Here is a 71,453-nt window from a genome sequence, read left to right on the forward strand (position 1 = left end):
CTGCCAAAGCCATCTCGAGACCACCATGCATCAGGCGATGCTAAAGCAGGGGTTTCTGTTCTGCACGTGGCTGGAAGCAGTATCAGCAGAACGATGAAGGTTCCACAGACTCGAGGTTCATATGGATCTAGGATAAGAGTCAACTGAAAACCCAACATCACCTACCACAGAGCAAAAAATGTGTTCATGAACCCTGACTCCCTCCCCTGGGATGTCCACAGATGATCTCTTTGACCTTCACACCTGCCCTTGGAGCTCACTGCAACTGCATTTTTCCAAGGGCAACGGTTCATATAGGCGAGTTAGACAAACTCAATCCTTGGGGTTAGATGGGCCCAGGGGCACATGCCTGTTGTGTTGCCCTAACTTTTCTGGACCCCAAGTCTGTAGAAGAGGATGCTCACACCTACCTGCCAGGATTGCCAGAAGCGTTATAGACCATATCAGACAATGCCTGGCACAGAGGAGGTGCTCTGTCAGTAAGAGTGCTGGGAAACACAGGACCTTCTACAGTCTGGCTCCCTGCCTTTGGACGCCCTGAAATGGGGAGACAGCTGGTGTTGGAGAGGGTTGGTGTTGGAAACATGGTGGCCTCTTTTTTTTTTTTTTAAGATTTTATTTATTTATTTGACAGAGAGAGAGCTCACAAGGAGGCAGAGAAGCAGGCAGAGAGAGAGGAGGAAGCAGGGTCCCCGCTGAGCAGAGAGCCCGATGGGGGGCTCGATCCTAGGACCCTGAGATCATGACCTGAGCTGAAGGCAGAGGCTTTAACCCACTGAGCCACCCAGGTGCCCCTACATGGTGACCTCCTTTGCAATGCCCCACACCAGAAACAGCTTGCCCATGGGGAAATGCCTGCATGAATTGTGGCTCTTTTCTTGAAGGGCTCTTAGGCAGCTATTAAAAGGAGAGTTAAATCTTTCTCTACAAAACAAAACAACAACAAATAAACAAGAGGAATGTCCATGGGAAATCATGCATTGCAGAAAAAAATGAGCCATATTATATGTCATATGATATCATTTGTGTAAAATCGAAAGGAAAAAAAAAGTCTGTCCAGCAGTGTACGTATGGGTTTGTCAGTTTCCATGAGTAAGCAGGCTGAGAGCAAGGCCACACCCCAGAAAGCCAGCAAAACTTATGTCAGCAGGTTAGGATGCCAGGGAATTGAGGTCCCCCGAAGTCCCCGATTAAAAGATTATTAACCCTTGTAATGCTGTGTTGTCTGATAAATTATACTAAGTAGGTTTCATTTGTATAATTAATGATCTAAGGAAAAAAGGAAACAATTTATTTATTATTATTATTATTAATGTATAATTAATGATCTAAGGAAAAAAGAAAACAAAAGCCCGAATCTGAGTTCCAGATCAGGGTCTCATCACCTAATAGGTACTTTAACTTCTCCAAACCTCGCTTGGAGTTGATAAACTGGTGACAATCGTTCTCCTCCCAAAGTCGTGGAACTTAAGTCTGTTCATTCATTCATTCACTTGATAAACATCTCTTGAGAGCCTTGAGATGACCTCTCTCAACAGAGCCTCTGTTGCCAGGCGCTGTGCTGGGGCATCGAGAGTGCACCTGGTTTCAGGACTGTACCTGCCACGTAATGGTGGGGGGCGCGAGTGTTTGCCCAGCCCTACCGGCAAGGGAGCAACAGTGGCTCTTCTCAGTTTGTGGGAGGAGGAGAGGACCCAGGGGGAGGATTTCGGGGTAGTGGGACTTTGTGTCTTTATCCTCGACCTCCCGGGGAGCCATCTGCTCACACAGAGAGGGGATTCCCACACAAGTTGGGACCTCCCGGTCTCTGCCTCCTATAGCATCCACCTTCTGCCGGTGTTGTGTTTCAGATCCAAACCCCAGGAAGAGAAGGGGGGTGAACTGCTTCATGGTCATGGTGGCCATCTACCTGATTCTGCTCACCGCGGGTACTGGGCTGTTGGTGGTGAAAGGTAAAGAGGTCCGGTCCTGTCTGGTGCCTCCTGGGGTGATACAGGGCTCAGGCTGAGTGGAGAGCCCTGGGGTCACTGCTACCTGCCTGCTGAGAGGCGGTTCTTAGTCCGTGGGTAGCCGGGTAGTCTCATGGATGGGGGTTGGTGGGGGGAAGTGAACAAGCGAGTATGTGTGTGACAGAGAGAGAGACATGGAGACAGATTGAAAGAGAGAGAGAGAGACCATGCGAGCTTGTGTATGTCAGAGAAGTGAACAATGCAATAATTTCACAAGTCTTTCATCAAGACTTCCCCGTGTCTAAGCAGGAAGGGATGTTATTGATCAAAATGTTCATATTAACATGATTTTACTTGCAAAGTGCTCCCTGTCCAAATGTTAAGGTCACGAAACATTCCCAACTGCGCACACTGAGGTCACCCAAGAACATTGTGTGCCCAGCTGCTATAAACATCCGTCACACATATATTCAGGCCACATGTGATCACATCAGACCAGCATGTTGGTCGTCATATGTTCATGCCAGAGCCTGTAGGAAGGTTGAAGGTTGATCATGATGCTGTGGGTACATCCCTAGGCCATTCAAGAATATTCTATGAATATGTAACGTCATGCCTGAGTGTGTAGTGCCCACATGCAGGATATAGAAAGAAGTCTGTGCTCACACTAGGTCCTCACAGAACATGAAATGCGCGTTCGGTATCCAGGACCCTCAGAAGTCATGCATATATAACACAAGAACGTCAGGGATGTGCTCAGATGCCTGGAGCTTTAATGAGGTCCCCCTAAAAGAAGGCTCTGGGGTGGGGATGGGGTGTCCAGTTTTGAATCTGCAGGAGCGGCTCCGGGTGCTGGAGACTCACTTCAATGGAACGCTGGCCACCGAGGACCATCAGTCCTTCTCTTTGTTCCAGTCCATGCCCCTCCCGCACCTCCCTGGGGGCATGCTGGGGCTGCAGGCCCTACAGGCCCAGATCACCCAGGTTCACACCAGGCAAGAATACCTGCTACGGAAGGTGGACAACTTCACTCGGAGCCCAGGTTCGGCCCCTTCCCCTCTGCACCAGGACTCCTCAGGGGATGGAAAGGAGGGGCTGCGGGTTCATGGGCAAGCGGATTCTTGGGTCCAAATCCCCTTCCCTGGCAAGGAGAGCATTCCAGAATCCTGGGGCCCAAGGAAAGTAGTGAGAGCCATATGGAGTAGGCATGAGGTGGATCTAGAATGTTTGGGAGGATGGGTAAAACACAGAGCCTGGGGCAAGTCCCAGGATCGCTCTTATGCAATCTACTAATACTGGCTCCATGTCTAGAGACAGATTAACCGCAGGCAACAAGAAGTCCGGGCCACATAGGGACCTCAGAAGGACAGGGTGGTGGGCTTGCTGGGGAAGTATGGCCAGCAAGTGTAGCTTGGAAGATAGGGCCCTCGGCAGGAGAAAATGGAAGCCAAGGTGGAGATACTGGGGATCCCCCTCCCCTCGGTTTTCTCGGGGCCCAAGACTGTTTGTACCAGAACAGGGAGGACTAATTTGGGCCGAAGTTGCTCCTACATGTGACCTCACTATTGCCTGGCGCTCCGGCCCCGATGTCTGGAGTGAGCTAGTGTTTAAAGGGTGATCCCATGACCACTGTTCTGTGCCCATGGGAACATGTACTCAATGGGCACAGGGTCCCAGTGGGGGAATTCCCCAGAGGCCGTGGTTTTCCCAGTGAGCACAGATGAAGGCCAAGCCAGGATGCAGGGACAGGGGACAGCTGTGACCAATGGGCAGTGCCCAGGCTCAGATGTTCAGATACTCAGACGCAGGGACCTTTACCCCCTCCCTTGATATACTGCGGAGCTGGTTGTGATCAGCCCGAGGGGCCCCGCTTTTAACCTGAGGCTCTTTTTGAAGGGGTTGGGCCCGCAAGTCTTCCGACAATATAGGGTAAACTCTGGAGGTCTCACCTTCTTTCCCCACTTCCGCAGCTCCCGGGGATCTATGGCTCCCTGGAGCAGACCACTAGCTGCAACGAAACATCTGGCTTTTTCCAAAGCTCAGTCCTGGAAAATACCCAGGTGTTTGCCTCCTGTTGGCCAAATCCCCCAACCACTTGAAACCCTTGCTGCTCAGCTGGAGGGCAGAGACCCCCAACTTAGAGCTGGGTGCCCTGGGTGCATACCCTCCCAGCCCAGCCTACAGCCCTCTCTCCTCCCCTTGCAGAGCTGTTCCGGGTCAAAGGGGAACGAGGCACTCCAGGTATGTTCATTTCCCCTCTGACCCTGCCCACTCACCAAGGCCTTCCCCCAGGGGCTCCTGGGCTTATGCCTTTCTGGACCCTACCCCAGCTTACCTTCCACGGGCCCCCAAAGTTCCCCACAAACTCACTGGTCCTCCATTGGGTCGGCTCTCTGTTCCCTGACCTTGCTGGGACTCCTGGCTTCTGGGCCTTTACCCTCTCCTCGCCTGAAGTGGGAAATGGCTCCCCCATCCTCCCCACCCCACCAAATCTAAGCTGCCTTCCGAGGCCAGCCCAAGGGTGTCCCCCTCAGGTGCCCTCTCCCCCAGCACTCCAGCTGCAGGTGCAGGGCTCCCCCCACCCCGTCTCCAGTAATCACTGTTTCCAGATACCTCTAACCTAACACGGAGCTTCTCCCCCCATCTGTCTGTGATCCTTTCCAGGGGTGCACGCCTCATGCCTCCTAGAGCACATAACAGGAGGGTAGCCTCTGGGACCTGAGTTCTAATCCTAGCCCCACTGCTTCCTGGCTGTGTGACTTTGGACCAGTGATGTCAGTTTTCTGGAACCTCAGCGACTCAGCTGTATAAAAACTAATGGAGATAATTTTGCTCACTTCCCAGGGTGGCTATAAGATGCACGTGAAGAGTGTGCAAAAAAATGTCCGATGATAGCAGGTGCTCTCTGAGGAAAACACCTGTGCCTTCACTGCTTTTTCTTTCTACCTGAACACACAGCTTTGGCTACGCGCATGCACATACATGTGCACTCACTCACGCCTATCGCGTTCTATCAGCGGAGTGGCTGAAATGTCATCTTGAAAATAATTCTGCACGTTGTTCTTGGGATAGAACTCTTTGGCTTCATAATTATTCATGGATGGCCCAGACATGCCACTGGCGAGGGAGAGTTTCGAGGCAGCCTTGCATGATGACATGAGGGTCCCTTTGCATCACTGGCTCTCCTGGGGACAGACCTTGGCTCTCTCTGGAACCAGGTGCCTTGAGCAAGTCACTTAACACTTTGAGCTCTGTGTCCCCCTGCTATAAGATGGGGATAATGATAGGACCTCCTGGGATTGAAGTGAGGATAAAATGATGAATGTAAAAATGTGTAGTCCAGTGCCCAGCTCAGAGTGAGTATTCAAATGTGCCCTTGTTGTTCCGTGTTGTTGTTATTTGCTTTGTTATTTTGTGGGGAAGGTTAAAGGAGCTAACACTTGGGGAGCTCCAGCCGGATGGATGTTGGCTCCTTCCCTCCAAGGAGAGGCTGACACCTCTTCTCAACCCAGTGTTTCGTCTGATGTTGTTTGTGCTTGCTAATTTCAGTTACCATACAGAGCAATATTGGTTTCAGGAGTGGAAGTCAGTGATTCATCACTTACCTACAACACCCAGGGCTCATCACAGCAAGTGCCCTCTTTAGTATCCATCCCCCACCTAGCTGATGTTGAAAGTCTGCTCTAGCCTCTGCCCCAGGCCCAGTGTTCCAGGACCAGACACAGAGCCCAGCTCACCTCCAGGCAGGTAGCAGCCTCCCTTTGGTCCCTCTGTCTCTGTCTCTCTGGCTCTTTCTGTGTGAATGCACACATGGCCCCTGATCAGAGAGGCTCCAGTTACAACTTTTTGACTTCACAATGGTGCGAAAGTGATCGCATTCAGCAGACACTATACTTCAAATTTTGAATTTGTTTTTAGTTTTTTTTCTTAAGGATTTTATTTATTTATTGGTCAGAGAGAGAGAGCACAAGCAGGGAGAGCAGCAGGGAGAGGGAGAGGGAGAAGCAGGCTCCACTGAGCAGGAAGGCCGATGTGGAACTCGATCCCAGAACCCTGGGATCATGACCTGAGCCGAAGGCAGACGCTTAACCTACTGAGCCACCCAGGCGTCCTCAAATTTTGAATTTTGATCTTCTCCCAGGCTAGGGACATGGTGGGGGGTGGGGCATGCTCTCGTATAATCCTGAGCAGGACAGCTCCCCTTCAGCCAGGCACTCCCAAGAGCAAACAACTGATCCGCTGACAACCACTCTGTCCCCAGACAGCCACACTGCTCTCACTGTCAGTATAGGAGTCAGTAAGTTACAGGACAGGGGCAGCTCTGTATTATAAAACAGGCTTTGCATTAGATGATTTTGCACAACTGTGGGCTGATGTCGGTGTTCTGAATATCTTTAAGGGAGGCGAAGCTGCGCTGTGATGTGTAGTTGATTAGGTGTACTAAATGCATTTTTGACTGAAAATATTTTCAATTTCTATTGTTTATTGAGATGTAGCCCCACTGTAAGTTGAAGAAGACCTGTATGCGTGTGTGTGTGTGTGTGTGTGTGTGTATTTGTAATCTACAGCTTCGTCTCCCTGTCTCTCTCCAGACACGGTAGTCTCTGACTACCTCTTTGTCTCTGTCTCTGTCTGTCTCTCTTCTGAAGCCCAGAAAACAGAGGCAGGAAACTGATTCCAGCAGCTAGGGCTCACCCCCGACCCCTTCCCAGCTTCCCCCACCACCCTGGGCCCCCCAGGGGAGGCCCACCATCTCTTTCCCCTCCCCCAAGGCCTGCCTTGCCTGGTCATGCTCCCGCAAAGGCATGTTTTCCTGCACCAGCCCCTGGAAACCAATAGGTGGGTCCCAGAGGATGGCTGGGTACAGGGCCCAGAGGTGATGGGTTTGGCCCCAAAGCAGCCTGCCTTGAAACTGCCCTCTGGCCAGGCTTCCAAAACAGTGCTGGTAGGGGCCGGGGATCCTGCACCTAAGTCAAGTTTGGGAAACGGTGATGTGGAACCCACCCACACCTCTCTGCCCCTCCCCGCTGTGTTCCAGACTTCTCAACAGACATTTACAAAAAGCATCTCAAGGCTGACACCTCCCCAGGCACTGGGAATGCAGACAGAAAAAGACAGAATCCCTGCCCTCAGGGAAGCGTGATTCGGTTACAGCCCTGGCTTGTGCTCTGAGAGACTGGGGCAGCTCCCTAGGTAAGGAGAGCATGAGGGGACTTAACCCCCTCAGGGGCCACAGAAGGTTCCCAGAGAGAACTTTCAGCCTTGACCTGAGTGTGAGTGGAAGGTGCCAGGAAATACGGATGCTAGGCAGAGACCCACACATGCAAAGGCCCTGGGGTATGAGTTAGGAACGGGGATTTGGTGAGCAAAGAAAAGCAAAGAAAGAAGACCTAGTGCTGGAGTGCAAGAATGAGAGGAGCGGAGGTGGGAGACAGGCTGGGAGCTGCAGGGACTAGGCAGGCCTTGGTCAGGAGGTGGGGTGAAGGCAGTAGTCCTAGCTACATGCAAGGTACATTCACCTATGTTTTGTGGATCCCTCACACTAACCGCATGTGGCTGCTGCTATTATCTGCATTTCACAGATGAGGAAACAGGCCCTAAGGGATGTTGACTTGCTCAAGCTAACTCAGGCAAGGCTGAGGAGCAGAATCAGACCCTGGAGGGAGCTGAAGTCTCCTCCCTGTCAGTGGGGCCTGCTGTCAAACCCCAAACTGATTTTCAACTGCCCTTTCCTAGAGCTTGTCTGAGAGGGACTCTAGTCCCCCATCCTGCTTCCATCCCTTGGGACCCCAGGCTTGTGCACACAGGATGGATATAGACTTATGGATTCCACAAATTGGACTGAGGTCCTACTCTGAAATAGAAAGCATGTCATGGGCTTTGTCATCATGGTGTCCTGACATGGGTGAAAGGCTTTGCCCCTGAGAGACCTGGAACCTGCCAGCCTCTCTCCAAATCTCCCTCTCTCTCAGGCAAAGCCATGCCTACCAGAAAGTTGTTTTCCTCTACGGGGATGTGGAGACCCGCTATGGTCTGAGTGTATCTCCTCCAAATGCCTGTGTTGAAAACCTAACCCCTGAGGTGACTGTATTAGGAGGTGGGGCCTTTGGGAGATGATTCAGTGCTAAGAGCAGGGCCCTCTTGAATGGGATTAGTATCCTTATAAAAGACACCCCAATGCTCCCTCACCAACCCCCTCCACCAAGTGAGGACACAGCAAGAAGTCAGAAGAAGCTGACCACACTAGCAACCGAATCTTGGACTTCCAGCCTCTAGAACTGTGAGCAATGCATTTTTGTTGTTTATAGGCCTCCTGCCCTGAGGCTTATAGCAGCTGGAACGGATTAAGACAGGACGAGGAACCCTGTCCCGCCCTCCTGGGTTGTTGTGAGTCTCGAACCTGCAAGCAGCCCTTGGAAAGGGAGAGAACAGTATGTGAGTGACAGTAAAAATAGGTGGCCTGAGTTCAGAGCCTGCCGCCAGGACCGCCCTGCAGAGCTAGTATATTAAGCCCATTCTACCGATGAGGAAACTGAGGCTCAAAAGGAAGAAGTAACTTGAACCACGTCATGCAGCTGAAGGCGCGGTGCTGCTCCTTGAACACGCACCACTGCAGTTCACCTGTTGGGCCCTGAGCTTCTTGGAGGAAGGAGCTCTGCCTTCTCTTCCTTTCCTTCCTCCGCACAGTTTGGCTTGTTCCTGGGGCTCAATGGTAGTGCGTTGGATAAATAGTGGTGTGATAAGTGGCTTTGTCACCCCACCTGTGGGCTGGCTCCTGGGTCTCTGCTCCTGTGCTTCAAGTCTCCCAGGTCAAAAGGGGCCCCGGGCAGGCTTGGCATTGAATCCCACTTCTGCCAAGACCACTGGCTGAGAAGGGGGCCAAGGGGCCAAGGCGAGCCATGGACGCTGGCCTCTGGCTACTAGCCCTATAATCCTTTTCCTCCTCTTTGTCCAGGCTTTGTTCTGAATCCCTTTTCCTTTCCAGGTCCTCCAGGACTCCAGGGCCCGCCTGGAATCAAGGGAGAGGCAGGTGGGTAGGGGTGGGTGTGTGCACGAGCCGAGGGTTGGGAAGCAGGAGGGTTGGCTCATTCATACCTCTATGCCCAAGAAACTCGGCCTCTTATTTCCTCTCTCTCTCTCTCTTTTTCTTCTTGTTCTGAAGAGTGAAATGGTGTCACTGGTATGTGTGTGGCGGGGTTGGGGGGAGCAGATGAGACAGAGAGAGGCGCTTCACCTCGAGTGGGCATCTTATCCTTCTGAGGGGCTCTAGAACATCAGCTGACTGAGGAGCCAAGAGCCCTGTGACTAGTTCTTTCCTTCCTCGCAGGCCTCCGAGGACCCAACGGTGCTCCAGGGAAACAAGGAGCCCCTGGTAATGTGTGTGTCCTCTGCTTGGGCTCAGCGATGCCTTGGCCGAGAGGCTGAGCCAGCTCCCCACAACCTTCTCCCCACAGCTATCCCCCAACCAGCCATCCCCATCCCCGCTGCCTCAGAGGGGCATTGCCCTCCCCTAGTCCTCTGCTCTGGAGTCTTATTGTGCCTCATCGATACACCCAAGAGATGACCTCACCTCCCCCAGACTTCCTCTTCTCCTGGAACGCCCCCTGCCCCATTGCCTAGGAGTCCCTCCCAGGAGGATGGTGGGAGCCCACCTCATTGGCCATTCTCTGCCCACCCCAGGACAGCAGGGAGAGAAGGGCAGCAAAGGTGATGGGGGTCTCGTTGGCCCGAAAGGGGAACCTGGAGCTAAGGGAGACAAAGGAGACCTGGGTCTTCCAGGTAAGGGTCCAGTGGGAGTGTCGGTGCTTGTGTGTGTTGGGGGGGTTGGCTAAGGGCTGGGCCCCGATCCTATGGAAGTGTGTCTGTTCTGTACCACTGAGGACAAAGCAGACAAAGCTGGGCTCTGCCTACCAGTCTCATGGGAGCACCCATGAGGTCCCTTCTGTCCAGGTGAGCAGAGGCCAGGAATATGAAAGCTGAGAGCAGGGGGGTGGGGAGTAAGGAGACACAGTCTCATTCCAGGCACAACCAGTGATGAGTGGGGACACAGGCCATGCTAGGAGCTCGGAGGAGAGGAAGGCGAGGGACAGCAGTGGGACCTGAGGAGGACACAAGGGAGGAGGGTAGACTGGCTGGCAAGGAGGGAAAAGGGATTGATACCAGAAGGAGGTGCTACCTCAGAACTTTTTAGGGCACTTGTTCCAAGTCCAAGAGTGTGTGTTTCGAAGGCCTGGATGATTCTGACCCTGACAGTCTAGCAGGAGCTCTTTGAGAAGCACGGCCCCAGGGGCTCTGGCCATGACCGAGCGCCTCCATGTCCCTTGCCCCTTGGCTTCTTGAGGCCCCCTTGGGGGGTTCTGGGGTATTGTATCATAGGGAGAATGAGTGTTGTGCAGCTAGTGAGCTTGTTATTATTATTTTTTTTTTGAAGATTTATTTATTTTAGAGAGCACGGTGGGGGTAGGGGCAGAGGGAAAGGGAGAGAGAGAATCTCAAACAGACTCCATACTGAGCACAGAGCGGGATGCGGGGCTTGATCCCACGACCTTGAGATTCTGACCTGACAGAAACCAAAGGTTGGACACTCCACCAGCTGCGGCACACGGGCGCCCCGGCTAGTGGGCTGGGACCCCAACCATGCTCTGCACCTGTTCACATGCCTTGCTAGGCACATTTTTAACCAGCTGAGATTTAGTTTCTTCATTTCAGAAAAGAATGGCCGTTAAAATAATCATAATTAAATTATGCATATCTTGTAGGACAGTTAGGAGGGCTAGAGATCATGTTTTCAAACCATCTGCCACATGGTTCAACACTAAATGAATGATAGCCATTAGCCTTTGTGATCCTTTAAGGTAGAAAAGAGAAGGACTTCAGTTCTAAGATCAGACACATCGGGGTCCTAATACAACTCACTAGCTGGGGTAAATGACTCGACCTCACCTGGGGTAAATGACTCGACCTCTCTGACCCTCAATTTACTCACCCATAAAAGGGGGATAATAAGAGCAACCTCTAATAAGGATTAGTTACAACAGGAGTATAAGGCATAAGATGTGTGGCACTATACCTGCAAATAGGAATATTTACATTGTAAGAGACTGGGGTGCTTGTCTTCAGGAAGGGGGCCCTTACCGGGATGTGTTAGCCATGTTCAAACATTAAAAAGTCACTTGTGGAAGAGAAAACAGACTCGCTCTGGGTGCCCATCAATAGAATGAGGAGCGATGATCAAGGGTTTCAGGAGAGCCAATCGTGCTGAAGTAAGGAAGGAGGAAGGCATTAGAACTTAGGGCACCCCAGGGATGAGCCGGGCACTCATGCGCAGATCTCAGGGGCTGCAGCCACGGAGGCGGGGCAGGGGCGGGGGCGGGGGCTGCAGAATTCTCCTGGGCAGGACTGAGCCAAACCTTTGCACCAAGCAATTGGTTAGACCGTTGACCACTGAGGGTGCTTCCAAAGGCGGCCCTCTGCAGTGCTCTCTGCAACAGGAAAGGAGGCCCCCGACTTTCTCAAGCTGGCCCTCCCCTCCCACCCCAGAATGGGGGGTGACAAGCCGGCGCTTTGCGCGTAGAGTCTACGCCCTCCTGTTTCCCAGCCCACATCACCCACCGCCACAGGCCCACGACGATTCCGCAGCAGGGCACGAAGCCCGCACTCGGAGGCGGACTCGGGACTGGAAACGCTGTGGCCAGCCTGCGAGGGGAATTGCCGTAGTTTTTACCCCTCCTCTTCCCAAATTTCGTCTCCCAAGATCACAAGATCTCTTTCACCCACTGGTCCCCAATCTCCATTCCGCAGAGGGGACGCGGGAACCAAGAGAGCCCTGCTTTGGTGGTACTGAGGCTTGGTGCTCTTTGTCACAGTGGATGGGTAATGCCCCTAGTGGAGATCCAGGGGACACTCTTTTTGCCTCACTTCACCTTTAGCTGTGATGGGAAGGTTCAGACATCAGGCACAGCTGGGTTCCTCCGTGGGTGGGTCGTTTCACTAGGAACGCGGGGATTCCCAGGGCTGTCCCCTTTGATGGAGACATGGCGGGCCCAGCCACACACAGACCCCGGCCCAGACCACGCTCCAAAATCCTTGTACAGCCAAGCCATTTCTATCATGTGATGGTTCTGGCTGGCCAGAGCAATCAGGCACCAACCAATTCCTCCAGGGAAGTAATTCCTAGTCCCTTCTAACAAATCCCATTTGTGCCTTCTGCCAAAGAGGACACCCTCAATGCCCGAGAACTGCCTTCCTTGGGGCTTGCCCCTGAGGTTATAAGAGATCTCATCTGTAACCAAGTTCTCTCTGGTTCTTTTGTTTCCCATGAAGGAATAATCATCCTTCAAGTATCTAAACCAGAAAGAATCTACTTCCTAAGCCTTGCCCCTGAGATCACCCCCAGCTTTGATCCAGAAAGCTTTGCATAACCCATGATTCTTTCCCTCTGCTTCAGGACTTTCTGTCTCCTTTCTTGATTCACTGGAGAAAAGGCTGGTATCCCTTTGAGTCCTCCCCTTCCCTATCAAGAAAGTAAGGGAATGGAGCCTTTTAACCAAATTGCACAGTGCTGAGCCCATCCCAGGGCAGAGCGAGCTGCTCTGGGTAGGGCTTCGACTGGCTCCCAGAACAGCAGGTTACTGCTGGGTTACTGCTGAGCAGACCCAGCCTGGCATGGTTAGGAGGGGTGTACAGCCAGCTCCAAAACCAAACTCGTGGACTGGGACGGGGTTGCCAGGCCCTGCTTTGCCAGAAGCCTCCCTCGATTGATATGCACTGAGCAGTGGCAGAAAGGAGGAGGGAGCAGTGGACGACCGAGGAGAGGACAGGCTGGGACAAGCCGTGAATGCAGATGACAAGTGGAAAATTTGATACCTCAGGCACCAAGAGAGGCTGTGACTGAAGCCCTGGCAGGAATTTGAGCTGCCGCAATGTTCTTCTCCCCGCCACCAGCCCCCCCACCCCGTACCTTCGAATCTCTATTCTCAGCATTTGGGATCGACTTTCTGGAATATTCAGATTTCGGTTTGAGAGGCTTGGAAAGTAATTACCCAAAATGCAGACACGAAAATGAGCTCTAGCTAAGCCTGGACTGTGGTCCCTCCCAGGGTCCTGAGAGCCTGGCTTCCCTGGCCCACCCACCACTCAGGCCAGTTGACCTTGGCCGTTTTTCACAAGTTCATGTCTTGTCTCTGGGGCAAGGTGGTGTGCTCCTAGAGGGCACCTATTGTATCTTCCACTTCTGGGCACCAGGTAGCAGGAGCTCAAAGAGTTTGAGTTTGTAATTTGGGTGGGACAAGTGTCAGTGGGATCTGGCGGCTGGGTTTGCCCTCCTCCTGTGCCTGACCACGACTCCTTGATTTTTCAGGAAGCAAGGGGGACATGGGCATGAAAGGAGACACAGGGGTTATGGGTCCCCCCGGAGCCCAGGGGACTAAAGGTGACTCGGGGAAGCCAGGCGCCCCAGGTAAGAGGCTGTCCATCAGACTGTAGCTATTCCTTTCCCCCCTGGTGGACTGAGCTATAAGGGCACAAAATCCCTAAAAGTCCCTCGTCCTTTCAGGTGCAGCTGGATTTCCTGGAATAAAAGGAGATCAAGGTAAGAACTCTGGGAATCCAGGTATCATTCGAGCTGCCACTGTCCCTGGGCAAAGCCAAGTCCAGGACATGACTCCACTATCTCTATCTCATTGTTGTGTTAACCCAGAGCACCCAGGGTCTCTTAAAACTCAGCTCTGCCTGAAAGGAACAGGCTTGATTGGTGGGTCCCTAACCCCAGACCCTGCAGAGTGATGGCCGAGATGAACAAATTGCTCAGGCTCTAACTTTTCTCCTGCTGATTAGGCCTGTTCGCAGCCTCTAAAGGGAGCTGATTAAAGCTGCCCAGGGAACATACAAGGTGGTAGGACATATGCGTGTCACTGCTGAGAAGAGAGGTGTGTTGAGGGGCGGCAACGAGGCTCTCTGGCGACCACACCCAACCTTGCCCTTGTCGCTTGCAGGACAACCTGGAGCGAAGGGTCCTCCTGGCTCTCCGGGCGTGGCAGGATCCCCAGGGGCCAAGGGGGAGCCTGGCACTGCTGGCTCCCCTGGACTAGCAGGTGAGGTCCTCGGCACTGTGGTGGGTATAGGGAGTGATGTCTGAAGACCCACGGAGCTCAGCCCTCATGCCATCTGGGCATCTGTTGTACAGGGCCACCAGGGACACCCGGGAGTCCTGGAGCCCACGGCGTGAAAGGAAGCAAGGGAGACCCAGGTAACAGAGGGTGTGGTTGGGGGTGGGCAGGGTGCTGGGTGTCAGGGGTGGACAGGGAGGAGGACTCCCTCCCAGTGGGCCCACCAGAAGGAGGCAGATGGTCTTCTGTACTCAGGCCCCAGAGGCACCCGGATTAAGGAGGACACTTTCCTCTCTCAGGGCCCTTTGAGCTCAAAGCCCTAGGGCTGTCCTCTCTCTGCTCAGGGTCCCTGAAAGGCCCCAAAGCCATGACCGAACCTCCACCATTAAAGAGAAGGGAAGCTGACCCACATTGTCTCCTGGACCGCCTTCTAGCCCTGGACATAGTTTCCATTCTCTCCAGCTAACCTATAATGGGGCCCCAGGGTCAGGGCTCTGGATTTCGGTGGGGGGGGGGCAAGGTCAAGAAACCCCTTCTTGAACATTCTCCCAAAGGGCCTCAGGCTGGGAGGAGTGACCCACAGTAACCAAACTCACAGTGACCACTATATAAAACTTCATGTCAACTTAGTCTACATTATAAACCATTGTGCCAACTTAGTATAGGTTATAAACCAGCCAACCAAAGTGGCCTACTTTATAAACCTCTACACCAATTTTGTCTAGTCACTAAGTCAGTCTGGGCAATGGTCTAAAAACTCTGGGCCACTTTTGGGGGGCACTGGGGCACCATGATGTGTAACACCTGCTTCCTGACCTCACGCATACAGGTTGGTGCCTGAGACAGGCAGACAGACTGTTGCCAGACTGTGCCAGGTGCATTCTGTCATGAACTTTTGCATGGAGAAGTGCTGAATGCCCCTTAGAAAGCCAAGTGCAGCCTGGAGGTATTGTAACAGTGCAAGGTCAAGAGAGCAGGCTGGGCAGTGGCTTTGGGTGGCCGTGGACAGTCTGCCGCAGGCCGTTCTCATGCTGTGTCGCAGGTCTGTGTCTCGTGCCGCAGGTCATGCTGTGTTAGCCTGACGCCCTCACGCAGAGCCATGTGCAGACCCACATGAGGGGCAGGTGTTCTTAGGGCTCATTGATCAAGTAGTTGACTAGTAGATGGATTGATTCCTTAAACAAATGTGACTTAACTCAGCTAAATGCTTCAGTTTCATCATGTCCCTTCTCTGGTAGGGGTGGTGAAAGGCAGAGCAGCACGTGAGTGATGTAAGAGCTTGAGATGAGTCTTGTGGAATGAGTGGAGTCTGGCCATGGGGAGGAAGGGAAAGGAAATCTAGAGAGAAGGAAGAGAGCAGGCGAAGTCATGAAAGAATGAGGGAGGGCTCTGTAGGCTTCTGTACCTGGCATCTAGGGTTGGGATGTGAGAGAGGGTCAGGAGCTCTGGCCAGAGGGGTGGGTGGGGGCCACCTCCTGGCTGGCCCTGGACTCTGAGCCTTCAACCATTGGGGTTTTCCTGAAGATCATCGAGAGCTATGGCACAGGCTTTTGTAGTACGTGCTATCCTGGGGTGTCTGGGTGACTCAGTCATTAAGCATCTGCCTTTGGCTTAGGTCATGATCCCAGGGTCCTGGGATCAGGCCCCGCAGCGGGCTTCCTCCTCGGCAAGAAGCCTGCTTCTCCCTCTCTGATTCCCCCTGCTTGTGTTCCCTCTCTCACTATGTGTCTATCAATTAAATAAATAAAATCTTCAGGAAAAAAAAAAAGTACCCACTGTCCTTCCAGCCCATCCAGGCTCTGAGCTGGTTTCTTTTTCACGCTGTGTCATCCACGGCCAGGGATCTGCTGCCTGAGGCCATATCAATGCTACCTGAAGGCCCCCCCCAGCAAGGTCTCACCTTCTGGTGTGGTGGTCAGCTCTCCCTGCCTTGTTGACTGCCTCCTCCCGATCTTAAATATTTCCACCTTCCTTGCTCCCAGATCCCAGGAAGTCTGACTTCTGGGCACGAGGCGGCCCTACCCCTGAGTTTTCTGCTTGGCTTCATAGTGATGACAGCTTTCAACCCTCAGTTATAAACAAGTCTCTCTCCCAACCCTTCCCCGATTGCCAGACTAATGGTTCTTAACTAAGTAAGGGTATCAGGGGTAAAACACGATTTTACCTACAAGGGACACTGAGCCCCCTTCCCAGGCCCCCCAGCCTGTGTCTCCCACTCTCTGGAGGTAGGAGATTTTGCCCTGCACTCCATACCCTGGGACGGTTTACCTCGGAAGAATCGCTCCGATAACAAGCATTTTCATGATAACCCACTGGGATAAGCACTTTCATTAGTGCAACTTGCCCACACTTGAGGAGCCAGGAGGAGACACAGTGAAGGTTGGAATCGTAGCCTGGCTGGCTCAAAGCCAGGGGCCTTATCCATTACACTCTGTCATGCTCTTTTCCTTCCTAGGCAGCCTGAGAATACCCTTACCCCCAATCAGGCATTCTGATGAGCGACACCTTCCCTCTCCATCCCAGGTCAGGAAGGATTTAAGCTGAGGCTACAGCAGGTTCTTCTTCGATTCCAAGAAGGAAACATGATGTTCTCAGGCCCTGTTATGACTCTTCATTATTTACCCCAAAACCCACCTCCCTGAGAGCCCAGATTCCTTTGGCTCACAGCCTGGGGATGGTTTTAACCTTATTATCAAGTTCCCATGTATTTGTTGAGCACTTTTTTGGGGATCTCCATCAATCAGGCCCAGTGGTGAATACCAATCAGGCAAATTCTAAAGGCTATTCCTTAATTCCGGCTACCCAAGTAAACATGCTGATTACATCTTCAATTTGGAGCATGTGATGATTACAACTTTCATAAAATTGTGTTGGTTTCCCACGCAAATCCAAATGCTTGTCTTGATCTAGTAGCTAATGGTTCCATCTCAAGAGGGAATTTCCACAGGTCCATTATCTGGCCTATTCCCACAGGTCCATTATCAGTCTACCTATCTTCCCAAAGTCAGAGGTTAAGGAACTCTTAGAGAGGTTAGATTTCTCAAGTGGGAAAAGGAAGGATGGGTAGTGATCATGGAAGATAATGCTTACTTTTCAATGTCAGGACACTGGTATTCCCCAAACTGGAGGTAGTATGGTGTCTGTCCCGTGTGGGTTATATCAAGCCAGTTTTTCAACCCAATGTATTTCCTATTTTGTAAATAAAATCATTAATCTCTCAAGAGAACATCAAGCCTCCCTGGATGAAAACAGAGAAATTATAGTGCCTTGGCTTGACCTAGGCTAATAGCCAGATCCCATGATCGTGCATTAATTAAAACAAATGAAATCTGTTTATGATTAACGATACTTCTGGGCCAGGCACTGTGCTTGGGATTTACTCCTATGATCTTAGCTCATCTGCCTGTGTCCCAGAGTTTCATCACCGCTACCTTACAGCGGAGGGAGCAAACATTCCCCGAGGGTGAATCCTCTCCTTGGGGTCTCACAGGTAATATACTCTGAATCTTAATCCCAGAGCCAGATCCCAAAATTGTGCTTTCCCAGACCGTGTTACATAGAATAGCACAGAGTAAACGATTCTAAGAAAGTCGGACTCTCCTGCCCTTGCCACTGCCCCGCAGATGGGTGAATCCTGGCTCAGTCACCAAATCCTCCTGCTGTTGTGAACAGTCGCTTATTGTACTCCAACCCACTCAGGTGGAATGTGTCCCTGTGTTGATACCTCTTGAGAGAAAGCAGCCATCTTAGATTAAAGATGGTGATGAGGAAACGTTTTTCGTTCTGTCTGGAGGACAAACCACACGTTATAGACGGCATGATCACTCGGCAGAAATTTCTCCCAAGGCCATTTCCTTCACCATTCACAAAACAACATTTTACCAGCCTCCCAAAATGGAGTTATTTCTAACCTTTGATCTTTCAAAGGATTACGGAGTTATTTCACTTGGGGGAAAAAGATCGCAAAATAAAAAACAAAAAATCCCACAAAAATTCATTTTAGCTCAAAATCCTTTGGCCATTTTCAAGTTTGTTGGGAAATGATGTGGGCATTTTGCTTTCTAGGATCCCACCTCATGAAATGGCATTAGAAGCAGCCAAGACATTTAAGCTCTGAAACACCCATCTGATCAGAAGGTCTGCATCTCAGCAGCCTTCGTGTCTAAAATATAACAAGAATCTGAATTTTCTATATCCTTTTATTTTCCTCTTGAGGCAAAGCCAAAATGCAAATAACCTAAAATCTATTTTCTCATCTGTATTTGAAGACATTTTATTTTGAAGGTAAGCAACAAAAAGTAATTCATAATAGCAATTAAGCCCTATATTGTGAATATAATTTCTCAGTTGATTCCAGTCCCCATATCAAAGTACTGAGTTGGTCCCAGAATTTATTAAATTCTACCAACTCACATTTCTAAGTTGCCACTCATAAAACCTGTCCTCATTTTCCTCTAAATCTCTCAGAGATATCTGCAAAAGTCTACACCTGTCCCAGTATTAGTCCCCAACCCGCCATCTTACTTCTGCCACATAGCGCCGTCTGTCAGTTGTCAAAGTCATCCTCACTTTGTCAGGCTGCACTTAGCCTGTATGTCAAGATGCTACTTAAGGAGTTTCCTAATGTACTGGAAATTTCTACATTAAATCAGAGCTGGAAGACCTGCCCCGGGCCCATTTCCTTCTGTGTGGAATGTGAAGAATATTCTAGAATAATAGCCAGGTCCCTGCTAGCTTGACAGCACTCTGTGTTTGAAACTGGCAATTTCCCCCTCAGAGCAGAAACATTCTAAGATTTTAGGCAAAACACCAGCTGAACACTGAACAATCCAGAGACATGTGCTTTTTTTTTTTTTAATTTTTATCGTGCTGTATGACCTTTAATTAGGTATAAAGACTTCCAATCACATCACCTAGGGACCATTCTAACTGCTGCTCTGTTTGGCCGCCAGTCTCTTGAGACATGTGCTTTCTAACAAAACGATTTTCTTGGGAGAAAATTATTTCTTTAAGTAAATACCTTGTAAATAAATATTTTGGGTCCTCTCAGCTTGATACATGTGTGATACCCAGAAAAACCCAGTTAGATGTGGTTTAGAGGAGAAATCAGCATTTGTTTTCCCCAGAGACAGGAAGGCTGATCAAAGGTGGTGAGCTGGGAGCTGGTCTTTAAAGAGCCAGTGAGATTTGTTTAAGGCAGTGTTACTCAAAATGTGGTCCCTGGACCAGCAGCATCACCATCAGCTGGGAACCTGCTAGAAAGGCAGCTTCTCAGATCCACTGAATCAGCAACTCCAGGGTCGAGCCTGACAAGCCGGTTTGGTTCGCCAGCGCCGTGCAGGTGACTCTGAAGCACCCCTAGCTCAGCTACTCATTTAGGGGATGGGATGGAACCTGGGAACCAGGTGGACAGGCCAAATGGAAACTCCAGGAAGATGTGAGCTGCTGTGCTAATGGGGCATAGGGAGCTACAGCACTCAGTGGGAGACCCACCTGGGTTACAACCCAGTTTCACCACTCCATCACTGTGTGGCCTTGGATAAATCACCTAGCATCTGTGACTGTGTCTTTCCTCCTCTTCTGTATAAAGGAAAAGGGCACGACCTTGCAGGGTAACTGAAAGGTGGGATGAGGATATGTATAAAGCCCTTAGCAGCGTGCACGGGTCAGCAAGTAAGGGAGTCCCTGTGATTCCTGTCTGAACAGGGTGTGCTTGTCATGTGGTGCTTTGGGGACAGCTGGAGATGGGCATTTCTTTGGGAGGGGACCATAAAGGGAGGTCATGGGGCCTGGCGTCCCTGAACCTTGGTTCCAGGGATGGACTCTTCAGGTAGAGGTTTCTGCAATATTGCGCCCTCTAGACTGCAGACAGAGGGCCAAGGGTCAAGGTATGGACCATTTTAGACTGTTTTTCTATTTACTAACAGCCAAACACAGATGTCTGAGTGTGGCTTCTACTCTCTAATCTTGACACACACAATTCAGATGCCAATGAGCAGAGGAAATTTGTGCTGCCTCTTCTGGCTCAGGTCACCAGTGAACAATTAGGGGGCTTGTTGGGCCAGGAGCCAGGAGCTCCTGTGGGCCAGGGTCTGAGGTGCTTCCTCCGGAGGGGAGACAGATGCACGCAAACAGGGTCTGTGGGGTCTCTGGGGCAGCACCTACTGAGTGCAGGCCAGACATTAGGATCAGCCCGTGACGCAGATGACATTTCAGTCTCAGGACCACCCCCGAGGCAGCCAGGATACTCAGAGTAGGAAAGTGAGGCTCCGAAAGGGCAAGTACCTTGCTCAAGGTCACAGACACAGATGCCAGCCCAGGCCGTCTGGCTCTGGCCCTTCTGCTGCCTCGGGAGGATCACGCCATCCATAGGTGAGGCCAGAGAAGTTTTCGCAGTCACGTGACGTCTGACATCTTAGCAGGTCTTACGGGCTTGATCTGAGTTCTCCAGGGAACAGAACGGGTGAGGCATTCTAAAAAGAGGGACCAAAGCAGGTGCAAATGGCTCACGGTGGGCTCGGGCCTGCCTGCCAAGGTCTGGCCTCTGAGGTTCCTCCAGGTCTTGCAAGAAGCTCGCTAAACCTCAGTTCTGTCCCATCCTTCCCATGAGGGGCTGAACTAGTTGCCCTCTCAGATCCTTCCAGCATGTCCTGCTTTTCTACAGCAGCAGCTTTGAACTCCTGTGGCTTCTGACCTGGCCACACGAATCCTTAGCTACCTTAGAGCCACGATGAAAAGAACCAATAAATTCTATGGAGCATCTGCTGTGGGTGAGGGCTCCCCCCACCCACTCCTTGAGCCCAGGGAGTCTCCTCTTCTGGAAATAAAGGTGCCTTTATTTTCAAAATATGTCTCACTTCTTTTCCAATAAAATGCAGGCAAGAAGGAATGGGGTTGGATTTATACTCCAAGTCAGGCTATCATCGGACCAGGAAGGCCAGCCATTAAATCCAGAGTCTGTCTGTCTGTCTAACTCTGACTTTCATCCACTACCTTTCTACTTCACCCCAACACGTGTCCCCATTTATCTGCGGTCTGTCTCCTTTTATGCTCGGCTAAGGAGGCTTTAAACAATCGTGGAGAACCAATGTGTCTTTCCGTCTGCATTAATCAGACAAAAGGTAGAGGTTGTCTAAGATTAAAAGTGTCTAATATCTAAGTTTTATTATCTTCCCCCCCTTTTTTGTATTTCGATCTTAGGACTTCAAGGACAGAAAGGAACAAAAGGAGAATCAGGAGTTCCAGGTAAAGGGCCGGCTTCATTTTAATTTCTCAGAATGATGTCTGGAAAGGCTCGTGCTCGGAGGGCAGGTCTTGTTGACTTTGAACATTCTGCTTTAACCTTCCCCTAGAGCGGTCGGGGCCCAAGCCTGTTTGAGGCTAAGACTCCAGGGCTCTGTCTCTCAAGCCTCAGATTCTTCCCCTGGAAAACCTGGAGAGGGACAGAACTCAGGGACCTGAGGCAATAGAGAGGGGGACCAAGCTGAGGGTGGAGAAGGGGTAGGAGGGGGCTGGAGAGCTTGGGGTCAGCTGGTGGCTTCAGGGCATGTGGCCTCTGTGGAGCAGGGCAGCCTTATTCTCCAGGTCCCAGGCTGCAAGGCCTCTGCTTCCTCATGCCTGTGCTGGTCCCTCTCCATCTTCTGTTTGTCCCCTGAAGCTCCTCTTGTCCTCCTTCGGCTGCTTGCCACTGGCCTGTTATGGTCACCTTGGTTTTCCAAGCCCCTGCCCGTGGTCCATCACTGAGCACAGGTCTTCACACAGAGCACTTCTAGTCTTCTCCACAGCCCTGCCCTGATGAGGGCCAATGTGAAACTTCTCAGACACATTTCTTGAACTGGCTTTCTTCCTCTGAGCTGGATATTTGGTTCGCATTTAAACTTACTAAAGCAGATCTCGAGGCCTAGAAACATTCTAGCAAGTTCTCCCAGAATGGCCAGAACTTCTACACAATTATGTGGTCTGAGGAAGACCAAAAACCTCCGGAATCCTGTCAGCTCTTGTGACCCGTGTGTTGTCTACCAGCATTCATGTGAGAGTCAGTGGGGGGAGATCACAGCAGTACCCAGACCCTGCCCGCCCTCACCACCTCTCCCAGGTGGACCGAAGGTGCAGGCTGAACATCCAAACAGTCCATTCACGGGGGTGGGGAGTGCGCTTGTCAAGGACAACCCAGTCTTTAAAGACCAAGGCCCTCGGTCCCCCTTGGAAACCAAGGCAGAACATCTGATGGAAGCGGTCTTTCTCCTCTCCAGGCCCTGAGGGCATGAAGGGACAAAAGGGAAACCCGGGCCAGGGAGGCCTCACAGGTGCACCTGGACTGAAAGGCCAAAAGGGAGAGCCAGGAGCAAAAGGTAAGGCCTCAGTCTGTGATTTATGGGCTCTAAGGAGAGGCCCTGTTGTAAGGAGCCTGGGAGTTTTCAGAACCAAAGGTGTAGAGGTTTATTGGCTCCCTGGACAGTTTCTGTGCTGGGATTACCCTCAGCCCTGAGGACACAGAAGTGAATGAGGCACAGCCTGGGCATCCCGGGGACGAGACAAGCGAACGTGTGCTTGCACGACGCCCAGCCGAGCCCTAGCCACCAGAGCTTTCCACAAAGGAGATGCCTCCCCTCCCTGTCTCCTACCTGTTCAGTACTCCTCAGGAATCTAGTTTAAATCCTCCCGCCATAGGACAGGCCTGTTTCGTCTTCTTCAACCAGTGGTGCTCAGTCCCCATGATGCCAGGTCATTGGCAAAGCTGGAGGAGAGAATCTGACCTCCCTGCCCCCACTCTCCTCCCCACCGCCAGCAAAGAAGGGTGAAGGGATCCTGGCTTGGTTTCCTTTAAGTTGTGTGGGTTCTTTTTTTTTCTTTTCTTTTTTTCCTTGCAACAGGATCTTCTGGAGCACAGGGAACTCAGGGAGAAAAAGGTCAAAAAGGTAATTATTATTTCTATTCTCTTTAATGTGTGCCTTTGTGGGAACTCAGTGCTTGAAAACTGTAGGTGTGGTAGGGAACAGACCCTGGTTCTCAGAGAAATGCCTCATTTTGGGAAAAGCTAACAGACTCAGCCTTTGGCGAAGCCCGTCCATGACTATTTAGAGCCACAGCGCAACTGTTTTTTTAGCTCCCATCCCCTCTCCCCTCTCACCTCCCCTCTTCCTTCTCTTTCTTCTTCCCTCCTTCTCCAAATCCTGCTCCTTCCCTTTCTCCCATTCCCCCTTCTTTCCCTCCTTCTATTTTCCCCTCAACTGCTCCTTTTCTTCTCCCCACAAGACAAGATGCGATGCAGCCAGCTGGGTATGCAAGACTGGCTGCAAGTGGACAGAGAATGCTGAGCCACATGCAGGACGTTCCCGGCTCTAGTGACAGTCCAGCAGGGGGACTTCCCCTGCCCCTGAATAACAGAACTGCCAACCAGAAAAAGGCTGAGCCTGCAGCCACACAAAGCCCTAGGCTGCTCTTTTCCCCTCTCCCACGTGTGTCTTTCACCCAGGTGAACCATTACAGACCGTCAGGATTATCGGCAGTAGGAACAGAGGCCGGGCTGAAATTTTCTATAACGGCGTCTGGGGGACAATCTGTGATGATGGCTGGGACAATTCTGACGCCACCGTCTTCTGCCGCATGCTGGGCTACTCCAGGGGAACAGCCCTTACCAACATGTCACCTGGTGAGTGGGTCCTTGGCCAGGAGCCTCTCTCCTGGAGGCTTTCCCTTTGGTTGCAAAGGACTCCATGAATTTAGGTTAAAAGAAAAAGATTGGTTTAAGCAACTGAAAAGTCCTGCTGGTCAGTGCCTTCTAGGCTGGCTGCCCCAGGACAGAGAGGATCTGGACAGCAAAGGCTTGGGTGGGGCTCTGGCTCACCCGGTTGGGTCACTGTCTGTGCAGCATAGAAAGCCAGAGGGCTCCATGGCCAAGGGTGTCTGTGAGTCATGGCTCTCTGAAGGACAGCCAGGTGCCAGTCCTAGAACAACAGAAAAGTTGCAGGGTGGGCAAACACAGGTGCTCATCTCAACTTCTGGAAACTGGAAGCCAGGACATGCCTTGCTGTGATCATTTTCAAGGAAAAGGTGCAAAGGGGAAAATAAACAAATCAGAGCAGGGAATTCCTTAAATCAGTTTTGGAAAGATATCCTGGGGTGCTAGAGACTCGGGCTATCTCTTTCAGCAAAAACTTCAAACTTTCAATAAAGTAGCCAAATCCCCAGACTAAGACCATTTCTTTGGCCACAAGAGCTGACCTGGCAGGAAGATTAGGCTGCCTTCTCCTGCCCCAAACGCTCTCTGTCTTTACTCCACCTTACAGTGCCTACCTGGTTTTTAATCTAGGTACCAGTTGGCTTGTAAAACTCCTTTAAAGTATATATTTTCCTCATATAGATTACACTTATATAGATCACAACACTGTAAACTGTGTGTAAAAGTAAATTACTGTAACCAAATACAGATCATCCTGGGTTTACAATGGGGTTACATCTCAATAAACACAAAGTAAATTGAAAACATTGTGTCAAAGATGCATCTAATACAAAACAGGTCACCTACCAAGACACAGCTTAGCCTCATCTGCCATAAGGGTGCTCAAAACACCTACACCAGAACATAGTTAGGCAAAATCATGTAACACAAAGCCTACTTATGATGAAGTGTCACTAGACCAGGCCATTGATTGGATACTGTACTGAAGGTTACAAACAGCATGGCAGTCTGGATATGGAATGGCTGCCCCAGTATCATGTGTCGGTTGTTTGCTCTCATGAGCACCTGGCTGCCTGGGAGCTTCTGCTGCCCAGCATCTGAAGAGTGCCTCACCCCACATCCCCCTAGCCTGGGAAAAGATCACAATTCAAAATTCCAAGTATGATCACACCATCATAAAGTTGGAAAGTCATAAATCAAACCATGGTAAGTCGGAACTGTCCACCATCCTGCTGTTTTCCTCTGTGCTGTTGATCTGAAATTGATTATATCAGAGGAAGGGATTTGGAGGAACATGTGAATGCTTTCGAGCCAGAGAACGGCCTGGTTCAAAGGGCATTTGAGGAAGGTGGGTACAGCAGCAGGACTAAGCAGGAAAGAGACAAACACTGGGAAGTCCCCAGGAGGAAATTTCAAATAGTGCACAGACTAAGTATCAGTAATTATAAATAGGTGATATATCTCAATCTATCTTAATCAATCTCATCTAATCTTTGGATGAGACTTTTGTTAAAGGGCAGAAAGCAGAAGGGAGGCAGACTCATAGCAGGAGAGGAGACCGGCCATCAGCACCTGGGGCCCGAGTGGCTGCGAGGGAAATTGGCAGTGTACCCCAAATGTAAGTTTGGCGCTAATCCTGCTCCCCTCTTTCTCCCTGCTTTCCCTATATCCAGGCAGTGGGGAGATATGGCTGGATGACGTTGCCTGTCAGGGGACAGAGACGACCCTCTGGAATTGCAGAAAGAGCAACTGGGGGGCCCACAACTGCAACCACAGTGAGGATGCTGGCGTGGAATGCAGATGACCCCCCCACAGTCCCTCAACCATACTGTGGCCGGAAGTGTCTGCAGGCAGAGACACTCAGCTCCCCTGGGGGAGGGCCAGCATTCTCTGAGGGGTTGCTCTGAGGCGGGGTCACTAATAAAACTCAAAGCATGACCTGGTAATGTCTTTGGCTGTGGTCGAACTCATGAGTTCATACCTCCTGTCCCTTATTGATGGGCCCACTCAAAAGACACATTTCACTGAGTTCTCAAAAGGGGATAGTGGAATCTCAACTTATAGCCAGGGAGAGGTGGGACTAAAGGAGTCCTAAATTTGATGTGGAAAGTGAAGAGTGCCAGTAGTCAGAATGATGCATGACCATCCCTGTCCCTTCTGCTTGAGCTCCAGGCCTGGAGCCCTTCACCAGCAAATGGGGAGGTGGGCATGTAGTTGACACCATGTTGCATGCCTTTAAGCATGAAAATGAGTTTTCTTGGGATGTGAGTGCCATTAATGAAAGGACTGTTGTCTATTTTATTCACCCCCATCTAGGGGCTCAGTAAACATGTATTTAACGAATGACCGAATTAAAACAAGAAGGTGGAGCAGCTCATGTTCTGAGCAACTCAGCTCCCCCCTCCCTTTCCAGGCTTCCCCGGGGTTCTATACTTTCTGAGTACAGTCTCATGTGCACGCTCTCTCTCTCTCCCAACATCTTCTAATTAGTCTTCCCTGCACTGCACTTCACCAACAACCTCTTTGTTCTCCAGGCAGCCACCTGAGAGATCTTTTGAAATGACAAAGAAACCACCATAGGGATCCCTGCCTAAAGCCTTCAATGGCTCCCCATTCCCTAAGGCAGGGCGCCACACTCTTCGTCTGGCTTGCAAGGGAGCGCCCTTGACAATCAACCCCACACATCCCTCCGGGAACCTTGATGCTTCGTTTCCTATGTTACGACCAGTATCTCCCACACATTACATGACAGGCTCTTGCTGTCTGTTTTCTGATTGATTTCCTAAATAAACGAAGGAAGGAAGGAAGGAATGTTGTACAGAGCACTCCACTTTTCTGCACTAGGATGGCTTCATAGTCTCCTGCAGCTGGAGGGCAGCTCCAGCTCCTGGTGCCTCGTACTCTAATTATTGTGGCTAAGGACAACCCCCCCGCCCCCAAACAGTTTCCAAGGTGCAAAGGAATGGTGAATCTACTACTTGGTCTTTTGTAATTTATAAGGTTAGCTTTCAAAATAAACTCATGGAGCCCCTGGCGTACTAGGTGTATTATAAATTTCAAAAGTTCATCTCTTCCTGCTGCCTCAACATCCCCACAAACACGTTGTGAACACCCAATCTGGGGAACCAAGTGTACCAGGTGATAAGATGGGCTCCTGCCACCAGCTCCCCTTCTTACCTCTCATGACTGTGACCCAGTGCTGGTCAAACACCAAAGAGCCCCAAGGACAGCCCCTCATGCCCTTTGCCTGTGTACCCACCCTGCCCCACAGTAAACGCCCTGACCCACAGGTTCTTCATTGTCTCTCAGCTCCCCACATGCATGGCTGGGCCTGGTGCCTTGGGGCTTTTCCCACATGGGAAAAGCCTCAGTGACTCAGCCTGCAGTGACTCGGTCTCTCTAAGACCCCTGAGTTTAATAAGCTTTGTTTTCCTGCACCTCTCCTGAGCGCCCTCTTTTGGCTGCCCCTGCGTGACTGCCCCCTAAAAAGACTGGGAACGCTAGAGCATCACATGATATGTGATATTATTCCCATCCTAGAAATGAGTCAACAGAGTTGCAGCGAGGTTAAGTGATGCGGTATATGGCTCCAATCCACCACCCTTCTCTCTGTGGCATTCGCAATGTGACTTCGCCGCTCATCATCGGAAGCCAAGTCTGTCCCTGGTTCACTCTCTGGGCATCCCCGGCATATTAGCAACACTGGTCCGTGCTAGCCCACTGGGGGACAAGAGGGCATGTGAAGCAGGGTCCAGTTACCCCAGCTGAGGTCATCTGTCATCAGCCAGCCTCTAGCTGGCCGTAGTCCCAGTAGGGAGTTCAGCCAAGGCTGGTCAAGTCTGGCCCACATCCGAGGAACTAACTGTCCAACCAACCCATGATCTCGTGAACAACCACAGTTGGTTGCAGCTTAAAGCCACTAAGTCTGGGGTGTGGTTTGTAATATAGCAATAACCGCCTAATGAAATTAATTTGACTAAGGACACACAGCCCGGAAGGGGCAGAGAGGGATTTGAAGCCAGGTCTGTCTGACACTGGTAAGATTAAAAGACGATGGAGAGTTGCTGTCCCCTGCACCTCTGCCAGGCAGCTCCTCTCATAAGCTCTCAGGCCAAGCTAAGCTGAGAAAACACCCCTTCCAGAACCATGGGTGGAAGTGGGGTGTGGGGCACAACACATAGTTCTATGAACACACTGGTTCTGTGGCTGACGGATAGCTGATTGTGGGCGCCAATGAGGAACTGGGTAAAATTAGCATGACAGCACCTGCAAGGGCCAGAGAGCAGACTGGGGTGGGGTGGGCACCCTGGGATGTTCGGCCTGATCTCCTAACCTCTGCCAGACACTGCTGCTCAGGGAAGTAGTTCTCCTTCCTCCTGCTTCCAGTTCCCCTGGCTGAGGCCCACAGGACGACACCAGCATGGGGCAAACTGTGCTGAGCAAGACAGAGATGGCGGGTGCTCCAAGACACGCCCTGTCACTTCCTGCCCAGCAGGGCAAGCGGGGAGAGCTTCCTGGTGTCCAAGGGGAGAGACTTGCTACAAGCACGGTTTCTGGAACCACATTGCCCCATAACAGGCTTCTACCTGGACAGTCGAGGTGTTCAAACTCTCTGGGTTCCTTGTCTATAAAATATAGTAACAATTGCTTTCTCTCAGAGTTCTTGTGAGGTTTAACTGAAATCATAAGTAAAGGGGCGCCTGGGTGGCTCAGTCATTAAGCGTCTGCCTTCTGCTCAGGTCATGATCCCAGGGTCCTGGGATCCAGCCCCATATCAGGCTCCCCGCTGCTTCTCCCTCTCGCACTCCCCCTGCTCTGTTCCCTCTCTCCCTGTGTCTCTCTGTCAGAGAAATAAAATCTTTTTAAAAAGAAGGAGGAGAAAGAAATCATAAGTAAAAAGAAAACATTTAACACGGTGCCTGGCACCTGGCAAATGCTCAGTGTCGGTTACTACTATCTCCAAGGTCCACCCCTTGCCTGGGCACTGCCCTGCTGGGCCCTGTGTTCCAGTAAGCAGGCTTTCTCGGGGATCTGCCAGCCACACCTGGCTCGGGGGGCAGGACACATGAGGACGGGATGTCCAGGGCCCCACGCAGATGGAGCTGGCCGCGGGAGAGGCTCACGGGGATCAGACATGTGAAAGACAAAAGGTAGGAGGAGCTGGATGGGGCAGGAGAGCCTCACCCCACCTGCCTACGGGACTCCACAGGGAGACATGGAGCGAAGACTGCCCCCAGAGGCTGCTTCTCATGTTGGGTGGGAATAGCCAGGGCCCTAGACTCTCCCTCTGCCCCACTGGGTCCCTGGCTGGGCTGCTCCGGAAGTGCACGGCCTTGACCCGGAAGCGGAGGTGGATAAGGAACCACCACCTTAAGGCTGGAGCCTTCGTGGTCCCGCAGGTCAAGGGGAGGTACTCCCTTGAAGCTGGAGAGCTAGGAGTCCCTCTGTGCCTGCTGGAGTTGTTTTGGGGGGTGGGGGGGGAACTATGGGATTTGGGATCAGATTCAAATTCCAGCACCAATGACCAATTGTGTGGCTTTGGGAAAGTCACATAACTTGTCTGAGTTTCTGTTTCCCCACCTGTAAAGGGGGAAATGATGATGATGACGATGATGATTAAAAATAGAAATAATATACGGCTTTGTGTGGAGTAACTGCAGCGCTCTTTGCACATACTGGGAACTGAATAACAGCAGCATTGACTAGGACAGCTTGACTCTAAGCTTCCTTTCTAACCATGTTTCCACACCCAGAACATCTTCCCTTCCCCCACCCACCACCTCAGAATCCTTTCCACCCTTTCTGGCCCAGTTTACATTGTACTTTCTTTAAGAAAAGTTTTCTGACAGCTCCCACTCCAGAGAAAGCCTTCCTTTCACTCACTCCTGATGATAGATAGATAGATAGATAGATATAGATAGATAGATAACCCATCCATGTAAGGGAGGGAAAATCAGCACAAAATCCAATATCCTCTGAGGTGAGGTCTATTATTGCGGTGGTTACCCTGATCTTATTTATTTTTCACAGCAACACTGAGTTGGAATGTTTCCTTATTATCTCCATTTTATAGATGGAAAAACTGAAGCTAGCTGAAGAAAATGAATTTTTTTTTTGGTCATTAAAATTCATCTCCAGGTCTTCTGGCCTGAATATTTTTTCCTTTGCACCATGCTGGACTCAAGAAGCATTCAGAAAATGTGCATTGTTGCAACACAGGAATCTGTATTAAAATCATGCAAATGACACTCCCCCTGATAGGGATGTTCTAAGTCCTTGGGGTTGAGGAGAGGATCAGAACTCAAGGAATTTGTTCATTTAAACATTCTTCAGTTCCCCTTTGTGGTAGAGTATCAGAGGTGAGTGAGTCCAGGAATATAAACCATCAATTCACAAAAGAGAGACCATAAGCCAATAAACAAACATTTTTTTAAAGTTCATTCTTACCTTCAATAAAAGAAATGCAAAAGAGAGAGAGAGAGAGAGAGAGAGATCATTTATTTGTATGTCATATTGGCAATTAAAAAAAAAATCCTTGGTGTTGGTCAGAATGGCTATGGCCATTCACCCTTCCTTCCCCTCTGCCTTTCCTCCCACTTCCTTTCCTCTGAGTCCCACACACCTGGATCCAGCCAGCAAGATGGCACCGAGCAGAGTTTAGAACTATTCGTTGCCTCTTTTTGCTCTGTGAGCAGAACTGTGATTGTCCTGGTGGACTCCCATTTTTCAGCATAGCACATATATATCATGTGTGTGTATGTATGTAAGATGTATATATGTAATATATGATTATTTAAATGTAGATGCTTAGGGGAAAATTGGCAAGAAACACATCAAAATGTCTCTCTTTGGCAGGATTATGATTGATTACAATTTATATTTTTAATTTATTTTATCATTGGCCTTTATTTTATTTTTTTTAATATTTTTCCATGAGTTGGGGTGGTCTATCATGAGTATATATTTATAAGCAGAAAAGAAATTGTTGTTTAAAGGAAACAACAAAGTACAATATGCATCAACAAAAAATCCAGAATCTTCCCCATCCTGGGCTTAGACTTTCAGTTCTGGTCCCCCTGTGTGCTACCGTGTGTCCCTTTGTGTCCTGGAGCACAGGCCCCCAGGAGGACAAGAGGCATGGGGCCCAGAAAACGTCTGTGCTGCATGGACTGTGAAGAGAAATGGGGCTGTAGCTGGAGGGAGATGGGGGGTACAGGGGAGGGCTTCATGTTTTATAACAGTCAGTCCTGTTTGTATGTTCAGGGGAATGGCCCTGTAGGGAGGGAGAAATTAATAAGTCAGGAGGGAGGGCATAAATCAGCAGCTAAGTCCTTATGAGGACTAGAGGTCAGAGGGGTTCTGAGCAATTGGTGGGAAGAGGAGAGCTCCTGGATGGCAGCAGGAAGAAAGGCGAAAATATGAATATGTGGAAGCCAGTGCATTTGGTGGTAGGAAGATGAAGGATCGGTGGAGTTCTCATTTGATTACTTCTGTGCTCTCCAAGGGCAGGAACCAACATCAGTACCTGAGTGACAGGGGAAGGAAAGGGTGCTGGGGGGGTCCAAGGGAGAAGGATTTGACTCTGGGCCGGGGAGGGAAGGAGGGCCTTGGTGCCTCTACTTAGAAATGTTTAGGGTAGTCAAGCCACCATCCACGGAGGGCTTACCCTGTGCCAGGCACCCTTTCTCTCATTTGATCTTCTAAAACAACCTGCAGGAGGCAGACCATAAATCCACAAAACAAGTTGAAGGTTGTCAAGGTGGGGAAGGGATGGGCAAAAGGGATGCAGGGTGGTAGGAGGTACAGGCTTCCACTTACAGGATGATGAAGTCACGGAGATGAAGGGAACAGCATAGGGAATACAGTCCAGAGTACTGTGATGGACTTGCATGGTGACAGATGGTAGCTACACTTGGGAACATAGCACAGCATTAGAGACTCGTCCAATCATTACATAGTACACCTGAAACTAATGGGACATTGTGCGTCCACCATACTTCAGTTAAAAAAAAAAACACCCTGCAAGGTAAAGATTCCTGAAACCAGCGACTGATGGAGGAATGTGTTCAAGGTCACCCAGCCAGTAGAGGGGCAGAGGGCAGATTTGACCCCAGGTGTGTCTGATGACACAGATAAGTGGTCCTCCACCTACTCCCAGTCAAGTCCTGTTTCCTGAGAAACCAGCACATTCCGGGGGGCTCTCCTATATTGATCGCTGCCAAAGGGAGAGTTGAGGGTGTTTTTGACGAGGGCCCCTCTGTACTTAATACTGAGCTGTACCTCTGCTTGCCTTTCCACTCACCACCACCCTGGTCCCAACCTCACCATCTCACATTTGCATTTTCCCCTGCGATTTGCCAGACCTTCACCTGTGCCTTCTATGAGGGAGTCACCCCCACAAAGATTAAAGACCCAGTTCCTGTCCCCTGCGGTGAGGGTCCACGGAGGGGAGGCGGAGTGTGGGGGGAGGCACAATTCTCTATTCTCAGTAGAGAGTGATGGGCTGGGCTGGCCCAGGAGTGTGTGGGGGGGGGGGGTGGGGGGGGGGTCTTGGCTCTGAACCCCAATCAGGCCCGGGGTCCAACTGGTATTCTTTCCTTCAGTCCCACTCCCCAAATCTATACAGTAAAACCTTAATGAACACTCGTGAAACAGATGTATGGTGTCTCTCCAGTAATTGCACTCAAAATCACATGAAAGGGAACACAAGAAATTTGCAAGTTTGTTAAGAGACACATTAAAACGGCATTTTTAAAAATCTGGATCTTCATACTGCGGTGCTTTGATAAGCCGATGAAAGCTCTTCTCTGGCCCTCCAACCTTTTCGGTTGGGACTAGGAAGAGCAGAGCAGGAGCTCTGCAAGGGCTGGAAGAGCACTGGTCTCAGGCAAGAATTTGGTAGATGCTGGGCGGTGACTGACCATTGCCGGTGGTGGCAGGACTGCTGTTGAGGAACAGTCTGAAAGGGGTGGGTTTCAGGCCTCACACTTCCCTCAAACAGAACCTGGCTGCCTCTGGCCCAGGGCCTGCTGGCTGGACCCTGCTTTCCCTTCAGGGCATGAGGCCAGGGGGCTGGTGCCTGCAGAGGGGCTGTGGTTGGGGAGGTTGCCTTCTCGCTGCGAGCACGCGGGGGCGCTGCAGGCCGTGCACAGCCTGCCAGGAGCCTGTCTCCAGTTTCTGTCTCGCTCTGCCAGTGTCCTGAACTCCAGAGGCCGCGGGTCCCGTCAAGGTTCCCTGGCTGGCTGTGCCACCTGGTCTGGGCCCTCCTGCCTCTAGAGAAATACACGCTTTTTATCTGTGCCCAGCCCGGGTCCCCCACTCAACTCCTTCCTCCTTCCTTCTTCCTCATCCCCAGGAATAAACAGTCTACAGCTGGCGTTGGACAGAATCCTTTCAAAAGGGTGTCAACCTAAGGTCAGAACCTAAGCATCAGCCCCTTAGGATGTGGGGAAACTTCCATTCAGCAAGCATGGACTTTGAGCTGGCACCGTATGAAGTTCTTTACATGTGTTGATTCCTCGGAACAATCCCACCAGAGTCTCTAACTTGCATTTTACTGAGAAGACAACTGAAGATCAGAGAGATTAAGGTTATCTGCCCAGGGCCACACAGCAAGCTAGTTTGCCGTGGAGCTTTTGGTCTGCACACAAGCAGACCCAGAAATCCATGTTTTTCTCCTATACCTGCCACCCCCTTCCCACACCTGCACCCCAGGGTAAAGAATGTGGGCAGGAGGAAGTGGGCACTCCAGCAGGTGTGATGGGAGGACTTCCGAAGAATTTGGAGTAAAACGGATGGTTCTATAGCAGAAAAAGCACCAAACAGTCAGGCGACCTGAGGTCTAGTCTCTACTCAGTTAGCTTCTGGATTGATTGTGACCTCCAGCTATGTCCTCCTCCAGTGCTCGATTCCTTGTCTGGACAAGGAAGGATGAGACCAGGCCATTGCCAAGCCCCCCGCCATGTCTGAAAGTGTGTGCCTGCGGGACTCCCCAATGAGGGGCTTCATCTGAGGACTGGCCAGCGAGGACAGAGAGAACCAAGAGGGGCTCATGCAACCTACGTCATGGTTGTGCCATCTGGGAAGTGGGGTCTGAGTCCCAGAGAGCCAGAGAGCCAGAGCCCCCGAAAAGTGCCCCCACTCAAGGCCTGCCTGACGGTGGCCAGTTGGTGTAAGAAAGCAGGGGAGCATGGAAGCAAATGTCCTCGCAAGCAGGTGCTCACCCATGGTCTTAGTGGGCCTGTAGCCACTGGTTTTGTCTCGTGCTCTTCGGCAACAGGAGATTCCCCCAACATTTGGCAGTTCCCCCTTCCTTTATAGGAAGCTCTCTCTCTCTCTTTAGGCTCTTTCTCTGTGAGTGTGCTGGATTTAACTCCATTCCAGCAAACCCTGCCTAGGCACATTGTAAGTGTCAGGCCTGTAGCAGATGCTGGGCAGGGAGAGGGAGATGTCCCATAGCAGCTAGGTGCTCAAAAAGCTCTCAGTCCAGCTGGGGATAGAGAACCATCAGCACACAACTAGATGATCCCATATGGGGTCCAGGGACCCAGAGTGGGACAGTGAACCCGAAGGGGATGATGACGTTCAAGGAAGGCTTCCTGCGGAAGTCCCACTAAGCTGGAAGGGTGATTGAAATTGGCCAGAGGACCAAGGCCTTGGAACAGGTGCCCTGGGAAGTGAGAGCTGGACGTGTGGGTTGTAGGGGCTGCACATTTAACAGACAAGGCCATAGCAGCCTAGCTAAGAGAGGACAAGGTCTGGAGCAGGGGCCGGGGCACGGGATGGACGTTGATGCCCAGACTGGGGGGTGGACCCCAGGCTCATTCCAGGCTGGGGTGCCCAGGAGGGTAGCTCTGTTATTTACCAAAATAGAGGATTCAGGAACAGGGCCAGCTGTGGGAAACCTTGAATATGACCTAGGGGACCCCCAGAGGATCTAATTGGCGTGGACAGAAGGGAGTTATCAGGGCTGCCCGGGCCTGCTGAGGAGGCCCTCCCAGGACCTCTGAAGTGTGGGGAGTTCTCAGAGGCAATTAGAGCAATTCTGTGATGCTGACTGTGGCCCCTGCTGTCATTGATAAAAGAAGCTGCAATGAATTAGAAATGAGCCTCCTTTCTGGTGCTTCTATCCATTCGCCCAGAGAGCCTTCCTCATCCCCATCTGTACAGGACCCCCCAGCCCCCACCCTGGGTTAGCTCAATCAGAGCTAGGACAGGTGAGCCAGACAAAAGCTTGGGCCAGAGGCAAAACTACCCTCCAAAACCTGCACTGCTCACAGGCTTACACGTGGGGACACTCATTGACAAAGGTATAGAGAGCCATTCTCAGGCACCGTGCCAAGTACTGGGGATCAGGGGGTCAAAGTCATGATCCAAGACCCCAAGAAGTTCACAGCCCAGTGAGGGAGCTAGGGATATCAATGTACAATTTCAACAGAGAATGACTCATACAGTTAAGAGTGTGGCAACATAGGTGCCTGCAGGAAGGACGTTTGAGAAGACTTGAAGGAGGCTGAGGGAGATCTATGCCTTCTGTGCATTCCTATCACTGCTTTCTGGTGCAATGATAAACATTTCCCTTTTTATTGGGCACCTATTATGTGCCAGGCCCCTGAGATGAAGCATCTTTCAGCTATATTACCACCTTGAAGGGATTCTGTATAGGGAGAAACCAAGGCTCAGAAAAGATCATTGGCTTATTCCAGGCCACACAGCGGATGAGAGGCAGAAATGGGGTTCAAATCCAAGGATATGTGACTGCCTCTGAACTCAAACGCTCCATCCCAGGGTCCATCCACTCCAGGCACCTGTTAGCTCAGCCCTACAGAGGCTCTGTGGTAAAGTAAGGAAATGGAAGAATATATAACCAAGGCTGGCATTGGGGTCTAGAAAGACTTATAGAAAAACCAGAATATCTAGCTTGCAAGGATCTTTGGAGGGTATGATTTGAGCTGGAGTCCTTCATGTTAGAGGCAAGTGAGGGAGATCTAGAGAGGCCGTGAGATCGGCACTGAGACACAGCTGGGATGACTGCTGCGCTGGTTAGAGCCTAAGTGTCCTTGTCCCAGTTCAGGGCTCCTTCTGCTCACGAAGCTGTGCCACTGGGACACATACATGCACACACTCACACACACACCCCAGTTGTGCAAATTCGTGATTAATTTTGTTCTTAACCAAGACAATACTTTGATGTTTGAGGAACTCCTGAAATGCAGGTTGCTCAGAACAGACTCCAGTCACAGCCCTATCTTCGGGCAAGATGGCAAGGGCTGCTAGCAGGGGTGGGGGAGGAACATGGGCACCTTGCAGGGGATATTCCTAAGGGTATTCATGAACAATATGCAGTGGCATAAGGAGTTCACAAAACGGAGAAACAACGTGACCAGAGAGACCTCTGAGTCTAGCCCTTGTGGGGTTAGAAACTTCAATGTTTCTCATGTGTGGCTTTGGGCCAGCTACTTAATTATTGCCTTAATGTAATTTATTTAGAATCTATTATAACACAAAAGTAATACAGGCACATAATAAAAAGTTCAAATAGTACTTGAAAACATAAAATCGATAATAGCTATGCCTTTCTGTCTACACAGAGCCCCTCTCGGTCTTCCTCCTAAATGTGCTTTAAACCCAACGGTCAAAAGCCAGACTCATGATTTCCATCAAAAATCTGCTCCTGCATTTCTTATCTGGCTCGATGGAGTAACCATTCAGATCCTGTTTTAAGACAGACATGGTTACTAGTTTCACATGTATCTTTCAAAAAAAATCTAGAATCATCCGTATACAGCATACTGTATATGATTTTTATCAACACAATGGCATCATTCTGGACACACTGTTTTCTACTGAGTCGCTTTCCCTTATACCTCATCTTTCCTAATGGCTACATGATATTCTACACCACAGATATGACCTAACTCATCTGTTCCATCCCCAGTTGATAGCTATCAGGTAGTTTGTAATCTTTAAACAAAGGTTGTATTGTTCTGAGCATTGCTACTGGTACACCTTGAGTATTTAGCGATGGCCATTGCTGAGTCAAATGGGATATGTGTTTTAAATGCTGACATGCTCCTAAATAAGCTTCTGAAAAGGTTTACCAGCTGACCACCGCCGAAAGGAGGAGGGTGCCGATTTCCCCAAGCCCTGGATGGTGCTTGATAGTAATGAACATTTTAATATTTGCCACTCAGAGATGTGATTATTGAAGTCTCCTTGCTGTTTTAAATTACATTCTTTTAATTATGAGTTGAAAATACTTTCGTATTGACTTTCATTTTTAAGAACTTCCTGTTGACATCTGGGGTCTTTCGATGATTCTTTCAATGCACATTAAGGAAATGGGCTATCTGTCATCCGCACTGCAAATACCTTTACAGTTTGAACTGAAGAATTTTTGTTTTGGTAGTAAAGCTTTTAATTTTTTTGTGTTGTCAAATTTATCAATCATTGCCTTTGTGGCTTCAGGGTTAAGCTGTTCCTTAAATATTTTATGGCTAGTTTCAATTTTCACCCAGCTAAAGTATAGGTACTTTAACAGCATTGTCTAAAGAATCTATCACAACGCCTTGAGCTTTGTAGGACTGCCTTAAGTGTCTATGGATTAGATAGATAGATGAGATAAAGGGGGGGGGGAGGCATCTGAGTGTTAACCATTGCGTTCTTCTTCCCTGTCCCCCCAAAAATGTTTTTTAAATTCAAAATGCATTATTTGCTTTTTGAAACATTGTCTCCCCTTCATTTTCTTAGCCTCTTTTGGAGCCTCCCCCCACTGTCTCCCTGACCCCCTTCAGCCTTCCTCCCCAGCTCCTTTCTCTTCTGTCTGTCCCTTCAAAACTGGCATTCATCTTCTTCTTGCTTCACTGTCCGTATATTTCCTGGTAGGAACGATGCCAAGGGATGCTGGGGGGTGGTTACGCCAACTCCATCTGCTTCCTCCCAAAGCCACCTTGAAAGTAGATGAAGAAGAGGAGAAAAAGAAGTGTGTGTTTTCTCATTCTTCGGTAAAGCTTGAATGAAAACATCTTAGAAGGCTTTGCTCTTTTCACGGACGTAAGGTGAGCAGGATCAGGGGTCTGTACGTGACCAGGCACCTGAGCCAGCAGGGTCCCTCCTCCGTGCACAGCTGCTGCTTTGTCCCTCCGGTGTCAACACTGCCATCGCCCACCCGGGCAGTGTCAGTATCCTCTGTGTGCCCCTCAAGTGCCTTCAGTGCAGACTTGCATTGGGACCGTTTTCCCCCTCCTGCTCTTTCTGGCGAGGAAGATGCTGCTCTCTCTGCAGTCTCTAAGGAGACAGAGGAGCTCCCTTCAGCTCCCCCGGTCTTTTCAGTCTATCACCAAGTCAGACCCTTCCCGCTTCCCTCAGACCCTTTCCCTCTTCCCAGCAGCCACTGCCTTAATCCTGACCTTTGTCGTCCTTTCTTTGAACCAGCCTCCAGCTTGTCCCTTGCCTCAACTCTTGCCCCTTATGGTCTCTGTGTCTCCCTGCAGCCCAGAGTGTTTTCTAAAATTCACATCTGGGGATGCCTGGGTGGTTTAATTGGTTAAGCGTCTGCCTTTGGCTCAGGTCATGATCCCGGGGTGCTTGGATTGAGTCCCACATTGGGCTCCTTACTCAGTGGGGAGCCTGTTTCTCCCTCTGCCTGATGTGCCTCCTGTTTGTGCCCTCTCTCTCTTTCTGACAAATAAATAAAATAAAATATAATAAAATCTGACTTCATCATTGCCTGCGGCAAAACTGCAGGCCAAGCTGAGACAGAGTACCCAGATACCCAGAATTCCTAGTACCAGGGTGCCGGCCAAGGTTCATGGGTCTGAAGTGAGATGGCCACTTTAAGAGCTGAGGCTCCTGTAAGTGCCCCTCATCCCCTAGGGATGACTCCAAGCTCTCCCTGCCTGCTCTGCACACAGTGGCTTCCTGTCCATATTTGTTGAATGAATGAATGAATGAACGATGAACACCTGACTATTCTCCGGCCACCCTTCACATCCCTTTGGGTCCCCGCTCTGTGCTCTGCTAGCTGCCAGAGCCCTGTAGCCAGCCCTCCCAGGACAGGTGCGTCTGCTGCTTCAAATCTGGCCGACCAATCCCCAGAGGCTCTAGGATGCCCTGGAGGGCAGGCATGTCTGAAGAGAACCGGGGACAGATCTTTTGGGAAGCAATGGGGGTTGCCGCACCCCCATCCCCGCTTAGCTATGGATGGTCTCATTTCTATCCCCGCTGAGATACAAATGGTCTCATTTCTATCCTTTCCTTAGCTAGATTTCCTTTTTTAATTGAAAAGTTATTTTTACAAATGGCGAAAAAGGAAAGCAATACCACAAGATATATTAAGAGTCTCACCCAGACTCAAACCCCCCGATCCCATTCTGGTCTGCTCAACAGTTTCTTGTGTATCTTTCCAAATACACTCTATGCATATCAAAGCGTATGTACTTTTCTTTCCACACAGTTGTCAGCTAACTCTTCATCCTGCCCTGCAGTCACTTTTTCACTCAGCAAAGTGTCTGAGAGATGGATCCCTGTGACTACAAACAGCTCCAGCCGGCTCAGATCTTCGGCAGCCTGGGATTCCACTAAATGGAGGCATCATAACCAATTTAACGAGGCTGCTATTAATGATCAGTTAGGCTTTTCAAGTTCTCTGCTGTTACAAATAATGCTGCCATGGATATCTTTGTGTTTCAGCACTAGAATATTAACTCCATGAGGCTGTGTGGTTGGCAGAACAAGGACCCCCAAAGACGTCCACATCCCAATCCCCAGAATCTGTGAGTCGGCTACCTTAGGTGGCCGGAGGGACTCTGCAGATGCAGTTACATGAAAGATCTGGAGATGCGCTGATCACTCTGCATTATCCAGGAGGGCCCTAAGTGTAGTCACAGTGTCCTTGTAAGAAGGCAGGAAGGTCAGAGTCAGGGAAAGGGTGAGGGGCTATGAGCAAAGGAGCGCAGGGGCCTCTAGAAAATGGGCAAGACAAGGAGGTGCATTCTCCCCGAGAGCCTCCAGAACCATTGCATCCCTGCGGACACCTTGACCCTGGGGCTTCTGTTCCAGCAGAACTGTAAGGTGCTAAATCCATGTTGATTGAAGTTACAGCAGCAGGAAGAGAGGAACTGAGGTGTAGCTGTTCTGTTCTGCTCTCACTGCATCCCAATGCCGAGGACCACGCCTGTGGACAGACAGACCTGACTACAGAGTTGTTGAATGAATAGAGAGGCATGAGCAATTAAACTGTAAAGCAGCTCTGAGCAGTGGTATCGCTCTCAGAGAGGAGAAGCCTTGGAAATCTTGGTAAAGTTGTCAAACTGCAGGGCAAACAGGCTGCACCAGCTTGCATTCGCCTAATAGTACCGCCTGTGTCTTCCTCCCCATTCCCTTGCCTGACTGGATTATCATCATTCTTTTGCCAAGATAATAGTGAAAAGTGGCATCTCCTTGTTTCGATGTGCATTTTTTAATGATGAGGGGGTCTGAGCTTCTTTCACATATTTATTGCCGGTTTGTACTTCCCTCCTTGTAAACTGCCTATGGGTTCCACCCCTCTTTTTTTTTTTTTAATTGAGTTATTGTTCTTTTTCACTAATTTGTAAGAGCTCTTCCTATTGCCTGGATATGAATATGTACATATATTCCTTTGGCTTGTCCTTTTCCTTCCTCGTATTTTTTTTTTTTCTCCTCATGGAGAACATTTTAATTTGACAAAGGCGTGAGTGAGGAGCTCATCCTAGTCTGGTGGAGAGGAGAGGGGAGATCATTCCGTTGCACCTGACAGGAGCAAACGCTCAGAGATAAGAAGGAACAAGGAAGATTAATATGACTGGAGCGGTTAGGGGAGAGAAGGATTGATGAGGTGTGTGTTGTCAGGCTGGGGGGCAGGGCAGGCGGACTGGGAAGGAATTGGGAAGTGAAGACAGGCAGAAGCTGGATGGAGGACTGAGGTCATCTGCTGCTTATAGGCAGTTTCCATAGGCAGGAGAATAATCTTTTTTTTTTAATTCCGAATAGTGCGCCGGGTACTTGTCAGGTATTTAAAATAAACGATCCTGGGGTGCGTGGGTGGCTCAGTGGGTTAAAGCCTCTGCCTTCAGCTCGGGTCATGATCCCAGGGTCCTGGGATCGAGCCCCAAATCGGGCTCTCTGCTCGGCAGGGAGCCTGCTTCCTCCTCTCTCTCTGCCTTCCTCTCTGCCTACTTGTGATCTCTGTCTGTCAAATAAATAAATAAAATCTTTTTAAAAAAACTAATAATAAAATAAACGATCCTATTCTATCTCCACAGCCTTGGGTGGTGGTGGGGGGCGGGAATATTATTATGCCCATTTAAAAACAAGAAATGAAGGTTTAAGAGAGGTCAGATAATAGCCACTTTCATGCAGCCAGTAAAGTACAGAACATATCAGCCTGAAGTCCATGGTCTTGGTCACTGAACTCATGACAGTCCTGTGAGGCCTAGTATCACATTTACACAGAAGGGAACAGAATCTCAGAGAGGTTAATGAACTTGCTCAAAGTCACACAGCATATAGGCAGAGGAATCAGGATTTGAACTCAAGCCTTATGTCCCCAAAGACCTTGCTGTTCTCATTCCCTCCATTTATCCATCCCTTGAGTGCAGAAGCCCCCCAGTGATTCAGACTTAACTAGTCTGGCATGGGTCTGGAAACATCACAAGACACCCCAGTGTGCAACCAGGTTGGGCACCCCTGCCCTGGGACAGAAAGGCAAAGCTGGGGGAGAAGCACCAGCCTGTTAAGTTCCAATCTGCAAACAGCAGCATCCCTGGGGAACCTGAGCCATCACCTCCCCAGCCAAACCCGTCTGCCCCCCTCAGCCCAGCCGGGCCCACAGCAGCCAGGGCAAACGCTGGATGAAGCCCAGAACTTCTTATGTGGTTCGGTTTTTCATGACCCTTAGATTTAAAATCTCATTCATTGGTTATTATTAATTTTGGGGGGAAGTAGTTTCCTTAGGCCTAGACCCAGCTTCCATGGCCCTATGCCTCAGGGGTCCCATTTGGGATGTCTTCCTTGGAATTCTCTGAATCATTTTTGGGTACCTGGGACCAGCTGGGGCTGGGAGTTCTGCTTGGGCAAGCACCCCTGCCAAACCCCTGGTTTGGGCCTGCATGAGTTCCAGCTTCCAGCAGCCCCCTCCTTGACATTTTCTTAAGTCTCCTTAAGTATCTGAGACCCTCAGAGCTGGCAGAGCCTTCATGCGGGGCACCTGTGTTCTAGACCTAGAATGGCAGGAGTCTCTGGCTCTGTCTCTCCCCTTCCAGATGCTCTCAGATTCTCTACTCTTTGCATGGGGTCTGCAAAGCATCTGAAGGAGTTTCAGATGCCCAGGGGATCATCATCCTAGGGTCCCACTGCCGGGCCATGGTTCCAGGAGAGTGGTCTGAGGAGCAGATGGCTATTGCCAGCTGGCATGCTATTCTTTTCACTGAATGCATGAGCTGGGGCCTCTAGAATGTACTGATTTGGGGTAACTCGCATTCATGCCTGACAAAAGATAGATGTGGGGGCTCTGAGCTACCCACAGCCCATCACAGAGCTTTGGGTTTGAGCCCCATCTTGGGCCCATGGACTGGTTCTTTTCCATGACGGTGTGGCCCCAGCTCTATGACACCCGAGGGCGGTGGGAGGGGTGCCTATCTCCCCTGAGGCTTTGGTGTATCCCCTGTGATACAGCCTCTTATGTCTGATGGGGGTGGGGACACCATGCTCCCCCTGGCCCTCTGAAGACGGACTAGAGAGGGGACAGACGCTCTTTGGGCGGACGCACTGGGCTGCTGGCTCACCTGTGGTGGAGCGAGAGACTTCACATTCTAGGGGTACAGTCCTTACGGCCTAATGAGTTCAAGAGAAGACGCAGATGGAAGTCATGCTGTGGGTTTGTGCGACAACATACCAAGCGGCAATTTTAACATGACCGGAAAATGAATCGCTGGTCCTGTTTCCCCGCAGTCCCGGAGCAGGACTTGTAGACACACAACAGCGACTGGGGGTCAGTGAAGTCAGTGTGCTCATGGACCGCACCCGGCTGATGCGGCTTCATGACCACGGGTGCCACCAGTGTTACAGAAATGACACTGGGGAACGGCACAGCCAGAGAGCTGAACACGGCTTCGGTGACTCACAGGCTCCAGAAAGCCATGGCATTGTGAGTTCCAACCACGGCATTGTGGTATCAACACCTGTTCCTTGCAGTGGGAACTATGAAATTAGCCAGGAATGCGCTCTTGTCAATGAAGAATACAGAGCGAGGCTTCCTGGACCTGAATGGGGAGAGGAAGTGCTGGGGCTCTCTGAAGAATCTTCCCGGGCGCTGATAGGCCAACAAACAATTAAGTGCCTCATCTCTGCCCATTATTCTAAGCCCTCATCAATAAATCATTAGATTCCACATGGATTTGATAACACATTTTTAATCAAATATTTTCCTGGGGCCCCATATACCCTAAGGAGCATTCTGTTCTTTGGGCTCCGCACAGCTGTGAAAATGCACATATTTACTAATTTCTATAATTCATTTCATGCTTCCCATGTTCTCTGCGCCATGCTAAACACGCTGTCGGCATTAATTCCATTTCATCTTCACACCACCCTCTTTGAGGACGGTTTGCACATAGTCTTCATTTTCTGCCTGGCCAGTATGAGGCTCAGAGAGGTGGACTGACTTGCCGGAAGTCACACAGCTGAGGAGGTATCCTAAGTAGGATATGACCCAGTACCTGTGTGGCCAGCTGTCACACTCCCCCGTCCTCAGCGGGACAGGTCTGTCATGTCGCTTTGGGATTGGAGCGTCTGCAGCTGGGCAGACCCTCTTCCTCCAGGCACAACATACATGGGTCTATTGCCTCCTATTCAACAAATATGCCAAAGCACCCTGTTAAGGAAGCTTTGCCAGTCTGGGCCAGCCCCACCAGGCCCCAGATGGCTCACCTGGCCCACGGAGAGGTGTCAGTGATGCACAGACAGGCTGGAAGGAGTTGGGTGGGGGCTGTGGGAGCGGGACGGGGCGAGTGAGGGGAGCCAGGCACTGGGGGAGAAACAGGTGTTTGTAGAGAGCAGGAAGCTGCCAGGAACTGGACCTTGTGAGCATCATATCAACTCTGTTGTCTCATTCTGGGTCTCATTCTGACGGAAGGACATGGAGGAACCCGAGGCCCAAGCACTGAGGTGTCACTGGGGGTAAGTGCAGAGCCAGGCCCAAAGCCAAAGGTCACTGTGCCCGGGCAGGGTCCCAGCAGAGCTGTGGAGGAGCACAGAGGCAGGGCAGCGAGGGGAGAGGACCTGCATGGGGACATCTGCTGCAGGAGGGACTGTGGGCTGGGTGTGGCCGGTAGCTCAGTTTGATCTAGCTGGCCTTTGTCCGCCCCTCCTGTGTGCCAGTCTTCTGCTGGGCACGGGGGAGGCAGTGTCACGGATGAGTAAGATGTGGGGTGGCCTCAGGGAGACCCCGTGGAGAGATGGAGAAACCGGGTGAAGTCTGGGCAACAGTGGCAGAGGCATGGGTGGAGGGGGGCGGTTACAGGAAGCGGTGATCCGTGCTCCTGGTCCTCTGGCTTAGAAGAGAAGGCCCCCCCTGCAGGCTCCTGAAGGAATTCCAGGAGGAAAGGGGCAGCTGGGAGGAAGACAAGTGTAAAGGCTTGGCAGCAGGAACCAGCCCCAGCAGCATCAGGGGCCATGATCTGAGCCGAAGATGTGGGAGGTTGAGTGGGACCTGTCACTGTCCTCCTGAGCCTGCAAACTCCCCAACCCCCGCCCCAGTTCCAACACCAACCTCCTGCCTCCCGCCTCCCTGTGGAGTTTCCTCTTTGGCTGGCCCCCACTCTCACCCAGGTTCCCACAGGGCCCTTGTGGGAACTGTGGGCCTGTCCCTCCAGCCCTCAGCCATCTTTTGTCCCAACTACTCTGCGTGGCTCCCTGGTGGCTTGGCTGTGCCTAGATCTGCTCTCCCAAAGAGATTCCCAGCTCCCCGAGGAAGCTCATCTCCCTCACCTTGTTCTCCAGAAACTCTGCAGCCCCTGAGGGGGATAGGGCGGGTGGGAGACATCTGCGGGGTGGGGAGGGGATGGGCAGGCTGTGCTCATCGGGCCACAGAGAAGGCACAAGGTCCCAGATGCAGCCTGGACCCAGGCAGCACCTTCCAAGCTGCCAGAGGGGCTGTGTCCTTATGCATGAGGGGCCGAGGTGGAGGAGAGGGAAGGGAGGGGGCGTGGCCAGGACAGGGAGGGAAAGGGAAACCAGAGGAGACCCAGATGCAAAGCCAGTGTCCTGGAAGCAAGCAGGAAGCCCTATGCCCCAGAGGGGCTGCCCAAGGAAGAGCCCACGGCTGAGGAGTCTCTACCTTCTCAGCAGAACTGGGCAGATCCCGGGAGGGGAGTGCAGCGAGGGCCTGGGGGACAGGAAAACAGAAGAAAATGAGGACACAGTGTTGGGTGTCAGGCCACCCATGGTGGTGGGAGTGTGGGTGCCAGGGACGTCTGGACTGGCCAGGCAGGTTGGGAACCCCATCAGGGCTCAGCTGGCAAGACTGCCAGCCACATATTCAGCCAGCATTTTTGGGGTGCCCACTATGGGGCTGGCACTGCCTGCAGAGCTGAACATGAAGTCCCTGCAGCCCAAAGCGTTTTCTAAAACTCACATCTGGGACACCCGGGTGGTTTAGTTGGTTAAGCATCTGCCTTAGGGTCTGTTCTCAGGGTCCTGGGATAGAACCCCACGTGGTGCTCCATGCTCAGCGGGGAGTCTGCTTCTCCCTCTGCCTCTGCACTCCTCCCTCCCCCTCATGCTCTTCCTCTCACTTTCTCTCTCTCTCTCAAATAAATGAATAAATAACCCAACATGCTTTATTATCCTCTTTGGCCAAGAGAAGCCAGGAGGGAGCAAGCTGGAGGGGAGGAGGGGACGCAGTTGTCTTTCACCCCGGGCAGAGCGTGAGCCCCCTGGTGGTAGTCCTACAAACGCCATTCATTCATTCATTCATTCATTCATTCTCAATTATGAAGAATTTAATCTGTGAATAACACATGCCTAGGCTCTCTGGGAAGGTTTAGAAATCAACACACTTAACTCCTGCCCTCCATAGATACCCGAAGTCAGCAATTATGTCTCATGTATCTCGAGGCACCTAGCACAGCGCCAGGCACAAGAAAGATGTAGGTGAGATATGTCTCAACCCCTATATCCCCAAACTGTTGAGATATCCATCTGCTCCTTCTGAGGCTTCCTAAACAGGCAGATCCCCGGGACCCATCGGGGAGTCCGGACTCTAGGGCTGAGGTCAGGCCTATGAAGCTGTGTTTCAGCAAGCTTGCCCGGGTGATTCCTATGCTGGCGGTCATTAGACCACACATTTGAAAACAGCAGATCGGCCCAGCCCAAATCCAGCCCCAGTGGTCCGTATGGACACCTTTGCCTCCTTTTCACAATGTCACACGTAGTGATCCTGATGGCTTTTGTCAGACTAGCTTTCCTCTCTTCTGACTATACCTTCCGCAAACACACACACACACACACGTATGCACACAAATGTACACACTCCCTTGGAGTTGAAGCTCACCACGGGCTTGCCAATCACGGTACCACCACGAAGGTCCAGAGGGTGGGCACATAAGCCACTCTGCACAAATCAGAGCCAAGTCTTAAGTGGCAAGTCTCACCACACAGATAGTATCTGCACTGATAACATGCGGATATTGATCCTGAGTGGGCTTTCTTTTGTGAGAATTGCCGCTTAAGAGCCCATCATTCTTTAGAGATGCCATATAGCTATTCATTTCCCCCATTTTATTTTAATATCATCTAATTCTTCCTTGGGATCCAGCTGCACGCCTGGGACTTGATTAGCTCTCTGCTTCCCATCCTAAGCTGACAGTTCAGATGGGGGCCAGGACTTTGTCCCACACTCAGCAGATGCTTAGCCAGTGAATGGACTGAGCGTGAGGGGCAGATACCGCCGGACTCTGGAAGCGGTGGAGGTAGGAGCGTGCACTCTGTTCTGCCCTAGGCAGAGAGAGAGAGAGAGAGAGAGAGAGCAGAAAAGCAGAAAAGGTTTAAGTGTATGGAGCTATGATTTTTTTTTAACTGCCGTCTCAATTTATCTGCCTATAGAATAAGATTTGCATAGTGGTGTTGGGGAGAGCTCAGCAGCCTGTGATTTAGGGATGTAAATTGCTTTTTAATTTGGAAGAAAAAACAGTTTGGTCTCGAGCAGGGTTCTCTTTAGATGTACAGCCCAGCCTGGTGAATTACTCTTCCGGCTACAGGGCATCGGTTAAAGACTCTCCGGTGCGCCCTATAACTCTGGGAGGGCTGGAATTGCCGCACTAACTCTTAAATTTCCCTCTGGCCCGAGCGCCGCAATCCATTCTCATTTAGCAAATCACTCAGGATTTATTATTTTCTTTTAGACTTACTCCAACCTTAAATATTCCCCTTTCATAAAGTCCTTATTGTTCTCACGCATTCGCACCCTGGGGCCACCCCAACCTGCACTTCAAGGACATAATCTCCTGCCCCTTCCACCTGGAGGAAGAGGCACTTGTGTGCTGGGACAAACCACCAGCACCCAACAGCCACTGGTCCAGTGCACACAACACCCCACACCTGCGCTAAGCACATGTGTTGTGTATGTTTACAGACATATTAATCTTCATGTATATATAACATCTATTTCTGTATGTATATATGCATTTCATATTTTCTTCTATACATAAATATTTTATATATGCATATTTTATATTTATACATGCATATATGTGTGTGTGTACAAATTTTGTAGGTAGGGGTAGAATTATCTCCCACTTGACAGATGGGGACACCGAGGTTCACAAAAAGGAAGGAAGTTTTTTCGGTCACACACCTGCTAAGTGACTGAGACAGGTTCATTGAAGTTCATTCAAAGTTCATTCATTCCAGCCAAAAACTGCTGTAATCACTGTGCTTACCTCTCTGCCTAGTAAGTAAAGCGGAGCCTGGCTAAAAACAGGTCCTTGTGGTAGAGTGGAAGGGTAGACCCCTTCCACTCATCGACACTCTTTGGGGACATGTCTTTGGCACCCCCACAAATCTTCCTCCTGCTGTGCAGCCCACAGGCTTCTGCATTATGGACCAGGCTATCATGAGAGGCTGAGAAATGCTTCCCAGAAGTTCAGGTACTCTCATCAGCCAGGATTTGCCCTTTGCAAACACCAGCACCTGTATCTGACGTACTTGATGAGACCTCACTGGGTTCTTCCTTAAGTGCTTTCCTCCTTAAGCACTTAGAAATGGACTGCTCGTGGTTAAGCAGCTGCCTTTGGCTCAGGTCATGATCCCAGCGTCTGGGATCAAGTCCCACATCGGGCTCCTTGCTCGGCAGGGACCCTGCTTCTCCCTCTGCCTCTGTCTGCCAGTGCTCTCTCTCTCTCTCTCTCTCTGACAAATAAATAAATAAAAATCTTTAAAAGAAAAAAAAGTTTCCTCAAACTTAAAAAAAAAAAAAAGAAAAGAAACAGACTGCTCAACCACGGGACTCGGGACTCAGAGGGTTTTCTGGGGATTAACACTGAGGTCAATGGCCTTCAGCTTTGTATTTGGAAATGGACTTTGTTCTGTTTTCCAGTTTCACACGTCAGCACTGCCCTTGTTGGAGGGAGTGCTTGTTCCCTCTCTCTCATACTTTCTGTCTTGAGAGACTCTAGACAGTGGATTCCTTGAGGTCATATTACCAAGTTCTTTTCCTGTTTGAAATAAGCTGTGTGAGCCTAGGACTTGAATGACTGGAAAGTCTGGGGGGCTCTGGCCGGGCTGGCCTGCAGGTGGGCTCTTCCCCACCTCTCTGCCCCCTTATAGCTCCTGTACCCTCTTCATCTTTCCAGGTTTCCTGAGCTTCCCCTCTTGCACCAAGCCCTTCATCCTTCCTACTCCTGTGAACATCCTCAGGAAAACACCACACCAAAGCAGTGTGGGTGACTGTGCCTTTCCTCCATGCCCTGTGACCAGCGCAGCCTGTCACATACCTCCCTCCCCTGCCAGCTAGGGGAACCTGACAGCTGTGGCAGAGAACCCCGGCAGCCCCCCAAAACAGCACCCAATCCATTTCTTCCCAGGTCCAAATGAAATGAAAAAAGGAATTAATTTTCTAGTGTCCTTGACATTTTTTCTTCCAAACCTCAGCTCATTTGAAACCGGAGTTTCCCTGACACTGCCTGCCGCCCCAGAGCACGCTTTAGCTTTTGTCCTTGGCTGCGACCCTGCCTTTTGTCTGTCTCTTTCCAACATCCGTGCTCAGAGCTCCCTGTGCACCCATGGCTCTGTCTTTCCGCCTCTCATGGCTCTTCTTCCTTTCTCTTGCTGATGATGGCACAGTTGGGACTGGTGGCAGGGTTTAGTCCTTGCCCCAGCTGTAGGTGCTGGAGTGGCCCTTCTCGGGATTTACCAACTCAGGGCTCCCATAGGGATAGTTCAATTAACATGTCTATTTCCACGCATATAGATGGGCTTTTGGGTTATTTTTTTAGACAGCTTTTTTGGTCTTAATAAAGAGCATCTATGTTTCAGCCTCGTGAATATGTTTGAATTTCAAAGGGTCTGGATCATAGAGAGATCTGCAACTAGGGATTCAGGCTGAGTAATTATTTCCACCTGCTCACGCTCATGTATAAGACATAAGGCTTTACTTAAATACATAAACACTGATCTCTTTGGATGGAAGTATACACAGAGAGCACTGTCTCTGGGAGCTTGCTAATTTTTCCTTTCAGAGATCCCCAGGGGTCCTAACCTAGGGATGGGCACGCAATTAAGGACCAGAATGCATTCCTTTCTTGTTTGCCTCCAGCCCAGTACCCACTGGGGCCACTGGCTCCTGAGTTAGCATGTTGATTTCAGCTACTCAACTAACAAAATATTTTACATGGTTCTCATGGACAAGGTGAGAAAGGTGGAGAGGAAGGGACTTCAAGGAAAAGGTAGCTTGTCTGCGGCCCCCCTTCTTCTCCACTATCAACTCTCATCAATTTGACTCTCCCAGGTCAAATATCAGCTGGGACCTGTGGTGGCCTGTGGAAAGCCCTGGGCACCATGGGGATCATGGTCAAGGGAAGTGATATAGGACTTTCTCCTCCAGGATAAAGGATGGCGAAGCTGGCAGGCGTCATAAAGCAACAGGCTATGAGAAGAGCTTACCTGCAGAAATCTATCCTCCAGGGGACCAGGGGATAAGCCATCCCTCCCCTTCCCCAGCTCCCATCTTCCTGGTCAAGAGACAGCTGAGTTCTCCATGCTCTGGTGACTGAAAGAAAAAGAGGGTTCAGGAGATGTCTTCCACGCACCTCAAAGTGATGGTCACCTTGCTTGCTGCAATGGCCCACAGTGACAGGACTACTCACCAACCACCATTTTAGAACTTGTGATATTCCAATAAAAGATAGAAACTCAGGGGGGTGGGCACAAAGAAAAATAATGGCCCATCCACAGTGAATGCTATAGTATGTCACCTAGCCTCCCCTGTAAGAATGGAGATCTTCTGCCCTCCCTCCCTCTCCTTTCTTGAGCTTCTGGGGAGACCTGTAGGCAGACAGTACTCAACTACTAGTCAGCCCTCTTTGTAAATTGCTTTGGCATATCCAAGGTCATACCCACTTCCCAGGACAGATAACACTGATACCTGATGGGGTGCAACAGTATAAAATCTCACCCCCTCATCTTGGCTCTGGACAAGCCTGAAGGACCAGCTCTCCATTAAATCAAGCTTTGTGGAGACTGCCCTTCACAGTACAACTTCTCCTCTTCCCAATCCTGCTTCCTTCCCCTTCTCTGGGGACGAGCCCAAGAGAACTCCCCTAATAGATCTGCAGGCTGCTGTCCATCTGTCTCCTTGCTGGAGACTCCCACCTGTGCCCCCACTAAGGGGGCCCAGAGAGGATAGTCTGTCAGAAAAAAATGCATACCTCACCAAGGAGAGCTCCTCTTGATCCCTAAATGTTAGATAAAAACCCAGCTGTAGTCTCACTGGATCCTAGTTATTTACTAAATGGTACATCTCTAGTCATTTTCTTTTTCTTTTTCTTTTTTTTCTTTTCTTTTTGTTGTTGTTGTCGAGAAGACTGATATCTTAAAGGAAGAAGATGTTGCCTGAAAAAAAATTTTTTTAAGTTTTTATTTAAATTCCAGTTAATTAACATACACTGTAATATTAATTTGAAGTGTACAATCTAATCACTTTATTTTCTCTTCTATGATAATTGCTCTTTTCAAGTGCTCCATTTCTTCTGCAGTCAATTTTAAACATTTATTTGCTATGAAATGATCCGTCTCTTCCAGACTTTACAATCATTGCTCAAAAGTCACACATATCATTCTTTTGTATTGTAATTTATCTTGGCCATGTCAGCTTTCAAATTCCTCATCGCTGAGACTAAACAGAAAAACAGAGCACTTCTTGGCAATCAAAAGCAGCGAATGCACACAAAAAGACTTTCTGAAGCTGAAATGTGGTTTTTCCAACTTTCCAGTGTGGCAAGTGAAACAAAGGAAAAGATAACACTGTTGAGATGTGAATTAGTGGACTTGAGAGTCAAGTGAAAATATTATACACTAATGCACAGAGAAAAATATAAAGAGATGAAAACAGTGAAAGAAAACTCTAGAGAGCTGGAGGATGGAACCAGGAGACCTGACGAGCAAATGTAGGGGATCTAGAAGAAAACAAAGAAGGGATCCCATAGCAAAAAGATAATCGCTAAATTTAAGAAAAACAAAAAAGGAACAAAACAACAACAACAACAACAAAAAAAAAAAAAACAGGAGAAAATTCCTGGTTAGAGAATTAGGAGTTCTCTGGAAATGTGAAATATATATACCTTAAATTCAGAATCTGAAAACTGAAAAGAGACATTTCAAGCGACATTCTAACAGCATCCAGACCTAAAAACACTAAATTATCTGAGCAACACTGGGACGGCAGGGGCAGTGGGTGGGGACAGAAGTGAGAGACATTCTAAATGTCTCTTCCAAGATTGGGAGAGGGGAATCTGAAGGGGAAGGAGAAATGGGGGAGGGGTAAGTGAAGGTATCCTAAAGGTATTATGTCACGGGGTAACAAAGATGGGAAGGCAATGTGAAAATAGAATGTCTTGCTTGGTAAAATAATACCTTGCTAATAATAATGATAATAATAATAATAATAATAATATGAAAATAAATGATTATAAGTACAAGGAAAGTGACAGAAAACGTTAATAGAATGTAAGTTTATTAGGAGGTACAAATTAACAAGGGGAAAAATAAGATGGGCAACAATTTGATCAAACCAGTGAACATACAGAAAAAGAAAAAAAAATGTAAGATAAATCACAATTATAAAGCAACACAAAAGTGAAGAAAAAGCAGGATTGTAAGTTTTCAAATCATTTGGGAAAAAACTGAATTATATCTTTAAAAGACAGAGCTTATCAGAGAGGGTTAAAAGCCAAAAACATTTATAAACTACTTAAATAAATATACTTAAAAGAAATTGACAATGAAAGATTCAAATGAAAAGAATGGGAAGAAGAATGCCAGGCAAATGCAAACGAATAAAAGGCAAGAGTGGGAACAATATTCAATATTAGCCAAAGTAGAATTTAAGGTTAAACACTAAACAGGACAAGAAAGGGACACTGTATAACATAAGTGGTGAATTTGAAGATAATTCATAAATTGTATGAGCAAAACAATGTGTCAACTAAACATATAAAGCTAAGCTATTAGAAATGTGAAAAGAATTTATTTTTAAAATTATACACGGGGTGCCTGGGTGGCTTAGTGAGTTAAGCAGCGGACTCTTGGTTTGGGCTCAGGTAGTGATCTCAGGGAGGTGACATCATGAGATCAAGCCCCATATGGGGTTCTGTGCAGGCCTGGAGTCTGCTTGTCCCTCCCCATCTGCCTCCCCCACCCCTCCACATGCACCTGCTCACTCTTTCTCTCTCAAAGATTTCAGTATAATTCCATTCAAACATTTCACACCTATTAAATTAAATATAGATGTATATTAAAAACTCAATAATCGTGGCTATATGTAAAATTTATAATTGCTTTAAGTAAAGAATATACTTCTTCTATGTTCACAAACTACATAAAATATCGATCATATTCTTTCCCCAAAAGAAATGTTTTGAATTATTCTAAAAAGTAGAGATCATGTAACTATAAAATAGAGGCCACATTCTCTAATCATTATCTTAATAAAATTAGAGGCATATAATTTTTAAAAATGGCCCAAATCTTAACTACTCAGAAATTAAAATATCTAATCTTAGAAAAATCCTTAGATTGAGAGAGAAATCAAAAGGGATATTGCAACTTCTGAAGAAGTCAATTAAAAGAACACTTTATACATAACCCATGGTCAGACAAAGTCATACTGGTAAAAATTAATAGTGTTAAATGTCTTATTTATTTAAAATTAACATCAAGACAGTTCAGAGTTCAAGGAATTAAAACCAATAAACAAAAGACATTTTTAAAAATCTAGAATAAGAAACTCATCAAGACAGAAGTTGAAACTAAAGAAATAGGAAAACATTTCAAATAAGAGAGAGTGACAATAAGTCTAAAGCCAAGTACTTTGAAAACACAACATCATGAAATATGTCTTCACAAATTTGATTAAGGAAGAAAGAGCTTAGTAATGTGAAAGTAAGCAAAAACACAAATGCAAGAAAAATTAAAATACAAGAAATTAATATATGCAACTTTTGGGCAATGATTTTAAAAATCTAGAAGAAATGGATGATTTCCTAGAAAACGCAAATTACCAAAATTTACACCAGAGGAAGCAGAACACTTGAATAGCAATTATGGTAGAAGAATTGCGAAAGTGACAACTATGACTTAGTAAATAATCAGGACCTAATAAAGTCACAAGTGATTTTTACCTGACACTGACATAGCAGGTCAGTGTCGGGTAACCTACTCTTGACCCTATGAGAAGATGGAGAGCTCTCTTGATTTATTTTATGATGACAGCATAACTTTAATATCCAAAACTGAAAAGGAGACTATTTTATAAAAGGCATAGGCCAATCTCACATATGTCTCTAGAAGGGAACAGTCAATCTAAACTATGAGTGAGTAGCCTCTAATGATGCGTCAAAAGAAAAATAGGCCAAACTGAAGTAGGGTTTATTCAGGGAATGCAGACTAGCTCCATATCTGGAAGTTTATTAACATTATCCAGTGTAGCAATACATGAATGGAAAAATTATGTGATCCCGTCAGTAAATGCTTAAAGAACACTTGATATCAAGTCTGTAAAACCTAAGTAAAATAGTAAACTAAATTACTGAAATATGAATACAATAATGACTTAATTATAATAAATGCACCAAAGAATTAAATACTAGGTTACACAAATACAACAAAAGATAAAGACATTATTAATCTGAATGCCAAATGCCTAAAAATATTTAGATTGGAAGTTAGTAACAAGACAGAGATGCTTGCTCTCATTATAATTACACAAGTATTTCATTCTGGTAAATGAAATGAGCCAAAAAATACTATAAACATTAGAAAAGATAAGATAAAATGTCCTCTTTTTATGCTGAGGGGATTACTGAATTTCTAGAAAATTCAGTAGGCTCTAATTAGAAACTTACCAAAGTGTATAAGAGAATTTGTTAAGGTAGCAGGATTCAAGGTAAATATACAAAAAGCAATGGTTTCTATTCCAGCAATGTATATGACAAATGAAAATGAAAAAAAGTGTTCCATACACAAACTAGAAAATGCTAAGGAATGAGGTTAATAAGAAAGGCAAAGACCAACGTGAAGAAAATTGTAAGATTTTATTAAAAAACATAACTATAAAGTAAGATCAGAACAAACAGAGACAGATAAAATATTTTCAGATGGAGAGACTTGGTATCATGCCAATTTGATTTTCCCAGAATCAGTATCTGTAAATATAGTATAATTCCCATTCAAATCCCAATAGAATTATTTGAACTGGATAAAATGATCTTATGCTTTATATTTTATTTTATTTTATTATGCTTTATATTTTTAAAAAATGTCTGAGACTATATATATATATACTTGGTATATTTAAAAAAAAAAAACAACAGAGAGCCTTACCAAATATCACACACAACATGCTATAAAGTTCCTATAAACAAATTAGTGTGTTACTTCCATAAATGTAAATAAATAGGTCTGTGAAGCAGAAGAGAAAATCCAGAAATATAATATGAGGAATTTGAGAGGCAGGGTGGGGGGTTGTGGTGTAGGGAAGGAAAAAATGAAACAAGACAGGATGGGGAGGGAGACAAACCATAAGAGACTCTTAATCTTACAAAACAAACTGAGGGTTGCAGGGGGTTGTGCGGCATGTGGACACTAGGGAGGGTATGCTGTGAAAATGTGTAAGCCTGATGATTCACAGACCTGTACCCCTGGGGCAAATAATACATTATGTGTTAATAAAAATAAATAAAAAATACTTAGATGAGAAAAAAATCCAGAAAAAGATTATAAAATAAGCAAGAAATAAAACAATAAAGTTGGTATTTCAATTTGTGAGAAATAAAAACAAAAATAAATTTCAGCTCTTTTTGTCTCCGGCTGCCCTAGCGAGAGGAGCCGCCGCCGCCATACCGGCCCACCTGCAGCGGATGGTCCTGCGGAACTGCTCCAGCTTCCTGATCAAGAGGAACAAGCCGGCCTACAGCACTGAGCCCGACAACCTGAAAGCCCTCAACTTGTTTGGCTACAACGGGCTGATTCACCGCAACACCACGGGCGTGGATTCAGCGACCGAGGCAAGGGCGTGGTGGTGGTCAGGAAGTGCAGATCCGGCCAGCGGAAACCTGCCACCTCCTACATGCGGACCACCATCAACAAGAACGCCAGGTCCACCCTCAGCAGTGTCCCGCACATGATCCGCAAGAATAAGAGCCGCCCAGATCTGCGCATGGCTGTCATTCGCGGAGCCAGTGCCATCCTGCGTAGCCAGAAGCCTGTGATGAGGAGGAGGAAGCTGGCCCGCCCCACCAAGCGCTCCTGAGCCCCTGCCCTCACCTGCAAAGCAGTAAAGCAGTCAGCCTCTAAATTAATTAATTAATTTATTTATTTATTTATTTATTTATTTCAGATGGCTTAATGATTTAAAATGTGAAAAAAATAAAAATTACATCCAAGAGTGTATGTCTTTAATCTAGAGACAAGGCGACCATCCAAATTGAAGCTAGAAAGCCAGAAGTTTATTTATTTATTTATTTGAGAGAGAGAGCTAGAGCATGAACAGGAGGGGCAGAGGAAGAGGGAAAGAGAATCTCAACAGACTCTGTGCCAGCAAAGAGCCAGACGTGGGGCTCAATCTCACAATCCTGAGATCACTACCTGAGCCGAAACCAAGAGTCAAAGACTCAGCCAACTGCGCCACCCAGGTGCCCCTAGAAAACCAGAAGTTTTAAAAGCAGAACAGAGTGATCAAAAACTTACATACAGTAAGAAGTACTAAAAATTAAGTCAATACATACAAATAGATTTGGGAAAATATTTGCAGTTAATAGATAGGGTTAAATCTATCATATGTAAAGAGTTTATACAAATTGACAAGAATTGGACAAACAACTGATAGGAAAATAAGGAAAGAAACTAAGAAGATAATAATCTTCAAGAGAGCAGATTTAAATGATCAACAAACAGTAAATGTATATAATTCTGAAGCAGTCAGGGAAATGTAAATTAAAGTAGCAGTGGTGATGTAGGACATGGTGACTATAGTTAATACGATTATATTGCATAATTAAAAATTGTTAAAAGAGTAGATCTTATAAGTTCTCATCACACACAAAATTTTGCAACTGTACACGGTGACTGATGTTAACTAGGTTTATAGGGGTGATCATTTTGCAATATATACAAATATTGAATCATTACATTATACACCTGAGACTAATACAATGTTATATGTCAATTATACTTCAGTAAAAGAAGTAACAATGAGCCATCACTTTATAACTACCAGGTATGCAACAATTAAAACACTGGAAATGTCTTCCGCTGGTTTCTATGTGGAACTGTAATTGATGACAGCTATTTTGGAAAGTGATCTGGCAGCATCTATTAAAATTAAGATATTAAAATTAGGAGCATTTCATTTCTCAGAGTTTATCTCACAAAAATGAAAGCACCTGTATGTAAGGACATATATAGAAGAATATTTATTGCTTGTACAGAAAAAAAAGGAAATTCCTGTCAATGAGGAATAGATAAATAAATTATGGCACATTTTTCATAGGACAGCCTGTTATGCAAATATTTAACAGGGTGCTTTAGACCTATGACAAGTGACCTATGAGATGGAGCTCCAAGCTAGAGTGATTTTCATGAGTTACTTTTTTTTTTTTTTTTTTGGTGAAAAAATTTATTTTTAGAGTTAGCCAAATGGACTCAGTTTAGATTATCCCAATTTTGTTGGCAACATCCAAAGCATCATAGGTTCCAGTCGAACATACACCTTCTTCTTGCCATCAGGTCTGATCAAGGTGTTGACCTTGGCTATATCAATGTCATAGAGCTTCTTGAACAACCTGCTTGATCTGGTGCTTGTTGGCCTTGACCTCCACAATGAACACAAGTGTGTTGTTGTCTTCTATATTCTTCATGACTGACTCGGTAGTCAGGGGGAATTTGATGATGATGACATAGGGATCAAGCTTGTTTCTCTCCTGGGGGTGATATTTCAAGGATATTTGGGCTGCTCTTGGAAAAGTAGTGTCTTGGGTCTTTGGGCCATAGGCGACTATAGATCGTTTCTTTGTGACTGTGGGATGTCTTTCAATACCGCTTTCTTGACCTTTGAAGCCTTTGCTTTGGCTTCAACTTTGAGGGGGCAGGGGCTTCCTTCTTCCCCTTCAGCGCCATCTTCGTGAAAGGGATTCTTGAGTTACTATTGAAAAAAAAAAAAAAGATAAAGTATGTAAGGTTAATGAAGAACATTGACCAAAAAACCCAATAATGTGCATGTATGGTGATTTATGTGTCTATGAAACCATTATATTTATGCATGCATGTAAAATTATGAGTGTGCATACAAAAATAAATTTATTACCAAGTATTATAAAATAACAAGGTGTAGGAGTGTGCACAGGAAGGAAAGATGACTTTTGAACTGGCTGAACAACCACAGGGTTGATGCACATATCAGAATTAATTTGGGAGGATGATTGAGAGCTCTGCTTTTGCTCTGGTTCCAGTTCTTGTCACCATCTTGGTCATGACATTGGAAAGATACAGAAACTATGTTGGTTACACTTGCAGATAAAGGAAAGAAAGATGAGATAGCTCTTATGTTTGACATCAGAAATAAGATTCAAAACAAGCCAGAAGACTTAGCCCAGAGCTATAAAATGAACATTAACCATGATAACTATGAAGTCTTGCATCTAAGTTTGAATGTATCCATTTCCTTAAACTATCTGTGTAGTAATTATCAGTTTCTGGTCTGTGAGTTCCATGAAGTCATTGACTCTGTCTTATTTATCTTTAAGTCCCCACTACCGACTACCCAGCATTGTGCCTGGCCCATAATTGTACAGGACAGAGCCTGGATAGGGTCAGGGGGCCCAGGAGAGATGACATAGGAGGCCAACCTGCACGGAGGAAAGCAGAACACACATGAGGGGCACTTGCTGTTGTTAGACTCCATGCAGGGGTGCATTTTAACCTCCTAAGAGTCCTGCAGAGTAATACTGATACACTTCACAGATTAAGAAAGTAAGGGTCAACTGGGTAGTTACTTATTCCAAATCACAAAGGATTAAAAAGGAAGAAAAGGGAAGAAGAGGGGTGCCTGGGTGGCTCAGTGGGTTAAAGCCTCTGCCTGCAGCTCAGGTCATGATCCCAGGGTCCTGGGATCGAGCCCCACATCAGGCTCTCTGCTCGGCAGGGAGCCTGCTTCCTCCTCTCTCTCTCTGCCTGCCTCTCTGCCTATTTGTGAGCTCTCTCTCTCTCTCAAATAAATTAAAAAAAAAAAAAGGGAAGAAGAGGGATTTGAACCCAGGGTTTCCCCGACTCCAAAATATCCTCGCCAAAACTGGTAGGAGAGCAAATGTTATTTTAAAATCACAGGCACTTAGAGCTGGGAAATCACAGGGGTGAGAAGTCTGGGCACAGCCGGGGCGCGATGCCTGAACTCTGGGCACCGCTCAGCCGCTGCCACCACCACCACCGCTACCATCTTTAACCAGAGCAGCTTTATTCTTTTTTGCTTTATACCTTGTGAGAATTGTTTAATTCTTTGCAAGACTCCATTTGAATAAACAATTCCCTCAATGGGGAAAAAAAAGAGCTTAAAACCAATGATCCCATGCATCCCCGGGTTGATCTTGATTACATACGTGAGCAAAATGGAATTCCAAGAAGAGAGCAAATTGTTTGATTTCTCGAGGTCCAGTCAGGGCTGGCCCCAGACTGTCCAGCAGCCTGGGTTTCTCCTGTGGCCGGTGGCCTCCAGGGGTGGAAGACAGGGGTGCAGGCTGTTCTCAGTTGGAAATGCCACAGGGCAGCTATCCCTCCGCTCCTCCGCCCAGACTGCCCAGTCCCCACTCCTATTACCCACACAGCTGCTTTTCCTGTCCTTCCTCTGGGGGAGGGCCAGGGGCTTGCCATAAGGGGTCTGTCAATCTTTCCCTGAGTGCATCCACTTTTCCAGAAGGCCGTGCTCCCCCCAGATGCTTAAAAGCCCATTCGGGGCCCCCTGTGGGGTGTCTGAGACTGCCCCACACCAGGAAGTGGTTCAGTTGTTTCTTGGTTGCTTTCCTGCCTGTGCCTACATGACGAAACAGTGCTGGGTCAGCGCTGTTCACCCACTTTCCCTCCCGCCAGGAGGCTGGCCTGGTGACCCAGGCAGGCCCTCTCCCCTCCAGCCACCGAGAAACATCACCAGCTCTGTCTCAACCATTGCATTGTCTCCCTGCTCTTCTGGAAGCAGACAGCCTCAGACACTGAGAAGGACCCCCAGGTTTGAGGCAGCAAGCCTGATTGTGGGAGTCTGCTCCCTGATATTACCATCTATGGGGAGTTGTTGGAGTAAAACTCCTTTCACACAGGAAATTTAGGATTAGCAATACATTACATCCCTATGACTTGCTTATTTTATAACTGGAAATGTGTACCCATTGACTCCCTTTGGTCATTTTCAATTATACATTTTAGAGAGAAGTTTACCAATTCTGTTTCTGTGATGGTGAAAATACCTCGCTTCTATGCTATTCAATACGGTCACTGCTAGCTGCGTGTCGCTTTGAGGAGTTGACATGTGATCAGTCCAACTGGGGAACTGAACTTTTAATTTTATTTCACTTTAATTACCTTCAGTTTAAATATCCACATGTGGCTAGAGCTAACAACACAGAACTAACTGGATTGGTTTCAAACAGATAAAATGGTGTTCCTCCTTTCCATAAATGTTCATAGCAGTATTGTTTATAAAAGCCACAAGGTAGAAGCAACCCAAACTTCATTAACAGCTGAATGGATAAATAAAATTTACCTTAACCACACAATGGAATGGTGGGATAGTATTCAACCACAAAAAAGGAATGAACTACTGACATGGATGAAACTGGAAAACATTAGGCTAAGCAAGAGAGGTCAGACACAAAAGGCCATATTTGATTCCATTCATAGGAAATGTCCACACTATACAAATCCATAGAGACAGAAAGCAGAGTAGTGGTAGTCCAGACCTGAGGCTCATGGGAAGGAATGGAGAGTGACCATTCCTTTTGAGGTGATTAAAATATCTTGCCCCTAGACGTCATGGCTGCCCAACATTGTGAATGTACTAAATGTCACTCATGGTAAAGTTTGCATTATACGTATTTTACCACAATAAAGCCAAACAAAATGAAAACAAACCAAAGACAGTATTCTCTCTTTTTATTCCTTTGGGAAAGGGGCTGAAGTCCTCTGACCTCAGTGGAAATCCAGCCCCCATGACATATTCATGCACCCCTTGCCACTTCCTACCCCCACCCCGAGGGCAGAAGACACCACCCAAGGGTGACATCTGAGCTTCTATCTCTGAAAGGACCAGAAAGAACCACACAGTGACAGGGGCGGGGAACAAGCCACCAGTTAGGGTTATCCTAGTCCTCCCAGGGGCATTGGGTAGGATCCTGGATAGGAAGCTGTGGCATGGCCTCCCTGAGCATCTAAGACATGGAAGCCCTGCCCCTGGGAGCCTGTCCTCCCATGCAGGACACCCAGGAGAGATGATTAACAGTCCTTTCTGTGGGCCCAGCTCCCACCAAGGGAAAGCATGTGCCTATTAATCTGGCAGGAGTGCTCTTTGCTTAGACATGCATTTGGAGCTGGCCCCCAACATTCATCGAGGATGCTGTGTGGAGCTCCTAACCTTTCCCTGCTGTCTGCTGGGAGCTGCCTCCCTTCACACACAAGGAGCTGACCAAAAGGACAAAGCACTGAAATTTAACTGAGTATGCCACTCAGGAAGTGGTGTGCTTTTAGAAAGGACTCAGAGAGGAGACCACGCTCCTAATCTCCCAAATCAATATTCACTGTCCAGGTGGATGAGACTGCCATGGGGGAGACCATCCCCCTGCCTGCCAAATGAAATAAATTGTGAAGTCACCTGGTCACAAGAGAAAAATGATCCCCAACCCAGGAAAATGCAGTCTTTGAAGGAAACACAGAGAGCTCAGCACTGAGAGGACCCTGGGCTGCTGCCCAGCACTATGTCCCCAAGCTGTCACGTGACCTTTCAACTTTCAAGTCTGTCGGATTGAGCCAGGGAGACTGTCCTGCTTACACAAGGATGGGCTTCTGAAATGAGACAGACCTGAGCTCAAATTTATCCCTGCCACCTACGATCTGTGCCACCTGTGATTAAAAGGTTCAGTCTTCCTAAGTCTGTTTGCTCATCTGTAACATGGGTAGAAGGAAGTCTATTTGACAGGGTTGTCATGGGAATCAAGTGACATAATAGCTTAGGAAACCATTAACACTATGCCTGACCCTTCGTAAGAAGTGCTCAACAAATAACACCTATTATTATAATTATCATACTGTCAAACACAGCTCTAGATGGGGAAGTGGTTTCAGAATATGTGTCCTGTTTGGCTAGGGTGACACGGTCTTGGAAGCACCACAGAGATAGGCAGAGAAGTTGGGAATGAGCCTTGGGCCACTACCACCAGCAAGTGGGGCGAAGTCCTACTATGTTCTATCCTGTGTCCCACCTTGGGTTCTCAAAATGGGTCCCAGTTGCTCAAGAAACGGACCCTTAGCCACCCAGAAAAGTTTTCCTGTGGATTCTTTTTATAGATTGAATGTGTGTGCCCTCCGATATTCAGAAAACCACCCCCCATCCAAGGGGATGGTATTCCGAGCAGGGACCTGTAGAAGGGAATTAAGTCAGGAAGGTACAGCCTCATAAATGGGATACTGTCCTTATAAAAGGGACCCTGAGAGCTCCCTCACCTCCTTCCACCATGTGGAGATACAGAGAAAAGGTTGCCTTCTGAGAGCCAGGAAATGTGTCTTCACCAGACATCCAGTCTGCTGGTGTCTTCCTCTTGGACTTCCCAGCCTCCAGAACTGTGAGAAACAAAGGTCTGCTGGTTAAGCCACCAGCGTGTGGTATTTTTGTTATAGCAGCCTGCATAGACCAGGACAGCCCTAGAGATGGTTCTGCTAATTGTCCAGAATGTGGGTCCCTACTTCTGTGGCTCACCTCTTCCTCCCCCGTTCGGACTCCCTGGCTTCCCAACTCTGCTCCCCACCACCCTGCTCAGATGACCCACCTTGGATGCACTTCTCTGCTTATACCCCTGCTTAGTTCTTTGGAATCTCATGGGACCCACCCTCTAGCTTCTTCAGCTTGGGTGCAAGACGGAAACAGCCTCCTTTGCCATACCCCATCCTACGGGACTTGAGCCAGCCTCGAAGGCTGCCCACCCTAGATCTCAGTTTCCCCCCTTCATCAAATAAGCATGTAGAACTTTCCCTCCAGCTTTGACATTCTGTGATTCTAAATTTTATTATTGGTCCATATGGAATTTCTGCTGTTCTTCTTTTGTAGATTGCAACCTGTGAAATCAACCAGGACACAGGTGGTTCTGCTGGGATGAGTCACTCTGGGGCAACTGAAACCCCAGATTAATTAATTCTTCTCCAAGTGTCTCCCATTTATCTCACCTCCATTAACCTTTGGGTCTGTTTATTGTGAGAAGCCTGAGCCGGATTGAAGCAGGATGATTCCTGCCCAAGGCATCAGTCAGTTGCCTGGGGTTGTCACTGGGGAGTAAGAAAAGCTGGGTGGAGAGGTCAGCAGAAGCCAGGGCTCAGAGATTGTCAGGGCAGGGACCCTTCTGCAGCTGCCTCATAGGTATGGAAAGTGAGACATCAAGTCCTTCTCTAAAACACCATCCTGCCACCCCACTCCAGGTGTCAGGGTCCCTTAGGGATCTCCATTGCATCAAAAACTCTAGCAGCACTCTCCATTTGGTAGCCACTAGCCACAAATTTAAATGATTAAAGTTAAATATATATTCAGTTCTCCATTAAAACTAACCACATTTCAGGAGCTCAGTAGCCACAGGTGGCTACTGGCTACCATATTGGACAGCACAGATAGAGAACATTTCCATCATCACAATGGAATACAATACTCCTAAGAGCATAGAAAAGGAAGCAAATGTTTCCCTGGCATCAGAAATACCAAAGTTGGCAATAACAGGGCATCCTGAGGTCACACACCAGTCTACTCTGAAGATGCCCAGCATCTTACAACATCCCATATCTCCTCTTGGGTTCTGGTGGGCAGTTGGGCAATGCTGTTGTAGGGGGTGCTGTTCCTAACGTCAAGATCAGAAACTCAGAGTGATACCTGAAACCTCAGGCAGGCTTCTGTCTCATAGAGCTCTCTGGAAGAGTAGAAATGGGAGATGGCTCAGGGAAGGGAATTTACATATACTGAGCATTTTCTGCATGTCAGAGCTGTGCTAGATGTTTTACACATGTTGTTCATCTAATCCCTACAACTGAGCTGTGAGGTCAGGTATGCCATCACCCTCCTTAACGACTCCTTGAAGTCAAGGATGGCTGAGTTAATACTTTTCGAGTTCTTAGAACAATGTCTGGGATTTTGTAAGCACCATATAAGTGTTTGCTAAAGGAGAATGAATCCACCTTGGATTTCATATTCTAAGCAAGTTTGGGGCAGAGCAGGGGATAGAATCTGGCCTGCTGCCTCTACTCCAGGGCTCTTTCTGCAACACCCACTGGCTACAAAGCCTGAGAATAGGACACTGATTGTTTTGGGTCATCCCATTCCACTGTCCCAACCTCCTTTTTCCTCATCGTGGACAGTCTTTGCTAGCTGTAAACCATGATGCCTTCCCCGCCCTAACCAAGAGGTGGGTCTCTCTCTGCCAAGACTTTGATTTCCAAGCACAAAGACACAGTGATGGAAAAGCACCCCCACCCCTGGAGCTCCCTCACCCCAGCATCAGTGCCTAGAAAAGAGAATTGGTCAGGTTCTACTGCCTGGCTCCCCAGAGCCATCCTATGATCTGTTCTGTTCCCAGCCTTATTCTCCAACTACTTGCCAGTTTTTGTGAGATGCATGATAACCCTCCATTCAATTTCCTTTTTGATACAACCAGCCAGAGTTGTTTTCTGTAGCTCACCATCAGAGAAACTTGATGGATATTTTCAAAAGAATATGAAGTCACACAGCCCTGAAAAACATTAAGTAGGAGGAAGAAAGAGATGGAAGAAATTAGAATGGAAAAAGGAGTTGGGTCTCAGTAGTCATTTTTCTATGCCTTGATGATCCTAAATGATTCCTCACGGAAAGCTAGAAGGCATTGAAGAGTGACATGACCCACTGATTAACTGGTGTGTCTAATTCTTCATTGTCCTTATATCCACACCTTTTGTCATGTGGTTTTGCTCCCCATTGCAGTGAGGTAGATTTCTCTACTCCTGGGATTTGGGTTTGGCCATGTGACTTGCTTCTCCAGAATCATTAATTAGTGAGCATGACACTTTCAGAGGCTTAAAATATGCTTGCACATTTGGGCTTGTCCTCTTGTGCTTCTGCAGCTGCAGTGAGAATTCAGAGACCCAGGCCCTATGGAGCAGAGCTGGACCCAAATCTTATAGTCACCCCATTGAGCCAAACTTGGAGCAGCAGAATCCCAGCTAATCCACAGAAGCAAGAATGAGAGGGAATAATTGTTATTTTAAGCCACTGAGTTTGGGGACATTTTGTTACACAGCATTAGCTAACTGATACAAGTAGATTATAAACCAAGGTGCTAAAGAGCTCTCATAAACAGTAACATTTTTATGAATAATAACAACATTCACCCTTTTATTTATTTATGATATGTCAAGTCCTGGGTATTCACTTTGCATGTGCTAGTTCATGGAATCATCATCAACAGCCTTATAAGGTTAGTACTATGCTATTATTCTCATTTTATAGGCAAGGGCACTGAGGTTCAGACTTGATGAATATTGTCAACATCATACAATTAGCCAGTGGCTGTTCTGAAATGCAGACCCAGGCATGTCTGCCTCTACTTGTTGTACTTTTCATACCTCCTCCCTCCATCCCACCCCTTTCCTAGCTTTGCCACTGGATTTAGATGACTCTACCCAAGATATCCCAAGCCTGATATACAGAATTTTAGGCCCAAGGATTTTATTCCAGGAACCAGTACCAGGCAACATAGATAAGAAAATGTGCTCCATTTCTCACTAAGAACATGCAACTATTTGCTTAATGTTATCTCCTGCATTCCTTTTTTTTCCCCCTAAGATTTTATTCATTTATTTGAGAGAGAGAGAGAGAGAGAGAGAGAGCATGAGAGGGGAGAGGTCAGAGGGAGAAGCAGACTCCCTGCTGAGCAGGGAGTCCAGTGTGGGACTCAATCCTGGGACTCCAGGATCATGACCTGAGCCGAAGGCAGTCACTTAACCAACTGAACCACCCAGGCACTCCTCTCCTGCATTCTTTTTATATTCACAATTTAAAATGATAGCTCTGCTATTTTCTGTCTTCATCTCCTATACCAGGTTATTGAAAAGTACTGCAGATTTTCATATCTTATAAATATTGTGCCAATCTGTCCATTTCCTTCCACTCTTCCACTATCCTTCCCCTGAGTTTCATGATCCCCTCCTCCTGGCTCTCCATTTCCTCCTCGATCTATTCTCCACTCTGCAGCCAGAGTGATCTTCCAAAATGCAAACTGGACCAGCTTCTCCCTCTGTTTAAAGCACTTTAATGACCTCTCATTACTTTTAAAATAATGGAAAATTACCAGCATGTGGCCCGTGACTCCTGCATGACCTGGCCCCATCAACCTTTCCGGCACTTTCTCCCACCATGCTCTCTCTTACCTGCTATGCTCCAGACCCTATGTACCTTCTACTCCTCTCCAGATGTCCTGTGCTCCACACTTCCGTTAATCACAGGGACTTTGTACACACTCTTCTTACTGGAATATTCTTCCCACATCAACCTTTTCACCAGGTTAACTCTTACTCATCCTTCATATCACCCCTTGATCTCCCCCTCCCCAATCAGCATCCCCCTCCTGATTAAGTTACATTTCCTGCAACGTATCCTCCAAAATCTTCATTCTTCTCCTGTGTTGACCTCTCAGCAGCTGATTTTTATGCATTTGTTGTATGATTATTGGATTAAGGCTCCTCATCCCAACTGGGCTATTAGGGTGACGAGTGGAAGGCCCATGTCACTCATCACTCACCTTCTACCATCAGCCCTAGCACACTGCCAAGCACAATAAGTAGTGGGTGAATGGATGAATAAATAATTGGCTGTTACCCCTACTCACCCACAGCCATCACAGTCTTCCTCATCTCAGCCAGTAGAAGTCCATTGTTCCAGTTCCCCAGCCAGAGCTCTTGGACTCATTCTTGATTCCTTCCTTTCTCTCATACCCTGTGTCGGGTCCACCAGCAAATCCCATGTGTTCTATCTTTACCACACGTCCAGAATATAAGTACTTGTCACCTTTGCCAATGCCCACCTTGGCCCCAGTCATCATTGTCTTCCCCCTGGATTGTGGCGGTAGCCCCCTAACTGCCCTTCCCCTTCATCTCCTTGTCATGAGCCATATTTTTAACTGTTTTCCTTGTTTGTTGGCCATCTACCTCTCTACAATATAAGCTCTGTGAGGGCAGGGATTTCGTGTGCTTGTCCACTGCTGCATTCCCTTGGGCTAGACCCTGTATGGCACATAGTTGGATCGCTAGGGATATTTGTTAAATGGATTCACAAATATCATAGCTCGGTCAACCTTGCAAATCAGACAGCTAATGGCAGACACTAGGGAGTCCTGTCTCTAACATTCCTGCGGATTCTCGGGAAAGCCAAGCATGTGCTTAGCTGTTAAGTGCTTTTAATTTCACTCCTGCTTTGACTGCCTGAGGCCCACCCAACCAGAAGGTGACCCGCCCTGGTGCATCCAGCCCCCTCCCATGTCTTAGGACTTACAGTTCTATTCTGCGGCAAGAGAGCAGATTTAAAGTCAATCCCTGGGACAGGTGACACTGGCTTGCATCAGAATACAGATGAAGATATCTGGATTTCTCCAGAGAGCTCTTCTGGTAGGGAGATAAGAAGGAGGGTTTGAGTTAAGTGGGACAGGAAGGCAGAGTAGCACTGGGGAAGAGCTCTGGGCAGGAAAGGAAAATCCGATGGAGGGAAGAAGCATCCCTCTGAGGTCATAGCTTTGCTGAGGCCTGGACTAGTCTGAGGTATTCAGGACTCATCCTACCCAGTCTGGAAAAAACAGATGTGAACTCATGTCCTGAGGAACAGTGACCAAGACCACAAAGCTGAGATGAAAGTAGAAGGCCAGGTACCAGGGAGCTGATGCTGCACATTGAGAATTGCCCTAAAGTTCAAAAGCAGGAGGGAGCGGTTGGTAGGCTGAGGGTGAGAGGCCGATGTTATGGGGTGGCTGCGTCGGGCCCACTCCAGAGAAGAGGGGAGGGGGGCTGTTCAGTGCTCACCCTGAACATCCTGAGTGACTGGGCTGTAGTCAACCAAGCCAGGAGGCAAAAAGGGCTCAGGAGCACAAAACCTGTTTCTATGTCCTTGGATCAGTTCGGGGACCCTTTGCACCCTCTAATTCATGGACACCAAACCACACGACTTGAGTCCCTTCCTTTCCTCCCATTCTCTGATGTCAAGGACTTGGGCTCCAGGCTGAAATAACAGAAAACCAAGTACATTTCTCAGAGGCATTTGCACTTGTCCTTTTGGTAGGAGGAGGGGAGTACAGGTAAGGGGGGGTATTGAAAGGCAGGCGTGGTGATGAAAGGTGCTGAATCCTGGGCCCATGAAGCTGTTTCCGCTCCTGCCTGAACTGGGACTTTAAAAGAATCTTCTTGTGGTGGCTGGAGTCATAGGAAGCCCCATGGGAGCTTTCTCCTAAAGAGCCGGTTAGAACCGTAATGTGCATGCTGTTGGCTGACTCTTTAGTACAGATGACCCCTGAACAACACAGGGGTTAGGGGCAGTAACCCCCTATGCAGTCAAAAATCCCCATATAACTTTGGCTCCCCAAATCTTTACTACAAATAGCTTGCTATTAACCAGAAGCCTTCCCATAAATGGTTAATTAACCCAAATATTGTGTGTGTTATGTGTATTATGTGCTGTATTCTTACAATGAACTAGGTTAGAGAAAAAAAAATGTTACTAAAAAAATCATAAGAGGGGCGCCTGGGTTAAGCTGCTGCCTTCAGCTCGGGTCATGATCTCAGGGTCCTGGGATCGAGTCCCGCATTGGGCTTTCTGCTCAGCAGGGAGCCTGTTTCCCCCTCTCTCTCAGCCTGCCTTTCTGCCTACTTGTGATCTCTCTCTGTCAAATAAATAAATAAATAAAATCTTAAAAAAAAATCATAAGAGAGGGCACTTGGGTGGTTCAGTTGGTTAAGCGACTGCCTTTGGCTCAGGTCATGATCCCGAAGTCCCAGGATCAAGTCCCACATCAGGTTCCCTGCTCAACGGGCATCTGCTTCTCCCTCTGATCCTCCCCACTCTCACACTCTCTCTCACTCTCTCTCTCAAATAAATAAATGAAATCTTTTTTAGAAATCAGAAGAAAAAAATACATCGACAGTACCATACTGTATTTATTTTAAAAATCAAGGGTCAACTATATTTGGCTTTTCTAAGATGGCGACCAGTGGCAGTGAACCATTGGGCATTGCCAAAAGGTAATTTCCGAAGACCATCAGCCAAGCTGAACGCCGTCAACAAGTCAAATCTTCGTTCAGGACAATCTGTGCCTTTGGCATTGGGCCAGGCCTTCAGGGACAGTGTCATGGGGCGTGGTGGAGAAACCTGAGCTTTGTGCCAAGAGGAGCTGAACTGTGAGCATGACGAGCACAGAAAGCATGCAGGCGAAAGCGCTGATGGGGCAGGGGAGGGGACAGACCTTGGAAGCCTCCCGTGGGCCAGGTGGAGCAGGAAGGTTGAAGGGTGACCCAGCCTGGCACACCAGCAGGCTTGCAAATGTACCTAGAGGGTGTGTTTGTCCAGGAGGGAGTCTGAGCTTCAATTAGAGTTTACATACCCTATAATGAGAGTTTGCCCGTTTGCATTTTGTACTTGTGGCTACATGGTTACCCTTGCAGAAGTGGGAAAGCATGCCCACCCCTCTCCTCCCATCCACCCCCCCGAACCAGTGTAATGTAGGACTCAGCCGTTCAGAATGCAGAGCGAGAACAATGATTGTTCAGGGCGCTCTCATCTAAATAATCTTTGTGCATTTGGATTTCACATTTTCTTTCAAATTGGAGATGCAAGTTAGTCTCCCTGCTAACAAAACACTTTCTTCATCCTACACCGAATCCCTCAGCAAATCCTCAAATATCTTTGCAAATCTCAAAGATATTAAGGCATTTAACTTTTTTTTTCATTTAGACCTTTGAAGTGTGCTGTGACTGGAATAATTTCAGAGTTAAAACCTGTCCACTGCATAGAAAATTAAGGAACCCACCTGTCACCCCGGTAACTGGTCTGATAACTAATTACTTATAGATTATAAGTCAAATTTCAAAAAGATAAATATTTAAATAAAATGTATAATCATTTGGAAATGCCACTAAGTGTTTTGTAATTATTGTTTTGCAAGAAATCATTGCTCAGAGGATGCATTCCATCGTCGGATAGGCCTGGCAGTCGCTAGAAGAGGGGGGAGGGTACAGGGGGAAGTTGGATTATGCTTGAATGTGTGTGTTATACATGTTATAATAAAGATGTTAAAGGGCAAGGTGATGCTTGGAGATACTGAGGTCTGCATAGAAGGGCCAAAATTTATCACAGGAGCTTTATTTTCATCAATCAATTGTTTAGTTCTGCTCTGGCCAGGGATAGGTCATAGCGTACCCCAGAGCCAGAAGTGAGGCCTTTGCCAGGATGGGGGTGGAGGAATGTTCTGGAGAAGGAGGGAGAGAGCATGTAGGACCTTTCCTTTCCAATAGACTGTTTGCCAGTTCATAAATGCTCTGCCCTCCTTTTCTCTATGTCTGCCTTTCTTCAGGTTCCAGACCTTTTCTTTTCCAAATGTCCCCATGCCCTACCTTTTTTATGGGCCTTGTTGATTTTTAATGTTTTAGAACACTTCACCTAGAATCATTCTCTGTCTCTGAACCATTTGAAATTAAGTTGCAGACACCACTACATGCAGCCCTAGTCCTCAGGTATGAATCTCCAGGAGGAAAAATATTCTTCTCCAGAACCATCACACAGCACTCACATGTCAGAAAATGCACATTAATTCAATAGTATAGTTTCAATTTTTTTCTAGCATTCCCAAAACCTCTTTGTAGTTTTTCTCCTTCCTCCATCCACCCGGCCCCACATCCTTTTGCAGCTATGCCCCTTTAACATCATTTACTCTAGAACAACTCTCCCACTCGTCTTTGTCTTTTATGGCACTGATATTTGTAACTATTTCAATCCAGTTGTTCTAGAACACTTCCCACTTCTGGATTTGCCTGATTGTTTCTCATGATTAGATTCTGGCTAGGCATCTTTGCCAAGAATATTACCTAAGTATTACTGGTATTTCTAATTGTTTCATATCAGAAGATACATATTTTCGGCATCCTTCCAGATGATGTTTGATTGCTCGGTTAGAGGAGGGCTGCCAGACCCTGCTGTTGGAACCATTCACACTCCCCTTGGAATTATAAACAGTCTGCAGGGTAATCATTTAGGCTTAGGTGAATATCCTGTTGTCTGATGATTTTTAATCAAATTCTTTTATCATCCTGGATTATATTCTCCCGAATCAGTTACTATGTTGCTGGTTGCAAAATGATGATTTTCTCATTCTACAATTCCTCCCATATTTATTAGCTTGTATTCTGGAAAGAGGGGATGCCAGCAACTCTCTCTCTCTCTCTCTCTCTCTCTCTCTCTCACACACACACACACACACACACACACCTATAAATGCATTCATTTTTTTCAGTGAGTTAATATTCATTGCTGACATTATCTTTTTTCATGTTCAAATTGTCACACTGGTGTTTTGAAGTCCCTTCCAGATGAGTCCTGTGCCCTTCAACATGACCCAATTAATCTTTAAGTTCTCCTTTGTTTTTCTGACAAAGCAAGATGTTCCATGCTGCCTTTATGCTTTCCAGCTA

General features: G+C 48.1%; 1 protein-coding gene and 1 pseudogene across 1 annotated transcript; both read left to right on the plus strand.

The window, feature by feature from the left end:
- The first annotated feature begins 450 nt into the window (after positions 1-450).
- Positions 451-25,670, plus strand: LOC111140930 (macrophage receptor MARCO-like). The gene is made up of 16 exons (XM_022493199.1): positions 451-475; positions 1,821-1,952; positions 2,773-2,991; positions 4,155-4,190; positions 8,935-8,979; positions 9,277-9,321; positions 9,630-9,728; positions 13,309-13,407; positions 13,504-13,539; positions 13,943-14,041; positions 14,134-14,196; positions 21,257-21,301; positions 22,309-22,407; positions 22,930-22,974; positions 23,532-23,708; positions 25,412-25,670. Exons 1-16 carry the CDS (start codon positions 451-453, stop codon positions 25,540-25,542), a joined length of 1,395 nt encoding a protein of 464 aa, XP_022348907.1. The 3' UTR covers positions 25,543-25,670.
- A 29,433-nt stretch (positions 25,671-55,103) lies between these two features.
- On the plus strand, positions 55,104-55,814 carry LOC111140939 (annotated as a pseudogene).
- Positions 55,815-71,453: the final 15,639 nt, after the last annotated feature.

The sequence above is a fragment of the Enhydra lutris genome, unplaced genomic scaffold (assembly GCF_002288905.1).
Source record: "Enhydra lutris kenyoni isolate GAN:26980312 unplaced genomic scaffold, ASM228890v2 scaffoldscaffold1, whole genome shotgun sequence".
Lineage (NCBI taxonomy): Eukaryota > Metazoa > Chordata > Mammalia > Carnivora > Mustelidae > Enhydra > Enhydra lutris.

Bases quoted from the DNA above. Each gene is read 5' to 3' on its own strand.
- LOC111140930 (XM_022493199.1), top strand. From the start codon at position 451: ATGCCTGGCACAGAGGAGGTGCTCT. The intron at 21,302-22,308 runs GTAAAGGGCCGG...TCTCCTCTCCAG, and splicing joins AGGAGAATCAGGAGTTCCAG to GCCCTGAGGGCATGAAGGGA. The intron at 23,709-25,411 runs GTGAGTGGGTCC...CCCTATATCCAG, and splicing joins CCTTACCAACATGTCACCTG to GCAGTGGGGAGATATGGCTG.